Source organism: Hibiscus syriacus, unplaced genomic scaffold, assembly GCF_006381635.1.
Source record: "Hibiscus syriacus cultivar Baekdansim isolate YM2019G1 unplaced genomic scaffold, ASM638163v2 tig00112445_pilon, whole genome shotgun sequence".
NCBI lineage: Eukaryota > Viridiplantae > Streptophyta > Magnoliopsida > Malvales > Malvaceae > Hibiscus > Hibiscus syriacus.
The window spans coordinates 391-72,479 of NW_024063334.1; the positions used below are offsets into that span (position 1 = coordinate 391).

The 72,089-nt window shown below is 35.6% G+C and overlaps 2 protein-coding genes, 1 non-coding gene and 1 pseudogene across 3 annotated transcripts; 2 read left to right on the forward strand and 2 right to left on the reverse strand.

The window, feature by feature from the left end:
• The first annotated feature begins 11,748 nt into the window (after positions 1 to 11,748).
• On the forward strand, positions 11,749 to 14,940 carry LOC120179739 (probable LRR receptor-like serine/threonine-protein kinase At1g56140). Its single transcript, XM_039185259.1, has 8 exons — positions 11,749 to 11,814; positions 13,017 to 13,083; positions 13,180 to 13,338; positions 13,434 to 13,552; positions 13,635 to 13,845; positions 13,920 to 14,151; positions 14,255 to 14,405; positions 14,485 to 14,940. Exons 1-8 carry the CDS (start codon positions 11,749 to 11,751, stop codon positions 14,875 to 14,877), a joined length of 1,398 nt encoding a protein of 465 aa, XP_039041190.1. The 3' UTR covers positions 14,878 to 14,940.
• Positions 14,941 to 21,420: 6,480 nt separating this feature from the next.
• On the reverse strand, positions 21,421 to 21,502 carry TRNAS-AGA. Its single transcript has one exon. It is a non-coding gene; the product is annotated as a tRNA-Ser (tRNA).
• A 10,093-nt stretch (positions 21,503 to 31,595) lies between these two features.
• On the reverse strand, positions 31,596 to 32,615 carry LOC120179744 (probable LRR receptor-like serine/threonine-protein kinase At1g56130). The gene is made up of 6 exons (XM_039185260.1): positions 32,602 to 32,615; positions 32,407 to 32,478; positions 32,254 to 32,325; positions 32,075 to 32,140; positions 31,826 to 31,888; positions 31,596 to 31,644 (listed from the first exon to the last, which is right to left on the reverse strand). Exons 2-6 carry the CDS (start codon positions 32,433 to 32,435, stop codon positions 31,596 to 31,598), a joined length of 279 nt encoding a protein of 92 aa, XP_039041191.1. The 5' UTR covers positions 32,436 to 32,478; positions 32,602 to 32,615.
• A 21,717-nt stretch (positions 32,616 to 54,332) lies between these two features.
• On the forward strand, positions 54,333 to 63,498 carry LOC120179745 (annotated as a pseudogene).
• Positions 63,499 to 72,089: the final 8,591 nt, after the last annotated feature.

The window sequence follows — 72,089 nt, forward strand, 5'->3', positions numbered from 1 at the left end:
TAGGGCCTAATGATCTCAAAGAAAGTAATGAGGAAAATGCTTCCTGCGGAGACGCATTAGAGATCTTGAAAAAATTCTGCACAATTGTCAAGTCAGAATCACTGAGTTAGAACAACTCTTGAAGGAACAAATGAACAATGGCAAAAGTCAACTGAGTTCTATGTTGAAAGAAGTGAAGAAAGAAGTATGGTGTTCGAGGCCATGGTACAAATGAGCGAAGTTGCTAGATATGTTGGGGAACTAGCTGTTGAAGCCAAAATAATTGAGCATCACGTTGATCCAGTTTCTAAGTGCGGAAAGAAGGTGTCATGGTTAATGAAAGAAATTATAGAGCTTAATAGGAAAGCTACGCCTTATCTGTAGTTCTGAACTATTATAAAGAAACTTTTGTATGCCGATGAAAGTTGTTCTATGACAGTTAACTTTTTGGGATCAATATCTTTTTTGCATACATACATTTTGCATACATTCATCATTCATTTCATAATTTTCGCTATGAATTATTTTATTTATTAAGTTAAAATTCATTAATTAAAAGTTGAAAAAAAAAATATTAAAAGATTTTTCAATCGCAGTTACTCTGGCCAAAAGAGAAATACTACATCACTACGGTACTAGACAAGCTACTAAGAGAATTATGGAGGATAAAATACAGCGTATTGAAGAACAGCATCATAAAGAACAAGAAGAAATGAGAATGAAGTTGGAAAAAATTGAAGCCAGTATTGCAAATTCACAAGACAGTATGATGAAGAAATAGAGGATATGTTTAAAAGGCAGGCTATTATTGGAAAAATGCCTGAAAATCCTGTATCTTTTGATCAAGAATCTATGTATCCTCTAGGTTTTCCACCAGAACCAATTTATCATTCTGGTACTACACCTATACAAATCATGCTCGTACATCTGCATTACAAGAAGTCAAACCACATGAAGATCAACAAGTGGATCCTGTATCTTCAAGCAAAAATCCGCTTATATCAGATGTGAAAATAGGATCTTAATACTGATCATTTGATCCCGGATTTGAATGAGCTGAATGAGAAACAAAAAGTAAATGAAGAACTGACCAGACAGATCAAGAACTTAGAAGAACGAATGAAATCCGTGGAAATAACTGAATCATTCTATGGGTTTGATGCTAGTGAGTTGAGTTTGGTTCCAGACCTAATCCTCCCCATCAAGTTCAAAGCTCCCGAATTTGATAAATATGACGGTACTACATGCCCTTCATCCCACATTACTATGTTTTGTCAAAGAATGGCAGGATATGTGAAGGACGAGAAATTGTTAATTCACTGCTTCCAGGATAGTTTGACAGGACCGGCTTTAAAATGGTATACTCAATTGACCAAAGCCAATATTAGATCCTGGAAAGATTTGGCTAAAGCATTTTAGAGCAGTATCGCCATGTAACAGACATGGTCCCCGATAGATGGACTCTCCAAAATTTGGAGAAAAAGAATAATGAAACATTCAGACAGTATGCCCAGAGATGGCGTGACACTGCGGCCCAAGTTCAACCACCTTTGTCAGAAAAAGAGGCCACAGTAATATTTGTTCATACCTTGAAGGCTCCTTATTTAAATCATCTAATGGGGAATGCAACCAGAAATTTTGCAGATTTAGTCATTTCTGGAGAACTCATTGAAAATGTCTTGAAAAGTGGCAAGATTGAATCAAATGACGGGTCTAGTTCCAAAAGACCTACGTACCGGAAAAAGGAGAATGAAGTCAATAATGCAAATTCTTACAGCAAGGATTCATCGAAAAGTGTTACAATAACCCAGCCAAGGGTTAAGAAAGAGGAAACAAACACTAATCGAACAGAGTCCAGAGGATCTCGAAAGGAAAATGAAAGGTTGTCTTTTACACCTTTACCAGTACCGTATGCAGAGATCTATGATTCGCTGTTAAAAGCAGATGTTATACGGCCTTATCCCTTGGTTCCCATGCAACCACCATTCCCTCCTTGGTATGATACAAAGGCACACTGTGTTTACCATGAAGGAATACGGGTCATTCCATTGAAAACTGTTTAGCATTCAAAAGGGTGGTTCAAATTTGATCAACACTGGGAAGTTGGAATTCAATACATCATCTGCATCAAATCATCCATTGCCAAATCATGGAGATAAAAACGTAAATGCAATTCAGGAAGAGAACAGAAAGAAAGCAAAGACTGACATTTCTGAAATTAAATCTCCGTTTGTTTGGGTATTCCAGCAACTCTCTTCAGCCGGTATAATTCCACAACAATTCAAGCCAAAGCAGAATGAAGGCAAGAATTATTGTGAATATCATCAGGAGAAAGGGCATAAAATTCAACTATGTCCTGAGTTTAGGGATTTGGTGCAAAAATTGATGAACAACAGAGAAATAGAATTCTTTGAAGAAGAACCAAAGAAAAAAGAAGATGATGTTTGCTCATCAGAGGATTCTAAACCAAGTCAAAGAATAAATGATCCTGTGATCATTAATGTGAAATCATCTACGGCGATTCCTGCACCAATAAAGCCGAAAGTAGTTATTACCACTCCTCTACCATTTCCATACAAAGATACCCGCAGGGTACCTTGGAATTATACTACCAATGTTTCAATGGTAGGAGGACCTGTTTCTTTAGAAAAAACAGAAGAGAAAATACAAAGCCTGAGTACAACATCGACGTCTGAAGCAGTGAGCGAGGTCGGTTCTTTACAAGAAGTGGGAGATGTTACTCTCCCGAAACATCCAATGCTTCAGAACAAGTGAAAGCAAAAGGAAAAGCCATGGCAATACATCAGAAGGTATTTGAGGATGAATCCCTTCCAGCATTTAATGAGCCTGTGACAGAAAAACAAGCTCAAGAATTTTTGAAATTTTTGAAACATAGTGAGTATAGTGTGGTTGAACAACTACACAAACAACAAGCGAGAATTTCTATTCTTGATCTCTTGATGAATTCAGAAGCACATAGAAATGCTTTGATGAAAATCCTCAATCAAACATTTATCCCCGAAGATATATCCCTCAATAAACTTGACAGAATTGTGGGACATATAGCCGCTGACAATTACATAACGTTCACAGATGATGAAATACCGGAAGGCGGAATGGGGTCAGTAAAAGCTTTGAACATCACGACACATTGTCATGGTCATGTGTTGCCAGGAGTATTGATTGACAATGGATCCGCTCTCAACTTGATGCCTCTAGTTACACTTCAAAGAATGCCTCTGGATCAATCACACATGAAGAGTTATCAGAATTTGGTACGAGCATTTGATGGTACTCAAAAAGAAGTGCTTGGGAAAATGGAAATACCGTTGTTAATCGGCCCAGTCGTGTACAATATTGATTTTGTAGTGATGGACATCCACCCCACATATAATTGTCTATTAGGGAGGCCATGGATTCATTCAGCAGGAGCCGTTCCTTCTTCATTACATCAGAAATTGAAATTTGTTGTTGATGGACAACTAATATGCGTTGGTGCTGAAGAAGAAATCATTGCGTCTGTAACAAGCGATGTTCCATATATTGACACCAATGATGATGCTCTTGAATGCTCTTTTCGAGCTCTTGAATTTGTAAATGCAACCTTTATTGCAGAAGGAAGCAAAATTCCATATCCCAGATTGTCTGATTGCACCAAGATGATGGTACAACAAACTTTAGGCATCGGAGCTAAAGCTGGGAGAGGTCTAGGAAAGAATCTTCAAGGGATTTCAGTTCCTGTCAGTATAAAGATGAAGAAAGACCGTTTTGGGCTAGGGTTTAAGCCCAATCTTCAGCAAAAGAACAAAGAGATGCAAAGAAGATGTGAAGACAGAAAAGCAAAATTGAAAGGAGGAGAAATCTTTTGGAAACACATGTCTTTCCCACAGTTGAAGACCATATTCAGATCAGGGGGAACAATTAATGTAGAACAGCAGCTTGTTGAAGCCTTTAAAGAAGAAAAGTTGACGAAAGATCAAGACATAGTTGAAGAAGCTATGAATGGATTATTTATCAACATGATCATGAATGACAACAAAACTGGCAAATACTTGGATAGGATTCGACCATGTCTTCCTGGAGAAACACTCACCAATTGGACCACTGAAGATCTTCCTATAGTTTTTAATATTAATGCAGAGTAATATTCAGAACTAATCTTTATGTTTAGCTCAAAAATATGAAAAATTTTTTGTTATCTTGTAAAGGAAATTATGTTAAATATAAGGAATTTTCTTTAAAATTTTCATATGGCAATCATTCTTTACATTTTCTTACATTTTTACATTTATTTATTTCATAAATTTACTATATTCTTTCGGAAATATGTCCGACTTAAATTTGCAGGTGTCACCATGTTAATAGCATGTTTATTCCTAAATTTAATCCAGTGATAAATTTAGAGCAGCCCATATGTCTGGAAGAAATCAATGGGTGTGAGGATGAACTGGAATGTGATGTTCCTACTGAACTATTAAGATTGGTAGAAAAAGAAGACAAACAAATTCTACCCCACAAAGAAAAGGTTGAGACTGTGAATTTGGGAACAGATGAAGAAATAAAAGAGGTGAAAATTGGTACCACTCTGACAGTCCAGATAAAACAAGAATTGATAATCTCCTTCAAGAGTTCAAGATATTTTTGCCTGGTCTTATCAAGATATGCCTGGTTTAAGCACAGATATAGTGATACACAAGCTTCCAATCAATCCAGAATATAAACCGGTCCAACAAAAGCTCAGACGAATGAGGCCAGAAATGTTGTTGCAAATCAAAGAAGAAGTGATGAAACATATCAATGCAGGTTTCCTACAGGCATCTAAATACCCAGAATGGGTAGCCAACATTGTTCCCGTACCAAAGAAAAATGGGAAAGTTCGAATGTGTGTGGATTACAGAGATCTCAACAAAGCTAGTCCGAAAGATAGCTTTCCCTTACCCCACATAGATACATTGGTAGACAATACTGAAGGACATGCATGGTTTTCATTTATGGATGGATTTTCAAGATATAATCAGATAAAAATGAATCCTGAAGACATGGAAAAAACAACATTTGTAACCATGTGGGGCACATTCTGTTATAAAGTGATGCCATTTGGATTGAAAAATGCAGGGGCAACATATCAAAGAGCCATGGTAACTTTGTTTCATGACATGATGCACAAAGAGATTGAAGTATACGTAGATGACATGATTGCCAAATCCCGAACTGAAGAAGAACATATTCAAAATTTGAGGAAACTTTTCCAGAGATTGAGGAAGTATCAATTAAAGCTCAACCCCGCTAAATGCACTTTTGGGGTAACTTCTGGGAAACTTTTGGGATTTGTGGTCAGCAAAAAAGGAATCGAGATTGATCCAGATAAAGTCAAAGCAATTCAAGATCTTCCACCACCCAATACAAAAAAAGAAGTTCGAGGCTTTTTGGGAAGATTAAATTATATATCTCGGTTCATTTCTCAATTAACTAACAAATGTGATCCAGTGTTCAAATTACTTCGAAAGAATAATCCTGAAGTCTGGAATGAAAAATGTCAAGAAACTTTGGATATTATTAAGAAATATTTATCCAATGCCCCCATTTTAGTATCACCAATACCTGATAGACCATTAATTCTCTACTTGACGGTCTTCGAAAATTCGATGGGATGTGTACTAGGACAGCATGATGAATCAGGAAGGAAAGAAAAAGCTATTTATTATCTGAGCAAGAAATTTACTGATTGTGAAGTTCGATATCCACCAATACAAAAATTATGTTGTGCTTTGGTATGGACTACTCGAAGACTCAGACAATATATGTTATACCATACTACTTGGTTGATATCAAAACTTGATCCTTTGAAGTTCTTAATGGAATCACCAGCTTTGACAGGCAGAATGGCTAGATGGCAGATGTTATTATCTGAGTTTGATATTGTATATGTCAACCAAAAAGCGATAAAAGGAAGTATAATAGCTAATTTTCTGGCCAGTCGTGTATCAAATGATTATCAGCCTTTGAACTTCAATTTTCCCGATGAAGATTTGTTATGCATATCCATGAATGAAGAAGTCAGAACAAATGATGAATTTGCAACTTGGAAGCTTTATTTTGACGGAGCATCTAATGCTTTGGGACGAGGAATCGGGGCAGTGTTAATTTCTCCAGAAAATGTTTATTATCCCTTTACGAGTAGACTGGAGTTCTTTTGCACCAATAATATGGCAGAATATGAAGCTTGTGTCATGGGATTGAAAGCAGCCATAGAAAGAAAAATCAAATGTCTCAAGATATATGGAGATTCATCTTTAGTGGTGTATCAATTGCGAGGAGAATGGGAAACAAAAGATCCCAAATTGTTGGAATATCGAAATTTTACCCTCGAATTAGTAAAAGAATTTGAGAGAGTTACCTTCAATTATCTCCCTCGAGAAGAAAATCAAATGGCTGATGCTTTGGCTACATTAGCTGCTATGTTTCAGGCAACTAAGAAAGTTGATATGATGCCAATCAAAATGAAGTGTATGAAATTCCTGCACATTGTTATAGTGTGGAAGAAGAGGTAGATGGTAAACCATGGTATCATGATATCCTACAATATATCAAAAATCAAAGTTATCCACCAAATGCATCGGAAATTGATAAAAGAACTTTGAGAAGAATGGCTGCTGGATATTTTCTTGATGGAGAGATTATGTATAGAAGAAGCAATGATCAAATGCTATTGAGATGTTTAAATACCAGCGAAGCTCGAAATGTCATTGAAGAAGTACACAGTGGAATATGTGGAACACATGCAAATAGTCTTTCCATGGCCAAAAGATAATGAGATATGGATACTATTGGGCTACTATGTACACAGATTGCATTGATTATGCAAGGAAATGTCATAAATGCCAGATATATGCAGACAAGATTCATGTACCCCATCTCCTTTACATGTAATGACAGCACCCTGGCCATTTTCTATGTGGGGAGTAGATGTCATTGGAGCAATCACACCAAAAGCATCGAATGGACATTGTTTCATCCTTGTGGCAATTGATTATTTTACCAAATGGGTTGAAGCTGCTTCATATGCTAATATTAAGAGGTCCACAGTCTGTAAATTCATAAAGAAAGAGATAGTTTGCCGATATGGTCTACCAGAAAGGATCATTACAGATAATGCTCTGAACCTGAAAAACAAAATGATGACTGAACTTTGTGCACAGTTTAAGATCAAACATTCAAACTCAGTGGCGTATCGTCCAAAAATGAATGGGGCAGTTGAAGCAGCAAATAAGAACATCAAGAGAATCATTACAAAGACTACTGAAACTTACAAAGATTGGCACGAAAAGTTACCTTTTGCTCTATATGCATACCGAACTACTGTTCGAACATCTACTGGGGCAACGCCTTTTTCTTTAGTCTATGGGATGGAAGCAGTCTTACCAATTGAAGTTGAGATTCCATCGCTTCGAATATTGAGAGAAACAAAATTGGATGAATCTGAATGGATCCAAGCTAGAGTTGATCAATTGAACCTTATTGAGGAGAAAAGATTGAAAGCTATTTGCCATGGACAGATGTATCAGAAACGGATGATGAAGTCTCATGACAAAAAAGTACATCCAAGAGAATTCCAAGAGGGTGATCTAGTACTAAAAAAGATCTTGCCTATACATAAAGATTTCCGTGGGAAATGGATGCCTAATTGGGAAGGGCCATACGTTGTGAAAAAGGCCTTTTCCGGAGGAGCGTTGATCTTGGCAGAAATGGATGGAAAATTCTGAAAAATTCAATAAACTCGGATTCTGTCAAGAAATATTATGCTTGAAAAAAAAAGGGGGGTCAAGGTGAAAACTCGCAAAGAGCATCTTGTAACCTAAGGAAGGATTTGAGTTGAAAACCTGAAAAGGCGGCTCAAATGAAGTTTGATATTAGGCATCCGGCAATTGAACTCTCTTAAGATTTTGACAGTTTGGGAGAAACTTCACATCTACAATCATTTTGACAACGTTTGAGATCTTCCAGACAAAAGCTTACATCATCTCTAAATTGTGTCAACTTAATTAATTTAGAAATACTTATGCTTATAATTTGTTGAGACATTTGAATTTTTATCATTCTTATGTTTGCCATAACTTTGAATACAATTCTATTTATTTCAAGTTCAATTTATTTGAGATTCAATTTATTTTTGGAAATTCAATTTATTCTTCTATGATTTAACATAATTTTGAAATAAATTAAAGATTTCTGAATATCACTTTATGTTAATACTTTTAAATACGTGGAATACAAAGTAAGCAAATCATCACCATCTTGAACAAGGTCGAATTTGACAATTCTACTCATCAATTGCTCCAACCGATCACCATTCAGTTCTTGCACATCTGTTTTCAAAAATATACTAAGACAGTAGAAGGCAACTTTTGTAGCATTGATTTCAGCAAAAAGAAACAAGACATTGATATCACTGGGAAACATATCTCTATACAGATCCTTGTGTATGGTTTTTAAGGAAACCTAGAATCATTTCCACCTCATCAGGTTCAAGTGGAGCAACTTTATTCCTTCCAACCCATACTAGATTACATTTTCAGCACTCATCAAGAACATACTTCTGGACACTCGAAGGTGGCTCATTGTCATAAGCTTCAAGAGCCTTACAGATCTTTTCTGTCAATTTGGCACTTCCTGTACATGTTTATAAACAGTTCAACTTTGTTCTTGGATCCCAGAAAGGCCATCATTTCTTTGTCAATGGAAAAGCATCAGCACATGGAGGAAGCAGAATAAAGAGAAAATCTGTTCTTAATTGGCAGAATTATGAATATAGCCCTTTTCAGTGTAGTAGCATGGAAATGCTTCGAATCTACAAATTCTGGCTCTACCTCGAATAAGCATTGTGATATCCTAGTCCAAACATTAAATTTAGAAGATGAATTTGCCAATAGCATCTTCTGGAAGTGTTCTTTGAGTTATCTGATCTGGTTTGGTAAACCAATCATTGAATTTAGAAGATGAATTTGCCAATAGCATCTTCTGGAGGTGTTCTTTGAGTTATCTGATCTGGTTTGGTAAACCAATCATTGAATTTAGAAGATGAATTTGCCAATAGCATCTTCTGGAAGTGTTCTTTGAGTTATCTGATCTGGTTTGGTAAACCAATCATTGAATTTAGAAGATGAATTTGCCAATAGCATCTTCTGGAAGTGTTCTTTGAGTTATCTGATCTGGTTTGGTAAACCAATCATTGAATTTAGAAGATAAATTTGCCAATAGCATCTTCTGGAAGTGTTCTTTGAGTTATCTGATCTGATTCGGTAGGAACCCCAGAAACCAATCATTGGAATTAAAAGATGAACTGCATGATCGTCTTCATTAAGAAGTTTCTTTTCAAGCTTCTTTTGCTTATCCCTTTTCCAAAAATCATAGCATAAGTTTCGTCTTTGCTTGTAACTGGGATTATTACATAATGGCTTCCCATCTTTTACCGGAAGAAGTGCGTCAGCATTTTTAGTCATTTGAACAGCACATGTAAAATCTATTAATTTTGCAATTGATGAATTTGGACTACACATCTCTACATGGCTATTGAAGCTTCAGCCTTTGAGAATCTCATTTTTGTCAAGTATAACAGTTTATTCTCCTCATCAGAATCAAAATTCAAGATTTCTCAGTATTAGAAGAACTATCGATATCTGTGAAATCATCTTGAAAGGTCACTTCATAATCAGATGAGTTGTTATCAGAATCAACATGTTGCCTGAATGCAAGCTTTTCAAGAGCCTATACTATTGAGTTTTATTCTCAAGAGGTTTTGTGACATTATATCTACATTTGTCAAAGATGATAGATTCTCTGATTTGAAGAAGAAAGATCTATTGGGTTTTTACAATTGAAGAAATACTCAATTCACCAGTCTGAAATCAAATAAATTAACATTCATGCATCATATTTAGGTGTTTACAAAAATAGGTGCATTTTCATTCATTTTCATCTATGTTGAATTTTTAACAGGAATTTCAAAGACTTTAGCAAAGATTCAAATCTATCATTTGATGGATTATCTTTTCCAGAGAAGTTCATAATGAGAAGAACTCATCTGAAGAAGGAAGAAGAAGTTCATAATGAGAAGAATTTGTTCAACATTTTATTTGAATTCATCAAATTGATGGATTAGCTTTTCCAGAGAAGGTTCATAATGAGAAGAACTCATCATCTGAAGGAGGAAGAAGAAGTTCATAATGAGAAGAATTTGTTCAACCTTTTATCTGAATTCATCACTTGATGGATTATTTTTGCCAGAGAAGTTCATAATGAGAAGAACTCATCTGAAGAAGGAAGAAGAAGTTCATAATGAGAAGAATTTGTTCAACCTTTATCTGAATTCATCACTTGATGGATTATTTTTGCCAGAGAAGTTCATAATGAGAAGAACTCATCTGAAGAAGGAAGAAGAAGTTCATAATGAGAAGAATTTGTTCAACCTTTTGTCTGAATTCATCACTTGATGGATTATTTTTGCCAGAGAAGTTCATAATGAGAAGAACTCATCTGAAGAAGGAAGAAGAAGTTCATAATGAGAAGAATTTGTTCAACCTTTTGTCTGAATTCATCACTTGATGGATTATTTTTGCCAGAGAAAGTTCATAATGAGAAGAACTCATCTGAAGAAGGAAGAAGAAGTTCATAATGAGAAGAATTTGTTCAACCTTTTTGCTCAAATCTATTACTTGATGGGTTATTTTTTCAGAGAAAGTTCATAATGAGAAGAACTCATCTGAAGAAAGAAGAGAAAGTTCATAATGAGAAGAACTCATCAAAAGCTTATTCAACCTTTTGAATGACTCTATCACAGAAAAAAAGGAGGTCATCATCATCCCCAGCAGAAAGTTCATAATGAGAAGAACTCATCTGGAGAGAGAGAAGAATTTATTCAATATCTTCATTATGATCAAGTGAAGCCAAATGGATAAAAAAAATTTATTATCTTTTCATCTTTGCCCTATTCTTGTTAACACAAGAATGAGCAAAGAGGGGCAGCTGAAGATACTAATTTTTTACTCATATTATTATTATTATTATTATTATTATTATTATTATTATTATTATTATTATTATATTATTTAAAATTACAAGCCCAAATGGAAGCCCAATTACAAACTTGATGGCCCAAACCAACGAGCCCATAACAAACCCTAACAGATTAGGGTTTTCTAATTCCTCAGCCGCCATCTTCAATTCCAGCCGTTGGATCTGGTTTGATCCAACGGTCCACAGTTTGCCAGAGGAAACCCTAGGGTATCAATACCCTAGGGACACGTCCCACCGCCGCCGCTGCTGCTTCCAGAAGACTTCACCGCCACACCAACGTTCCAGCCTCCACCACGTCTACCAAAGAGTCCAGAAGGCCGGCCGTAGCCGCACACGTCTCCCCCAAACGGTGAGTCACCACTGGGAGTCCGGTGACTCACCAAAGGGCATTCTTCGGACCGGTCTGAGACGAACACCGGTGATGGCTATAAAGCCATCACCCCATCTGCAAGAAAAAAAAGACAGGGAGAGAGAAAAAGAAACAGAAAAGAAAGAAAAGAAAAAGAAAGAATGGAAACTTACTGTCATCGGAGAACCCCAACCGCCACCGGATCTCGCCAGAACCTTCGAAACGCCGAAGGTATTTTTGTAGATTCGCTCCGATTCAGAGCTTTTTAAGGGAAGAGAACACCGGGACCGTCCTTAGGACGGTCCGATCTACCCAATAGCATAAAAATAAAATTTTCCGGCCACCGAATGCGGTGGCCAGCGGTGACGGTCACGGCGGCAGACGGTGGCCGTCCGGTGACCAGCTTCCCTCCGGTGAGGGAAGCTAGAGAGAGGGGAGAGCTTTGTTCATTCTCTCTCAGATAGAGAGAGAATGAAAATTGAAAATGAAAGAGATGGCCCGAAGGGCCGGCTGTCTTGGGCATTAAATAGCCCTTCCCAAACGATGTCGTTTTGGGGAGGGCTATTCGTGTAATTAAAGAATAGTTAAATCATTTCCGCAGCCATCTAAACTTGTAAACTTTACATTTTAGTCACTAAATTGAGTTTATAATACTTTTAATTCAGATCTTTAATTTTAATTTCATTTATTTTAGTCCTTTATATTAAAATAATATATTTAGGATAAATAACAGATTTAATCCCTTAATTTTAATAAATAATATTTTAATCCCTAGTTTATTTTTTTTATTTTATTATAATATCCGAATTTTAGATAATTTTATTTCAGTCACTAAATTATTAAATAAGAAAATAGCATGTTTAATCTCTGTAATTCTGATTAATTATGAATTAGGTTTTTCAATTTTAATTTCACTATATTTTAGTCATTTATTTTAAGTTTTTTTTTTTTTGCTTTTAAATATATAGTTAGAATTGTATTTTTACTTGTTTATATATTTAAATGTTGTTATATAATAAATAAATATTTATTTTAAATAAATTATTTTAATATTTATTTTTAATATCGAAGAAAAGGACAGTCTTAATACAACTGGATGTCCTATTCTGATATTTTAAAATTAAAAATTAAACAATATTATTTAAATTAATATTTATCAATATCAAAGAAAAGAGCTGTCTTAAGGCACCTAGAAGTTCTTTTCTGATATTTTTAAATAAATAAATATTTTTTATATATAATTTTGAAATAATAAGATTATAAATTAAATATATTTTGAATTTTTAAATTTTAATAATAAGAGACAATTTATAATTAAAAAGTACCAATTTTGGGCGTTGTAGGGGTGCTAATCATTCCCTAAACGTAATCGACCACGAATCCTTTTTATTTAAAAAAAAAAGAACTAATTTTTGGTTATAAACGCAGATCAGTTCATTTTTTAATTGATGTTTTCTTAAAACTCTTTTAAAAAAATAATTTTTAGGTATTCGACCTACCTGGCCCAAAAAGCCGATGGCGACTCCCAAATTATTTTTCAAAACCATTTATTCACATCACTTTTTCAACCAAGTAAAAAAAATTCGTGCCCGGGCGAAAACCGGTTACGACAAAGGGGACTTGCTGTGCACCAGAACCAGGTTATTATGGTCCATCCATTTCGGCTATTCGTGTTACTCCAAGTAAGAGACCTTAACACTTATGAATCATTATGTAATATATGCTTCATGTGCTTATCTTCAGTTTTCTGTTTCTAATACATCTATTTTGTTTCTCAGATTTCAGACCTACTGTTAATGAGATACCATCAGGAAATCATAAAAAGAACCACACTGCATTGATTGCTGGTGTTACGGTTCCTGCTTTGGCATTGGCTTTGATACTTATTTTTGCAGTTATTTATGTGAAGAGAAACACAGATGACGACGACGAGGAAGGTAAAAACATCGGTTTTTTATCATAAAATATATCTATCATATCGTTCATATTAGAAATTACAGCCAAGTAATTATTGCCTTACTTGACTCTGCAGTGCTTCTTGGCATCAGCCCTAGACCAAACACATTTAGTTATTCCGAGTTGAAAGCCGCCACCGAAGACTTTAGTTCTTCAAAGAAGTTAGGAGAAGGGGGGTTCGGACCTGTATATAAGGTAAACAACGTCTAACATTCTCAGTATGTGTCACTTTGGTTATGACCTGTATACAATGTTACGAAATCGTGTTCCGGTTTAGGGTACACTTTCTGATGGGAAAGTAGTAGCTGTGAAACAACTTTCTCTAGCATCAACCCAGGGCAAAGAACAATTTTTTACTGAGATAGCTACCATATCAGCTGTTCAACATCGTAATCTTGTCAAACTATATGGGTGCTGCATCGGAGGAAATAGGCGACTCCTTGTTTACGAGTATCATGTGAACAAAAGCCTTGATCAGGCACTCTGGGGTATGAGAACAATATAATATGACAATTTTATGCTATTATTTGTTGGTTAATGGACAATTGTACCGCAAATGCAGGAAAAAATGCACTTCATCTCAATTGGCCGACCCGGTTCAATATCTGCTTATCGACTGCAAGAGGCCTAGCTTATCTTCATGAGGAGTCTAGGCTAAGGGTTGTTCATAGGGACGTGAAGGCAAGCAATATTTTGCTTGATGCAAAGCTCTGCCCGAAGATATCCGATTTTGGATTGGCAAAGCTATATGATGACAATGATACACACATGACAACTCGCGCCGCTGGAACGATGTAAGACCTTTCGACCATTTTGTTCATCAGTGCTGCCTAATTGCTAGAATTAGTAGTTTTATCAGTAAACATTATTAACAAATGCAATGAAATAATCTTGCAGTGGCTACCTGGCTCCAGAGTATGCAATGCGCGGGCATCTTTCAGAGAAAGTTGATGTTTTTAGCTTCGGAGTTGTTGCATTGGAGATTATGAGTGGTAGACCAAACTCAGACAAAAGATTAGAAGATGACAGAGTTTATCTTCTAGAATGGGTAATCCATAAGGACATCTTTCCCTTTTGTAGTACTGTTTGTTGGAGTACTCATCATTACTATTCTTGGATATATTTAGGTGTGGACCCTGAACGAAAATAACCAACTCTTGAGCTTGCTTGACCCGCAAGTAACAGAGTTCGATGAAAATGAAGCTCTCCGAGTGATAGGGGTAGCACTTCTATGCACTCAGGCATCACCATCAATGCGGCCACCCATGTCTCGTGTTGTTTCTATGCTTGCAGGAGATATCGAAGTGAGCACTGTTACGACGAAACCGAGTTATTTAACCGACTGGGACTATAAGGATGTAACAGGCACCTTATCTACCGTTGCATCCGATCGTAACGGCAGTGAAATCGAGAGTAAGGGCAACACTTTTTCAGGGGAAGATGATCAACCAATGCTCTATTCAGTCGTAAGTTGTAGAGGGGAGGAAGGTGAGACCGTGAGAGTGAGCTCTACAAACTAACGTTTCTGCAGAGAGTAAGTTGTCTTGTAATAAACGCCCTACGTTTAATAATCTGATTAATTCCAGTTCAGTTGAAAATTCTGTATAAAAATGTTGATTAGTATAAACAAATTATTGTGGATAATTTATAATTACTAAGACGAAAATAATATTTTTTTCTTCAAAAATTTCATATCTTTTGAAAGTTATCTTCTCGACTATCGACGTATTCACATAATTTATCATAATTAAGTTTAATGTCAAATTATTATAATCGTTCAACTTAGGCTTAGTATCTTCATTTCTCTACTTACTCGAACTTAAAGGAAATATTATCTACTAATTTTTACTTATCATGTTCCTTAAATCAGAAGAAGTGGACAATTAATAATCACTACAACTCAAATATATCATCGGTGACATTAATTCATTTGATCAAAAACAATTGATTAATTAAACTATATTAATTTTATTTATAATAAATATTTTATTTGATGAATTAACTCATTAATAATAAGTTATATCAAAAAAAGATTTTTTTTAAATGTAGTTTAAAATTTAATTATTTAAGATTGATATTAAAAAGTGAGTTTGAAAAGATAGAGAGTCAATTGTAGACATGAATACTATGACTTTTATTTACCCTTATTAGTACTATGAATTTTATTTAATTTTAAGTAATTAAAATAAATTATTAAGTAATAAATTATGTTTAAAGATGCTAGTATTAAATTATTAAAGTAAAATGTAAATACATAATTAAGTGGAGCTCAAACATTAGTAAGGGTAAAATTTGACGATCCGTTTAAAACCATCCTTTTCGTTATTTTTTTAATTTTTTATCCATTTATATTTTGATTTTGTGATTAAAATGAATAGTTTAACTAATAATACTTTAAGAAAATTACCAAAAGATACATTTTAGAAGCCTATTTAATGTGTGAAAGTGGGTCTTTTTTTCTTGTATTTTTTATTTTATTTTCCAAAGAAGAGCAGCGATATTGTCATATTTTTAAGGTATTTTCGGATGAAAGGGATGAATTTTCAAATAAATTTCGATTCGATTAACGGTCAAATAATTTCGGTTCGATTAATGTTTAAAGAAAAAAAATCGATTGATTTGGTTTGGTTAATAATTTTCAAATAAATTTCAGTTCAATTAACGGTTAAAGAAAAATAATTTATTTTATTCGGTTAATTCGGTTAATAATTTTCAAATAAATTTGTGTTTGATTAACGGTCAAATAATTTTGGTTCGATTAATGGTTAAAGAAAAAAATTCGGTTAATAATTTTCAAATAAATTTTGGTTCGATTAACGGTCAAATAATTTTGATTCGATTAATTTTAAAGAAAAAAATTCGGTTAATTTGGTTCGGTTAATAATTTTCAAATAAATTTCGGTTCGATTAACGGTCAAATAATTTTGGTTCGATTAATGTTAAAGAAAAAATTTGGTTAATTTAGTTCGATTAATATTTTTAAAATAAATTTCGGTTCGATTAACGGTTAAATAAAAAAATATTTAAACAAATAATTTGTTTAATTTTTTTATCATTAACAAACTTTTACAAGTCAAATACAAAATGATATAAGGTAAAACCATTGGGAGCTTTGACCCAACGGTTTGGGCGCTTGGTTACTCTCCCCCTTAGACACAGGTTTGAAACTCCTTGCTGCATTGTCGTGTTCTTCTATTTTCTATTTCAATTGGGTGGTGATACGTGTCATGTTCTAATTGGATAGTTAAATTTATGTAATTGAATTAAAATGGTGACTAAATTGATAGAATATGTAAATATTAAGGACCAATTATATAATTATGCCAACTTTATTAACGGACACGTCACAAAGTCTGTTAAAATTAACGGTACGGTGGTCTGATTGAATCAATTAAAAAGTTTGGTAGTCGAATTGAGACAAAAATTAATTCGGTGGTAAAATTGATTAATAATCATAGTTTGGTGGTCTCTCGTGTAGTTTATCCAAAAAATTAAAGGTTGCATTAAAAATAAATAAATATTACAATACTCAAGAAGTTACGGGTTCGAGTGGTTTAAGTGTGATTATTTTTTAGGACAAATTATGTATTTAGTATTTAAACTATTAGTTTTTATCTATTTTAGTATCTAAACTTTTAATTTTTTTAAAATTATATATAATGTTTAGTTTTCATTTTATTTTAGTACCATCCTTTAAAAATTTAACACGTTTAGTACCTAAACTATCAGTTTTCGTCCATTTTAGTTCCTAAATTTTTTAAAAAAAAATTCAAAACTTAACTTTAAATTTTTAACAAGGTGCTCAAACGAAACAAAAACTAAAGTTTTTAACGGCGGATAATAAAATGAAACAAAAACTAAACTTTAGATATAATTTTAAAAAAATTAAAAGTTCAAGTACTAATAAACTAAACTTGATAGTTTAGATACTACATGCGTAATTTATCTTAGTTTTTATTTAGAAATTCTTTTAGTAGTCTTGATTAATTATAAAGAAAAATCGAATTTTTTTAAACTTTAATAATTAATAAAGAATATTATTTTGCATGATTTGAGCATCAATGATGTTTTTAATTATACACAAACATATTTTTAGGTATCTAACGTGCTATGGTACTTTTTTTTGGATTGAAGTAGCTGGTGATTCCAGCTTATACGATGCATGTTTAATTTTGTAAGAGGGATACATATGCTAATATGCTCGTATAATTTTTTAATGTTTTTCGTTCCTTTCACTGATAGTTTAATGAATGGGGGAAATAGTGAGGGCATTGAACTCGATCTTCCAACAATGGCAAATACAAGCGGTGGATTCATGGAACATCAGTGGAGAGCCATGCAGTGGAACTGCCATCACCGAAAGCTTTTCTGTGTTCGAGGATCCTGCTAACAACCCTTCCATCAGATGTGATTGTTCTTTCAACAATCGAACCCTTTGTCACATTACTAGCTTGCATGTTTCTTGCTCTCTAAGCCATTACAGTATAACAGATTTAAAAGTGTAGACACCCACTTTTGCATGGGTTCTCATTTTATTAATTATTTATTATTATTATTATTATTTAATATATTTACATTTATTTTGCATGCCCTACCCTGAGCCCAAGTTACAAATCAAGCCCAACATACCTTGCAAAACCTAAAACTCATATTACAACCCGGTTCAGGCCCAGTGTGCAACCCAACCCAAAGAGGGATCCGACCCGGTCCAGACTCAGTTTTTGTTGCTGCCATACCCCATACTAGGGGTGTGCAAATCCGGGTACCTGATTTCCGGGTACCCGGAACTTCCGGGTCGACGATTTTTCGGCCCGTGTCCCGACCCGGATGTTACGGGTACCCGGTAATCGGGTACCCGATACCCGGTTTTTAATTTTTTATTTTCAAATTATTAATTTAAAAAAATATATACACAAATTTAAATGTTCGAAACTTCGAATTACATACTCTAATATCCGAACATAAAATTTAAAAGTTCGAAATATAAAATATAATAATCCATAATATAAATAATTCATTATATTTTATATAATTATATATAAAATATAAAAAAATAAAAACTAACCGGGTACTCGGGTAACCGGGTACCCGGAAAAACTAGATTTTGTGACCCGGGCCCGACCCGGGAAATGTCGGGCCGGGTACCCGACCTGACCGGGTAATTTTTTTTAGAGAATTACCCGATTTTTTTAGATTCGGGTCGACGGGTCGGGTCAACTGGGTCGGGTAATTTTGCACACCCCTACCCCATACCCCGCTGCTCCAACACGTCCACTAACTGCCTGCAACAGCCATCCCGTGACCATGCTGCAGTCATCCCAAGCTTACCCTGTCACCAACAACAAACCTCACCAAACATTCAAGCAGCTCCAACATATATCAATAACAATCAATCCAAAAAAAAGGGAGAAGCCGAAAAAGAAAAAAAAAGGGGCTCTGAGTTTTACTGAAAAACATTCTCGAAAAAAAGAATCAATCTTCTAGAAAATAGAACTATGAATCGAACAAAACATAGTGTAACATTTCGAAAGGAAAAGAAATAAAAAAAAGTTTAAACAAATTTCTTTTTTTTATATTTTTTTCCTATTTCGAAACAAAGAAAAAAAGGGAGAGAATGGATTCTTACCCATTCAGTCAGCGACGCTCACGGCGTATGAGGGCTCGGTTTGTGGATCGACCATTGAGAAGGAAGATAAGACAATGTAGAACGACATATCTAAAAATGGCTACGATTCAACGGCTGACGGAGACAGATCAGAGAGAGAAAGTCGAATGGTTTTGACTAGATTTGTGAACCTTGAGCCTATACTCGCGAAACCGACCCCAGATCGGAGACGGGGTGGCTGAGACGGACCTCCAGATGTAATTTGGTGGCCATCGACGGTGGTGGACGACACGACGATCGGCGACAGACGTCATGGCAGTCGACGGATGTAACCCACTGACAACCCGCCGATTTTCTAGAGAGAGCGGAGACCATCTCTCTCTAAAATCTATTTTAAGTGGAAATTTCACTTAGGTCCCCCTAAGTTTAGCTTTTTTTTGCAAAATGGTCACCCACATGGACTATTTTTGTAGTTTACATATTTTTGATGCATGTTATATATTTTTGGTTTAATTTTTGTTTGGTCCCTGTACTTTTAGGTGTGTTTTGCATTATGGTCATGTGTAGTGACTATTTAAATTATTTTTAATACTTAGGGACTGATTTAGTGATTTTCCTTTTTTTACTTCTCAACGCTAACATTTTGATTTATTTTCTTCTAGGCCCCTCTACTTTATGTCGTATTTTACATTTTAGTCCATGAATCCCTATGTTTTATTTATTTTTATTTTTTAGCACTTTAGTTTTATTACTTTCAATTTAGTCAATAATATGTTATATTTCATGTTTTACTTATTTTTGATTTTGGCACTTTGCTTTCTGTTATTTTATTTTAGTCACTGAGCTTGCTGATGGTATATTTACGTTTCTTGCCTGTAATTTTTTAATATTTATGTTTCAGTCTTATTTATTTACTCCTTCACTTGTATGGTATTTTTAATATGGATGGTTAGTTTAGAAAGTTTGCACGTTGGTCCCTTATCTATTTGCACATTGGTATTATTGCTTACACCTTATTTTTTTTTATATATCATCTTGTTTTCTAAAATATGTAAATGAAAAATTTCATTGTGAGGGAAATCTACGAATATATCTCCCAACTACAAGGAAAGGCGTCTCTCGAGGATTTTTCGCATGATTGTTTGTTTTGTATTCAATAATTTTGTTGTACGTTTATTTATTTTTATTATTTTTCACCTTTTTTCACTTTTATTTTATTTTATCTTTGCGAAAAATTGTGAAGTAACGTCTTTTGTGAGGGGAATCTACGAAAAAGTCTCCTAACTATAAAGGAAGTTTATTTTCAATGATTGTTCGTACAAAATGACGCATTTTCTCTTATAAAAATAATTATAATATTTTTTATTCTATAAAAATATTTTTTGGGCTATTTAATCTTTTTGATCCATTGCATTCCTTATTTTAAGTTGTTTTTTTAATTAACACTTATTTAAATAAATTTGAATAAATAGAAGGATCATAATTTAAATATATTTTCGAAGTTTGTAATTCCCAATATTTAAACAACATATAATCGTTTAGGTACCAAAATGTTGGTGTTGTGGAGGTGCTCACCCTTCCCCACACGTAATCAACTCTCGAACTCTTAAAAATGAATCTTTGGTAAAACACATACCATTTTTTGTCGTTTAAGGTTTCCAACCTACCTAACTTAAAGGTTGGTGGCAACTCTAAAATCAAATTGTTTTCAAAATTGAGAATATTGATTTTGGTTTCCCTCACTTGATTGGTTCCTTCATGAGTGATTTGGAGCTTGTCCCAATTCTCCTTGGCATTGGAACAAGAGGAGACTCTTCCATATTCATCTGGGCCTAATGCACAAAAGAGAATGTGCATAGCCTTAGCATTGAGTTGGAACTTCTTCTTCCTGCATTACTCTAATCATCCATCTCACCGGTTGAAAAGAAGTATTCTCTCATGATAGAGTTCCAAGCTCCTAGATAGTTGGCTTAAATGAAGAGTGTCATCCTATTCTTTTAATAGGCATTGTTTGCTCCATTGAAATAAGGTGACTTGTTGACTGGTTGAGAGTTTTCAATGTAGTAAGAGCCGAAGATCAAAGTCATTTTAGGGTTTGTAACACCCCAATTTAGGGGCTACATTTTCAATGTGAGGAACTGTATTATTAGCAACATTGTTGGAAGAAGAAACCATTGTAGTTGGTTCATTGAATGATATTGTTTTTGAAGTAGAAATTTCAACAACGTTCAATAAAAAATCATCATGATCAAGAATGGAGAAAACATAACCCAGTTTTTTTTCCTTTTTGGTGTAGCACCTGCATTAATTAACTAGAAGTTGCACGTCGGTGAAGGCCAGGGTCAGCCGCCAAAATAGAAAACACGCTTCCAAATGAGCATTTAAGGATTAATAACTAAAGAGAAATATAAGAAAACAGTTTTGGAGGAAAGCACAAGACATGAGAAAGATTCATGAACGTGGACGGCAGGATTCGAACCTGCGCGGGCAGAGCCCACATGATTTCTAGTCATGCCCGATAACCACTCCGGCACGTCCACATTACTTGATAAGTAGTGGATTAAGCTTTATCACAACTTTAAGTAAGCATAGATTAAGACTAGGTAAGCACTAGATTTTCTCATTCACTCACATTGGTATATACAAGTTAGCAGGGCCGGCTCTCGCCAGAGACAAAAGGGGCACCCGCCCAGGATCTATAATTTTAATTTATATTAATTTATTATATTTTAATAAATTAAATTAAAAATAGGGTCTATAAATGTTAATATATTATTTTCTTAATTAATGCAAGAGAGCCCATAAACTTATTTCTTATTGATTTATTGTTCTCATCATAACGTTAAAACCTATATTAATATACTAAATTAAAAGCAGGGCTCATAAATATTAATAAACTAAATTAGAAGCAGGGCTTATAAACTTATTTCTTATTGACTTATTGTTCTCATCATAACGTTAAAAACTAAATTAATCATAATTTCAATTTTGAAAACTATAGAAATAAGGGGTTCGAAGTTAGTATAGATATTGCTAAAAGTCTTGCATTAGATATGAACATAGAGCCAATTTTTCCGACTAAGCGTCGTATTTTTAGAAAAAGACAATTTGATGAGAATGACCATGATAAAGAAATGCAATCAGCAGATGAGTCTTTCAAAGTTAATTATTTTTGTTGTTGTTGATATGACGGTTGCTTCTTTGAAATATTGATTTGAGCAGTTAAAGATTTTTGAAAATTATTTTGGATTTTTAATTGATTCTTTCAAAGTCTTTCAAAGTCTTGCATTAGATATTTGGTTCTTCTCTTTACGATTGTCTGGCAGTATCCCACTAACAGTTGGTCTGAAATCTGAAGAACAAAATAGATGTATTATAAACAAAAAATAAGCACATGAAGCATATATTACATAAAGACTCGTAAGTGTTACGGTATCTGTTGGGAAATTAGACGAGTAATTTTGTAACACCCCTCCAACCCGTACCCGACCCGGATACGAGTCTGAGGTGTCACATTGACTTTTCAAATTTTGACTCGTGACAAAATTCAAAGAAAATTTAAAACTTCCATTAAAGTAAAAGCGATTTAGTTACATAGTTTGACCACAATAACCAAAATCGATCACAGCATATTTAACTCAATCAATTAGTACATGCCAACTAGATTCAAAATAACAAAAAATCACTTAACTCATCTATTTTCTGATCTGAAATCTTGTAAGGGAGATGCTGACTTGTCTTGCTCCTCACAGCTTCTATATTCACTTTCTGTAACATGCGTGTGAAACACTCACACGCTAAGCCGATGACTTAGTGAGGCATAAAGAAAACACATCTAATGGAATTCATACCCACTAATCATGCATGATCGTTTTATGCTATCAAATCATACAGCTCATTTATATATGCATCAACATATATTCATGTATATTATGTAACAAATACCATAACCCCTATCACACATATATCATATCATGCAATTCATATCACACATCATATACATATATCACCTACATTGTTCTCATATCACCAACATGTTTATCCTTACTAATTCCCTTGTCATGACTTCAATTCCGTCATATGAGCATAAACATATAATATACATTTTAACATACCACAATACATTACTAATTTCTATAGTCATATAATACATAAACACATAGCATCTCATATCACCATGACATATATGCATTTGTACCATGTCATTAGAAATACACATATCATTATATTAAATTATGTTCTCTTTTTAAAGCCCATGTACACATGTGAGAACTATAGATATGTGAGTATATAGAGGTTGTGCACTATGCTATCACCACAGCTCGTATAACTGCACCAAAGTGTCACGTAGAATTGCACCGGAGTGCCGCATAGAATTGCACCGGAGTGCCATATAATAATGTCCATAAGGACCACATATCATTCCTTAAGAATCATATACATATACTAGGGATCAAGTATGTGTCTCACAAGACTTCACACATGTTCCAAAGAATACATATATGTCCCGAAGAACCGCGTAGACCCTCGACTCTTGGCATGCCAACTATATCCCTAGCTCTCATGACACATAACATGGGCATTAATATTTGTGTTAACATACATTCACATATACACATAGTCATGTAGTCCTTTCACATAGCTCATTGTTATATAAATAACATATCCCATATACATATAAACACATGGTTCACTTACGCGTAGAACATTTTCATATAATCACATAGTCATATAATATTTCATATAACATATATTTTCTCTTTCATATATCTCATATCATGTATCATATCTTGTAATCATATAATCATGTTACTTATAATCACATAACTTCTACTCATAGGGTTCAACATCATTAAACTTAGTTCACTTTTTCATATTATCATACATTTATATATTCTTATATGTCCTATCAATAACCTATAAACTTACTCATATTCTCATATATCCTATTTTAATATAATTTGTATAGTAATACTCTATAATTGTATCATATAATGATTTTACCCAAGTACTCCTTTATAAAGTTTATCTTACAGGTTCAATTAGTCTCATTCTATCTTATAAATAATTTCCACTTATTTTATATCATTTTCCCTTTCCACTCACATAAACCATCTATTTATTTAGTTCAATTTCTCATGACTTCCACAATACTCTTTAATAAAACTTTGTAGCTCTTCACTTTAATACATAAACCATAGTTTCCTTTAATTTATCAATCTTCCCTATATAACTTATGTATCCTTATTTATGTTTATGCCCTCGAATTTATACTATCCTCGTAGAGTCTCCTAACATTTCTCGTATAATCACTTATACCATATTATATGACTTATACTTGATTATCTTATTCTCTCATGTTCATTTCATTTCTTATGACTCTATCATATAACTTATTCCATGTTTTTCCATTATTACATAATAAAGTTTTACATAAATCATATAACATATACAAAGCATATCATTATTTTTAGTCATGCATACATACAATCAATGTAATACATATAATCACATATAATTATAACCAACACATAATCATGTCCATGACTTCATGCATATTACTCTAGGAAATAGACTCATCGCAAGTCTTATTTCCCTTAAACACTACATGTCACTAGTATGCACTCACCTTGGCCTCACTAATCAATTCAAATCTCTTATCATTCCCTTGATCGATCTTACTTGCCAAATGTTCCGGAATTGCTTTACGCTCAGAATCTACATAAATGTACATTTAAGGCAATCATTAAATACCTACACCTTGTAATTTGATACTAGCAACTTAAACGAACTTATTAAACCAATATTCACATTTTTCCTTTAGGGGGAATCGATTCCCTCCTGTGGGGGAATCGGTTCCCCTATGAGATTCTGGAATTTCTGGTTCACTTGAGGGGTATCGATTCCCCATTGAATGGGTACCGATTCCCCTTGAATGGGTATCGATTCCCCTTGAATGGGTACCGATTCCCCTTGCCCAGAAATCATATTTTCAGCACGAAATTTACTTCATTTCATCTTAAACACTTCATATTTCAACCTCTTCTATATACTAAACTCAAACACACATACTTAAGCCCATTTGTACTCATTTAATCCATCTAAATTCTCAAAATCCTCTCCTCTTAATGAAATTCAAGAATTATACTCAAATTTCAACATGTTCTAAATTCCTTTCTATCACTCCAAATCTCTTAATTCAACTATTGACAAGTCAGATTCAACTTAAAATTCAACTTATCAACTTTATTTCAAGATTTCATTCAAAAACTCAAAATCTTTAATCTCTCCTATATCTTTCATCTTGTTGTTTTAGAACCAATTAAGCTTTCCTTAAGCTTAATTACCATCCAATGATTAAAACCCAACCTTTAATTGAACAAATAATCAACTAATGAAGAAACTTACCTTTGCCCTTGAGCTCTTACGGGAGGAGAAAAAAGAAAGGAAGAAGAGATGAAATGTTTTCATCTTCCACGTTTTAATCTCCTATTAAAGGGGATAAAAATATCTTTTATTGTCAAATGACCATTTTGCCCTTTACTACTTTGGATAATTACTAAAAACTTCCAGGGATTATCTCCACACAAATCATTGAACTTTTCAACTTTTCCACTTTAATCACCAAATTCTAAAATTTTACAATTTAGTCACTAACCCATAATTTTGGATGTTACAAATTTCCTTATAACCAGATTAGTGAGAATGCGAAATAAAAGCGAAATAATAATACCCGAAATTGATAACAGAATTCGACCAATTATGCCTACGTCTCCAGACTGCTGCAGATCTTTTACTAAAGGGAGAAAATTTACAGGTTTTATAAAACACTAACAACTCACAAGAAAACTCTCTAAACTCTTTATTATTGGGAGAAATAAATGATTTTGGGATTATTTTGAAGCTAAATGAGCTAGGGTATTTATAGTTGAAGCTTAAGGACTAATCTTATAAATAATCTAAAGTACATGGACTAAATTTGGTAATTTTTCCTTACCAAAATTTCAACAAAATATGCTCTTTTTGACTTCACCATTCGATGTCCCTTTTTTGACCCATTCGGTGCATTAATGCACCGAATAGCTTGACTTTCAACAATTTCCCACTTGAATATTGATTTTAATCTGTCTTCACACCTCGATCAATGCAGCAACATTTCTGGTCTTGTTACTTTAGCATGCCAAATGAAGCTGAACACAACTTTAGTTTGTCCGTAGTCATTGTCTTTGTTAACATGTCTGCCGTATTTTGAGCTCCACTAATCTTTTTAAGTTTCAAAATCCCATCTTCTAGAAGAGACCGAATAAAATGATATCGCAGTTATATGTGCTTCATCCTGGAATTAAAAGATGGATTCTTGGCTAGATGGATAACACTTTGATTGTCGCAATACAAGACATTGTTTTCTTGTTTCTTGCCTAACTCTTCCAAGAAACTTTAGAGCCAAACCATCTCCTTACTGACTTCCGTAACAGCGATATATTCTGCTTCAGTTGTGGAGAGAGTAACTATCTTCTGTAGTTAAGAAACCCAACTCACTGTAATACCTCCTAGAGTATAGACATACCCTGTAGTGCTTCTTATAATGTCAACATTTCCGGCTAAGTCAGTATCTACATAGCCTATCAGTATTGTATCTTCACCTTTGAAATAAAGTGCTTTGTTTGTGGTATCCCGCAGATATCTGAGGATCCATTTGAATGCTTCCCAGTGTACATTGCCCAGATTATTCATATAACTGCTAACAGCTCCCACTGCTTGAGCAATATCTGGTATAGTGCAAACCATGGCATACATCAGACTTCCAATTGTTGAGGCATACGACACATTTACCATGTGTGCATGTTCTTCTTCTATCTTTGGTGACTGTTCTTTGGATAGTTTAAAATGAACACCTAAAGGTGTACTTACTGGTTTAGCATCTTGTATGTTGAACCTGGAGAGTACTTTGTTGATGTACTCAGCCTGTGATAACATCAAAGTCCTCGACTTTGTGTCTCTCTTAATCCTCATCCCAAGAATATGCTTTGCAGCGCCCATATCATTCATTGCAAACTGCTTCGACAATTTTGGCTTCAAGTTTATAATTTCTTGCATGTATGAGCCTGCAACGAGCATTTCATCAACGTACAACAATAAAATAATGAAGTTGTTGTCGAACTTGTTGATGTAGCAACAATGATCTGCTTAGCATCTGGTAAAACCACTGCTACCTATGAAGCTATCAAACTTCTTGTACCACTGTCTAGGAGCTTGTTTTAAACCATACAAGCTCTTCTTCAACCTACATACCAGGTTTTTCTTGTCCGCCTCTATGAAGCCTCCTGGCTGCCTCATATAGATTTCTTCCTCCAAATCACCATGAAGGAAAGTTGTCTTTACATCTAACAACTCAAGATGTACAGTCTCTGCAACTACAATTTTCAACACCAGTATGATTATAAACAGTTTCACGATTGAAGAGAAAATTTCATTATAGTCAATACCTTCTTTTTGCTGAAAACCTTTGACAACCAATATTGTTTTATAGCGTTTGCTCCTATCGTGCTATTTTTTTATCCTGTAAACCCACTTGTTATGGAGTACTTTCTTGTCTGGTTGTAATTCAGCTAATCCCACGTCTGATTTGACATAAGTGAGTCCATCTGATCTTTCAATGGAAGACTCCTACTTGACTGAATCATTCACCTGTATTGCTTCATCATAGCACTCTGGTTCACCATTGTCAGTCAGCAACAAGTAGTGTAAATAAGGTGAATAACGTTGGGTTGGTTTAGGAATTTTGGAGGAGCGTCTCAGTTCTGGTGTGCCTAGTTCTTTTTGAACTGCTTCAGGACTGATCTGAACATCATTTCCAGAAATCTCCTCAAACTCAGCAAATTTCTTTGTTTCTATGGTTGACATGTATTTGTACATCATATTCTAATTGAAAATTACATCTCTGCTTCTGATGATCTTTCAATTTTCATAGTCCCAAAAATGGTAACCAAACTCATCACCATCATAACCAACAAGGACACATTTGTTGGACTTAGCGTCAAGTTTACTTCTTTATGCAGAATTTATGTGTACATAAGAAATACAACCAAACACTCTTAAGTGTGAAAGGTTTATTTCTTTTCTGCTCCAAACTTCCTCTGGTATTCCATCATCCAAGGGAACTAAGGGTTCACGATTGATCAAGTAAGTTGCAGCGTTAATAGCTTCAGCCCATAGCAATTTGTTCATTCAGAGTTATGTTCATGCGCTCTGCTACGCCATTCTGCTGCGGTGTCATTGGAATTGTTGTCTCCATCTTCATCTAATTATTTACGCAAAATTCTTTGAATCTACTATTTTTATATTCTTCTCCATTATCAGACCTCAACTGCTTGACTTTCAAACCAATCTCATTTTCCACCATGGCCTTCAATTTTCTGAAGGTATCAAATACTTCTGATTTCTTCATCATAAAATAAACCCACACCTTCCTTGTAGAATCATCGATGAAGGTGACATAATATAGTGAGCCTGTAAGAGATAGAACTAGAGATGGTCCCCATATATCAGTATGAACCAACTCTAACTTTTCAGTCTTGGGTGTCTTGTCAATCTTTGCAAAATTGACTTTGTTTTATTTGCCAAAGATGCAATCCTCACATAGTCCAACATTTATTCTTTTAGATCCGGCAACTTCCTTTTTGACAAAAGTGTATTCATCCCTTTCTCACTCATATGGTCAAGCCTTTGGTGCCATAGGTTTAATTTTCCATCAACATCTTCTACTGCAATGATATTCTCCAAATTTGAGGTTACATAGAGAGTATCAGTCTTCTTACCATGAGCAATGATGAGTGCTCCTTTGGTAATCTTCCATTCACAACTTGAAAATGTTGTACAATATCATTCTCCATCAAGCTGTCCTATAGAAATCAAATTTCTTTTGAGGCCAGGAATATGTCTCACTCCTTTCAGCTTCCAGGTGGTCTGGTTTGGCAACTTTAATCGGATTTCTCTTTTTCCAACGATCTTTAAGGTTTTATCATCAGCTAGATGAACCTTCCCAAATCACCACTGACATAGTTTTCCATGATTTCTTGGCATGGGGTAGCGTGGAAAGATGCCCCTAAATCCAAGATCCATGATTCAATCGGACTGTTGACGCTTAGAATCATGACATCACCTTTTTTTCTCTGTCATATTGCATATTCTTGTGTGTCGGTATCTTTCTTCAGTGCTCAACAATCTTTTTTAAAGTGACCCTTCTTGCCGTAATTATAATAGTTAAAATCTTTTTTCCCGTTCTAGATTTCGATCTGCCATGATTTAGATTTCTTTTTGGTGTTCTCCCTCTAGACTCTGTGTGCAAGGCTGAGGAGCTTGATGCTTCACTCGATTCTCTCTGTCAAACTCAATACCAAATCCCGAATATCGTCGAATTTCAATTTATTGTTTCCCGATGAGCTGCTAACTGTTGTAACTGTAGCATTCCAACTGTATGGTAAAGATGATAAGAGAATTAAAGCTCGAACTTCATCATCGAATTAAATTTCTACGAAACTCAATTGGATTGTGATTGTGTTGAGTTCATTTATGTGTTGAGCCACTGATGCCCATTCCGCCATCTGCAAATTGAATAATCGCCTCATCAAGTGAACATTGTTTGAGGCCGATGACTTCTCATACATACTAGAGAGAGTCGTCATAATACTCGCCGTGGTCTTTTTCTTTGCTATGTTGAAAGCAACATTGTAGGATAATGTCAGTCGGATAACTCCGAGGGCTTGTCTGTCGAGAAGAACTCAGTCTTCATCTTTCATGCCCTATGGTTGCTTTCCTAAGAGAGATTGATATAGCTTTTTCTGGTACAAAAAATCTTCAGTCTGCATCTTCTAAAAGCCAAAGTCCGCACCATCGAACTTCTCAATTTTCACCTTCATTTTTTGTCTGCAACCATCGCTCCCACTCGAATCTGGCTTCTTTTGGATCGTTTCTAACAATTTCTGCGAACCACCGTATATTAGAACACCTCCATCGATAAACTCGTATCACCGACCAAATTTTAATATTCACATGAATAGTAGCATTGCAGAAAAACTGACAAAATTCACCACCAAAAGCTCTTGATACCAATTGTTAGGAAATTAGACAAGTAATTTCCCTATAACCAGATTAGTGAGAATACGAAATAAAAGTAAAATAATAATACCCGAAATTGATAACGAAGTTCGGCCAATTATGCCTACGTCTCTAGACTGTTGCAGATCTTTTACTAAAGGGAAAAAATTTATAGGTATTTACAAAACACTCACAAGAAAACTCTCTAAACTCTTTAGTATTGGGAGAAATAAATGATTTTGGGATGATTTTGAAGCTAAATGGGTTAGGGTATTTGTTGTTGAAGCTAAATGGGTTAGGGTATTTATTGTTGAAGCTTAAGGACTAATCTTATAAATACCCTAAAGTACATTAACTAAATTTGGCAATTTTCCCTTACCACAATTTCAACAAAATCTGCTCCTTTTGACTTCACCATTCGGTGCCCCTTTTTTGATCCATTCGGTGCATCAATGCACCGAATAGCTTGACTTTCAACAACACTAATAGCTGAAATGGATGGACAATAATAACCTTGTTCTGGTGTACAACAAGTCCCCTTAGCAGCCCAAAAAGGTGAATTTCAATATGGTTCCCCGTTACATTAGCTGTGAAATTCCTAGTTATTGCTCTCTCAACACCACCTGTCTCTTTCGATATATCAAAATCCCTTAATTATCAGATTCCCTGATAAAATGTTGATGAGATACTAGAGCGATAAGATTTCTAAATGTAGAATTTAGTGAACACAATTATCATCATAGAAAGAAACATCACAAATAGAGGGAATACATTTTACAATATACAACTTAGAATGGCATGAATTTTTGCTTCAAACGAAACATTACTGAATATAAACATCAAAAACACGCCTTACTAGACTCTTCCAAGACTGTAAGCTTCTGTATTTGAAACTTGCTTTGGCAAAGAACAAGGTTACATTATAGACCCCATTCTCGAGGCTTAGACCATAGTATCTGAGTGATCCAGGGGATAGCCTTGAACTCTGATACAGCTCCGGAGTGTCGGTACCTCTCACTTGCGATGAGGCATTCTGCATATATTCTTGATTTTGTCTATCTGAAAACAAACCTACATTGCCAACTGACCACTTCTGTGTACTGGTTAACATAAATTTTGCTGTGTTGAGAGTGTCATCATCAGCCTCGAATGATATCCCATCAGATGTCATCTGTGGTCCGCCACATTTGATTGAGAAGTTTGCATCTTCCAATGCCAACATTAAAATGTGTTAGCTAAGTATTAAGCACTAGTCAAGATTAAATATTATAATTAAGACCTCAACAAAGATAATGGCTCAAAATTTTGAACTAGTACATCGTGGAGGATTTCTATTGCATGGGAAGTTTCTTTGAAGGCATTCTAATCCTGGAAATATCCTGAGGAATTTCAAAACACTCCTGGCATAGAAACTGAAAGAATTCATTGCATAGAAGAGATAATAGCAAGCACTTGTCTTTATAGAGGTATAACTTATAAGAATTCTTTAAAGAAAGTTTAGGGGAAGGGAAAGTCAGGTGTTGAAGGAACAGTAACTCACCTTATATTTGAGCTACTAGGTGTGAAGTTGTTAGCTACAAAGTTCCTACATGAATTCCATGAAACTAGCTCTTATTGGTATTTATTTGCAATTGATTACATTTTACAATGTGATATGAACAATAAGAAAGTATGCTCAATTTAAGCCCCAAAAATGGCATAAGCTTCAAAACAGTGTTTGAATTAGAAAGAAAATATAAGGAAGTAGCCTGGTCTAAAATACATACAGTTTTAAGCATGAGTTTACCCAAGAAGGCAAGTTTCCTGATAGTAAATTGTATGATAAATCTCTGCATAAAAAAGTATATCAGACAGCAAGTATATGCATACCATAATCAGAAGGATTTAACTGTTTTTCTATTTGATGGTTCACTGAATGGAGATACCGACTATGATTAATATCAGATGTTGGACATTTGAAAGTAACATTACATGAAATAAGTTACTGTTACTGTTACTGTGGTAGAATAACTTACATGGTCTGAAGAGTTTCACTCTTTTGGCTGAGAATAGAACCTGATAGACTATTATTTCCAAGAAACCTGGCCATTTCAGTAGCATGAATGAAGGGAATAATGTCAAGCGAAAACCATAAGGCTGGACCCTGAGATTTTCAAATATTAAAGGCGATGGTTTTCATTTTTCTGTTGCTTACAAGTCTCTGAGAGAATTCATAGTGAACAAAGCCCTTGGAATTTGGCCTGTTAAGTTGTTGAAACTCAAATCCCTGGAACCGTAAGAAATTAGAAACATGAAGTAAAGTGAATATCATAAATTACTCAAGCGATTAACTTTTAATAAAACTTGCAGCTTTTGTAAAGATTGTAATTCTGCCATATAAGATGGCAAAATGCCAGTGAGCAACACATTTTTTAGAACCCTATAGGATTATTTTTAAAAAAAAAGGAAAAATAAGTATGTTAATCAGATAAATTCAAATAGAGTATACTTCACTTACAAGAAACCATATGAATTTAAGAAGTAAAGAATATTCTTCACTTACAAGTCAGTCAAGTTCTTCAGATTTCTTAGGAACTCAAGAGAAGAACTCCCAATTTATATGCCTCCAATTCGCCTACATGTTATATGAGCATAAAAAACAAGTGCTTGTTATATACACATAAATTCATGAAAACATACATATATCATGCATGAATATGCAGACAAAGCAGAAAGTCCAATGGTGGAGGAGAGTATACCATCAAGAAAGCAAGATATATCTACATACAGAGAACTCAAGGAGGTTAAATTCACAAAATTGGATGGTATTGAACCTTCAAAAGAGTAACCTTCTAATCTCCTGTACAAACATTTGGCTGACTAATCAAATTGATGAAAAATCTTGGCAAAGCTATCCATCCTTTTTTATGCCTGAATCAGAGAGAACTTATATGAAGATTATAATCAAGATGTTTTGATGAATTACAACGATGTAAGCTTTGTCCAGTTATTGCCAACAAAGTCTGGTATTTTGCCTGTGAATGCATTGTCAGATGCCCACCTGAAATTCAACAAAGCTTGCAGTTATTAATAAAATTTGTAGGACCAGGAGAGAGACAATAAGAATAAAGAATGATTTTTCTTATATAATTCGTAGTATTTTAAGGTTAGATAATGTTGAAGGAATCTCACCACCCAATCTACAACTGTTAATGTATCTGTCAAATTCATAAACCTATCTCAGTTATAATTTCATAATGTAACCTTTAAAGACAACCATGTACGTCCCTTACAAAGATTTAAAGAAATAACTTACAATTGCTCAAGGTTGGCTGAATTACAAAGTTCTGGAGGCAATGTTCCATAAAAATCATTATTATCAAAAGACCTGCATGACATTGGTCCACATATAATAATTTCGAGAGAAAAACTTAAAAAGAAAAAAATCTTCATAAATTATATCGTTAATTTCTATTGAGAGAATAACTGATGTTATCTAGTTTTGATTCAAATGGTATTAAAGCAACAACACTATAGCAGAATATGTACTAAAGTAACTAAAACTTCATGCTTATTAAGGGGTAGAAATATCGTAAGATATTATCAACAAATTTATCCTTTCACATAGGCATTAGGTAGAATTTAAGAGTAATTGTTTGCTTAAAAACAAAACTATTTTATCATATGACAAAAATGATGTGCATGGCAGAAATCGAACCCGCATGGACAAGCCCAAACTATTTGTAGTAATGCCCGATAACCATTCCGTCAAGTCCACTATGTTGTTACTATAATTTTCATTTTTGGTATATTATCAAATTTAATCAAGAACCGTTTACACATTGTTTAAAGCAATGTTATTAAAACCGGACCGGACCGGCCGGTTCGACCGGTTGAACCGTGAACCGGTGGGCTGTCCGGTCCAGTTAACTCCCAAAACCGGATGAGCACAGAATCGGTAAAGAACTGGAAGAACCGGCTGAAAACCGGTAAAACCGAGGTGAATCGGCTAAAAACCAGCAAAACCGGTTTGAACCGCCAGTTCACTTTTTTTCTTTAAAAAAAAATAAACCAAACGACGTCGTTTGTTCAACGAACCGAGTCAAATTCGAGTATTGCTGAGCTCGACTCGAACTCGAAAACTTTAAAAGTAAGCTCAACTCAACTCAAAAACTCACGAGCTAAAAATTATAAAGTTCAACTCGAACTCGAAATATAATACTAAAACTTGAAATCGAAAATGCTCGAACGCAAAAAAAATTTAGAAGTTCGATTGAAGCCTAAAATTTGAGCTCAATTGAAGCGAAAGAATAGTTCGCTTTGTGCTCACCAAAAAACTCTATGATTTTAAATGTCAAATTACCTCTACTATTTATAGAAGTAAGTTGGGATGCTCTTCTATGTTTCTTAGCTATGTGGGATTGTTTTGTTCTCATATTTTTACTCTTTAAACTTTTGAAATGCTCTTCTATGTTTCTTAGCCATGTGGGATTTTTTTTAAAACAATTAAACCAAATTACATCATTTGTTATAATTTTTTAAGCCCCAATTTTATTTTTTTATTATAGTTATATAATTATATTTATTATTTAATATGTTTTACCTTAAATATTATGTTGTAGTTGATTTGAATCATTTTGTTTCACTTGATTTTATGGTTTTTAATTTATATATGTTATGACTTGTGATATTTTTATACCTTTTAATATATATATGTTATGACTTGTGATATTTTTATACCTTTTAATATTGTAAACTTAAAAAGAGTGTTACATATATATTAATATTGCTTTGAATATTATGTAAAATTTAAAAAAAATATTTTATATAAAATCCGGTTCAACCGCGGTTGAACCCGGTTGAACCAGTGAACCAGTACCTTCACCGGTTCAATGTCCGGTCCAGTTTTAAAAACATTGATTTAAAGTTAACGTAATTCTTGAAAAATAACTTGTCAATATTTTTGCACAAAAATCAAACAAGAAACAAAATTTAGGATTTTACCATGCACACAAATCGTACCACAAGTCTAGTTCTATAATTCTATCTCCCCAAAATAATCTCTCTCTTGTTCTTATTTCTTGGTTTGCTCATGTTTTCATTTTAGTGAGGTTTATCAATCTGAATGAGAAACTGCTCGATGAAACTCCTAAATGAGTAGCTATGCATTGTGTGTTAGACTAGTCTATTGTTTGTGGTTAGACTGTTGAGTCATTGATACGATAATTTTCTTCAAATTGGATTTGATCTCGTCGATTGCACGTGTTTGATTTCAGTTTCTGGTAAGGCATCTAGATTTACTCCACATTACTTTATGATTTTTAAGTTTATTAAATTGTGGTATAGTTTCTGATACGGTGATTCTCTTCAAACTGTTCGATTGCATGTTGCTATCTTCGATTGTCTTTATTTTTCTGTTAAATTCTGTCGTTCAGCGATGCCCGACCATTGTGCCGGAGTATAAACAATTTTCATCAATCTTAAATTTTAGGTTTTCTTTTAATTAGATCCTTAATTCGATTAACTAGGATAAATATTGTAGCTTTAATTTTAGAGTTAGTTTGTTTAGGTCTGTAAAATTTCATAAATTAATTCATGACTCAGACAAATTCTTAATTTTAAATTTAATTATGTTTAGTCCCTTAATTAGTTCTGATATTTATCTTATATAACATGAATGAGTAGCTTTCAGTTTGACAGTCTATCTATTTGTACCATCTCTATCATCAGTCTTCCTTTAGACACTAGAGAGAGCTAATGAAATTATTGAAAGTGTGCTCGAGTTTTATATTTTTCGAGATGGATCATGAGGGCCAAAAGCTTGTATGAGTTGCATCTTTTTCAACTATGAAAGATGCACTCGATGCATAGAATCACCTTCAGGTATTAAGAATTTATAAGTTTATAACCTATCACCACTAGTTTTAATAAATTTTGGAAAAAATAAGTTCTTCTGACGCTTCGCTCCCCACTGGAGCAAAGTGGTGTGTTTTTGTTGATAATCTGAGTAGAAGAATGTCGAGGACTGCCTTATGGGAGCGGTTTAAACACTATGGAAAGATTAATAAAGTGTTTATTCATGTTATTAATATAAGGCCAAAGTACATAGATGTGTTGGGAATCATGGTCTTTCCCGCTTTATGAAGTTAAGATAGACACTTAGAGATTACGGATAGAAAGAGAGCACAAGAGTATAATTCTCCAATTTGGAGATTATTTCACTATACAAAATAATAGTAGGATTACAAGAATGTGTTCACAAAATTTTACTCACACTTGGTGGCTCACTCAAGCTTGAGGATAAAGACTTCCCAAGCTATCTCTATTATATCTCAACAAGGCTCTCTAACTCTCTTAGTATTTTTGGATTTCTTGGATGGTTAGAAATGAAGTCTCTCACCCCTATTTATACTACTCCACCTCCACAATGAACAGTGGAGATTACTTACATCCAAGGGTAAAGATTAATTATCTATAATGCTCCGCACACTCTGAGAATCTCTAGACTCTTCAACTCGCTTTCATATTCTTCCATACTCTTCCATAAGATTCCACACATCTCTAGAATATTCTAGAGGATTCCACACTCTTCCACAAGCTTATAGAGAGTTAAACACTTCTCTAAAGTTCTTCGAAATGTTCTAGAAAAGTATACACTTCTTCAGAAAGCTCTAAATTTTTTTAAAACCTCTCCAATTAAGGAGGGATCCAACAATATGCGACGTTCGCTTTTGTCCATTTTGAAACCAAGATAGATAATCTCAAGGCCATTGAGAAACTCAATAACACTATGATTGATGGGAAAAGGATAACTGTTGTGGTGGTGAAGTATCAGAAAAGAGATGAGCAAAAGAAAAAGAGGGGGAGGAGTTCAGGAGTCGTTAGGGAAATAGAGAAAATGACATATTTTAACAAGTTTTGTGATGATAGATCTTATAAAGAGTCATTGATGGGAATTAAGAATGATCAAACGGGTGATGGAAGAAGAAAGAATAATAGTGATAGGGAGGTAAAGAGTCCTCTGAATATGTTCATACCGATGAAAGAAATGGAGTAGATTAAGTTGTCATATACAATTATTCTTAAATCCACTGTTGAATTGGAGTTTATTCAAAATGTATTACAGAGTGATGACTTCAAGGTAAAAGTGGCATCTTGGGGCTATGCAAAGAAGATTACATTGTCACCTTTTCATCTAAGGAGGAGAAGAAGAAAGCGATAGAGAACAGAGCGAATGATTTAGAATTCTGGTTTGAAAAGTTGGTCTCTGTGTACCAAGAGGGATTAATATCTATGGCTTTTTGCTCAGTCACATTAATAGATGTGCATATGAATTGCTGGTGTGGAGACTTCTTTTTGAAACTGACGTTGAGATGGGGATCATTGGTAAAGATACAATATGAGACTCTCCTAAAAGTCAAATTCTGTTTAGCAAAGTTAGTGTTAAGGAAGGCGAGTCTGTTTGATATTCCTGAATACATTATAATAAAAAAGAATAGAAGGTCGTATAAAATCATGATTAAGGTCGATTTGATGGAGGATAACTTCACAGATGTTCTTTGGAATAAATCAGAAGTAGATTCATTATAGGGACGGAAAAATGATTCGTCGGGGAGCTTTTCGAATGATTAACAAAATCTGTAAGAATGTGTGTTTCAGGATAACAGAGAAGACCATCAGTCAGACCAGATCTTGCATGGAAGGGTAGAAGCATGGCTGCAGGAGAGTCAGAATGGCAGTCTTCTTGGAAATAAAGAGGTTTTTAATACTCCAGTTGTTTTGGGTTAGGATACATTAATGATTGTCTCAGGTAATGAACCTAATGGCATGTTAGACCCGTTGAATATAAGGAGAGTGGACGAAGTCAACGTGGAATGTCAAGAAGGTTTAAATAATAGTTCTTGTGGAATGTAATTAGAAAATGGGTCGAGAAGGTTGAACTATAGCCTTGTAACTTTTGAAAACTCCTTAATTGGGTATTATGAGAGACCTAATCTAAGGGATAGGAACCCAATTGAATGGAGAGATGATCTTAAGCGATAAAGGGAGAATTTTGAGAGAGGGAATATCATTAAATAGATCTAAATCTAAGTATCTATCTCTAGGTCAAAAGAGATCGTTAAATTGTCAAGTAGGAGGCATGCTTCGGTGGGAAGAGAATATAGAAGATTCTTCAATATGGTTTACAGTATAACAAGAAATGGGAATTTCTCGCCCCTCTGTATCTTCGAAAAGGTTAGTTGACGTGGAAGAGGTAGAAACTACGTGCAAAATCAGTAATATGATGGGCATAACCTTTTGGGATAAGAAGAAAGTATTTGTAGATAAAGTGGCCAAGTTGAACAAGGAGAGGACTAAGAGGAATGTGAGTTAATCTCTCGCTTCACTTGATGGTAAATTTGTTTTCATCTAATTTTGGAGATGTCAATAATTTCAGGAAATGAAAGGGGGTTGGGTACAAAGGAGAAGGGTGGAGCAGTGAGGAGGTTGATTATGGAGAATAAGTTGTCTTTTGTGTTCATCCAGGAATAAAAAATGGAGTTAGTAAGTCTTATGTTATTGAAAAAGATAGGGGAAATATTTATGAGGAGTTGTTGTGTGGCATTCGATTGGAACAACGGGGGTATGGTAAGTTTGTGGGATGAGAATGTTTTTGTTCTAAAGAAACAAAAAAGTCACATAAGGTTTATTACAATTTGAGTAGATTTTAAGGAATCTGGTGTACAATGTTGTTTTATAAATGTTTATGGGCCATCTGTAGACTCGAAAAAAAGAAGATTTTTTCATGGAACTGATGTCTTTCATTGGTCAGTTGGATTTTCTTTCTGTATAAAGGGTGATTTAAATGTTTATCTGAATCGAGAGGAGAAAATTGGTGTGTCACAGAATTTGCATTCGATGAAGGTGTTTAACGACTTTGTGATGCATGTGAATCATATTGATTTACCTTTGTCGGGTGAGCATTTTACGTGGAGTAATAATCGAAAAGCATCAACGAAAATCAGATTTGACCGATTTATGCTAGATTGATGATTTGTATATGTTTTTCCAAAATTATTGCAACATCTACTATCGAAATTATTGTCTGATCATAATGTTATTATGCTTGAAAATAGGGGACACAATTGGGGTCCAGAGCCATTTGGATTTTTAAACTATTTGTTAGAAGAAATGGCTTTTAATAATGATAGAAATGGAGATAGAGAAGACACAAAAGGGGAGGAGAAGAATTGTTACGAGTACTCTAAAAAATCTAAACAAGTCAATAAAGGGGTGGTCAAATAATAATTATTTAAAACTGTCGGGTTTGATTTTGGATTTGGAAAAGAAGATTCATGAGATGAAGGTGTCATTACAACAAGGGTATTTGGAATTTTCAAGGGAAGAACTGGCGAAAGCAAGAAGGGAGTTGTACAAAAAGGATGAGAAAATTTGGTTTCAAAAATCTCGAGTTAAGTGGATTAAAGAGGGCGATAGAAACTAGAGATTTTCTATCAAAGTGCATCGAATAGGGGTAGAATTAACATAATTAAGTATCTAAGAATAGAAGATATGTTTGTTTCGGATCCGAAACAGATAAAGAACATTGTCCGGGATTTTTTCAAAGCTTCCTATAATCAGAAAAACACCCTAGATGTGGTTTCTATGGATCTAAATTTTGCTAGGCTATCAGAATAACAGAGTTCACTCATTGAGAGCATATTCTCAGAGGTGGAGATATAAGAGGCTATTACTTCGACGGATAGTAATAAAACGTCGAATCTTAATGATTTAAGTATAGACTTCTTCAAGAAATTTTGATACAAATTAAAGCCCGAGATAATGAGATTCTTCAATGACTTTTATATGCAGAAGGATTGGGAGAATGAAACAAATCATTCCTTCATTGTGCTTATTCTTAAGAAGTATAGCCGATAATGCTTTGATGATTATAGGCCAATCAGCCTTATAGGTTCTCTTTATAAAATTTAATCAAAGGTTCTCGATAGGAGATTGAGATGGTGTATTGATGATTTAATAGGGTCATCACAATTCATTTTCATATCGAGAATGCAAATTATGGATTGTTCTTTCCTTGCAAATGAATGTATAGATCACTAAAGGAAAAAAGGCTTAAAGGGGTAGCTTTTAAGGTGGATTTTAGGAGGGCGTATGACTCTTTCGATTGGGGGATTCTGTTGAAAATTATGGAGAAGATGGGATTTAGAACGAGTTGGCGTTCCTGGATATTCAAGTGCATTTCGTCGGCCTCCATTTCTATTTTAGTCAACAAATCTCCGACAGAGGAGTTTAGGATTGCTAGAGGGCTTCAACAAGGGTGTTCTTTGTCACCTTTGTTATTTAATCTGGTCGGGCAATTATTAAACTTGATGTTGTCCAAGGCGGTAAATTTGGGGTTTTTCTATGGGTTTAACATCGGAATGGCAGGGAATTCTTTTATGCTATCACATCTACAGTTCACGAATGATTTGTGAATTTTCTGCAATTCTTCTATAGGTCAGTTGAAGAATGTTAATATAGTTCTTTGTATTTTTGAGTTAATGTCGGGTCTGCAGTTGAATTGAAGAATAGCAGAATTGTTGGAATTAATATAGAAGAAATAACTATTAAGGAACGGACGGACGAACTTGGATGTTCTATGGGGGAATTTTTGATCTAGTACCTTGAACTTCCCCTTGGTGCGAAAAAGAACTCAGATGCGCTTTGGGAGCCGGTTGTCCAAAGATTCTACAAAACATTAGCCGGGTCAAAAGTGGCATCGCTGTCTCTAGCTGGGATAGTGGTTTTAGTCAAATTAGTGCTAAGTTCTTTGCCCATATATTTCCTGTCCATTTTCAGAATACCAACCCATGTTTTAAAGAAGCTAAATTCTATTATGGCCAAGTTTTTGCAGGGAGGTTTAGAAGATAAGAACAAGATCCATTGGGTTAATTTGTCAATTGTGTATCTTAGATTTAAATCTTATGAATTGAGCACTCTTTGGAAAATGGTCTTGGAAATTTCTGAGAGAAATAGACACTTGGTGGAAAAGATTGGTGTGCAACAAGTATATTGTAGATCTGAGAGCTATTCGGATTGAATTTACATAACCTAATAGGGAATCCTAGATTTGGAAAGGAATACTGAATAATTGTGAGAATGAGGATGAGTTTGGGTAATGTTTTCAAAGTCATTTAAAATTTTAGGTTGGAAATGGTGAATCTTTAAGGTTCTGACTTGATAACTGGCTGGATTGTTACCCTCTTAAGGTGCAATTCTCGAGAATGTTTGTTTTATGAGTCAATAAGGAGGGAAAGATTGTTGAGTTTAGATGTCAGAATCAATAGGGTTGGTGTTGGAACATTCCTTTGAGAATGAACCTTGCTGATTGGGAGGTGGAGCAATGGGTAAACCTAAATTCTTTACTTCAGAATCTTCCTTGTGGTGAGGAAAGTAATGATGGATGCATATGGTCGGGGAATGGGAAGGGCGTTTATTTAGTAAAGTCTTGTGTGAGTTTAATGTATGAACGATAACCTATAAATTCTGTTTGGAAGAAGCAAGTTTGGATCAGGGTGGAACCCCCGAGAGTGGAAACTTTTGTATAACAAGTAATTCATTAGAAGTTGGTTGTTAAGGTGGAGCTTGCTAAATGAGGTATGGAAGGCTTAAAATATGTTTTGTGCCCTCTTTTTCAGCTCGAACCCGAAATTGTTTTGTATCTTATAGTATCATGTAAGTTTGTTTGTGATATTTGGTGTTCTTTTTTGTATTATTGGAAAATTACAGCGGTGTTTCCTTGTAATCCTACTGATCTAGTAGTGGCTTGGATGGAGTTAGTTTGTTATTCTCACATTTGGACGTTAATACCAAGCGTGATTATGTGGTCGGTGTGGAAGTGCAAGAATGAAATAGTCTTCAAGAAGGGTTATTTTGGTTCAGTTCAACTGTTATTCCTCATTAGATTTAGATTGGTTTCATGGTTTGTTACAAAATTTCCTAGTTCTAATATGTAGTTTGATGGCATAATGTGTGACCCATCTTTGGCAAATATTCATTGGAAAGCCAAGAAAGTGATATTCAATTCACCTGCTTGGTTCCCTCCTCCTTCAGGTTTTTTGAAGATTAATGTTGATGGAGCAGTGGAAAAGGAGTGGCTTAGAGGTGGTATTGGTGGTCTTATTCATGATTCAAATGGTAAGTTGTTGGGTTTTTTCTTACAAAAAGTGGAGCCTAGCCCTCCTAGTTTGACTAAATTATTTGCAGTTAAAACATGATTAAGTTTTTTTCTTTGAGAATAAGTAGGTATCTAAAAGAAGATTGATTTTGGAATTGGATTGTTTGAAGGACTTGGAGTGGATCAAAAATCCTGGTTCTTGCCAGCTTTGTTTGAGTCATTGGTCAAGGAAATTTGTGCAGTGGCAGTGAATAAAAATGTAATTGTAAGGCATATTCAGAGATGTTGTAATTGGAAGGCTGACAAGCTTGCAAAGTCGGGAATTGGGTAATTGTTTGTAGGTCAGCCTATTATTTTGTTGTGTATAGAATATCTGAGTTGTTTTGTAATGTGGGGCAATTTGTGCAGTGGCGGTGAATAAAAATGTATTGTAAGGCCTATTCAGAGATGTTGCAATTGGAAGGCTGACGAGCTTGCAAAGTAGAGAATTCGGTAATTGTTTGTAGACTTTTTTATTGTGTATAGGATATATGAGTTGTTTTGTAAGGTGAGACAAGTCTTGCTAAGTTAGGTATATGGTTTTTGATAAGATGTAAGCAGATTGCTTGTCATTTTTTTAGGTAATTTGGTTGTGTATGGATGTAATAAACTTTTTATGTACTTGATATTTGATTAATAAACTTTTGAGGTACTATTTTCCTCCTTCCAATGTCCGCTAAACTATCTTCGTAGTTTGATGGATATGAATGGGGTTTTTAACGAGGCTTCCCATTTTTTTCAAAAAAAATGTTATTCTTTTCAAATAATTAATTTCATTTTATTCTAGTGGGTATTAGGATATGGATTTCGATCATGGTTCAGATGTTAAATTATATACAGTGATGGGTAGATGTAATCCATTTGTTGATAGAGGTGAGTCATTACATTTATTTATATAGTTTCTTTATCTTAACTTAAACATTTACATCCATAGCTAAACATTATTATTTTTGGCTTGCAACAACTACACGTGTAAGCAGAGAAAAAATGACTTTCATTCGCAATGGAGAGGTATGTACAACCTTCTCTTTAACATTTTAATTTTCATTTGGTTCTTAAAAATGTATACATTAAGTTAAACATTCGCAAAACTTTTTTTTAGGGAAATCGTGTTTTCTTTTTTGAAAAAAAATCCACACAAGGGAGGTGTATATGTCAAGGGAGACCAATATTTGGAATCTCATTTTCTTGTGTATGAAACTAAAGACAAAGGTTATATGATGTTCAATTCTTTGATTACCCAGAAGAATGAAGACATTCTAGGATGTCACAGTCACCCAATTCATCACCAAAACAAGTGGCTAGTGGTTGTAGAAAACTTTGATCCTGTGTGGTCATACTTTCACCGAAAGAGTGAATGTTGGAAGCCTACTCTTATTAGGAATCTCCCGTTGGTTGCAAAGAGAGATGAATGATTCAATTTTATAAAGAACAATTTTGAAGTTATATTTCGTTCTACGGCCAAGATCGGGTGTACGTTTATGAACAAAATTGGTTACCCAAATATTTACACAAACCCCCCGAAAAAGTGCTTGTGGATATCCAAGGGTGAACAAGTAAAAGTTTTACCTAACTTAGACGAGAGAATAAAGTAAAACAACATTGATGAGTTGAGAAGCATTATGATAAGCATCATTTGCTTACCGTTTGGTGCAACAGATTATGATACAACTTCTAGAGATTACAAATTACCTTCTGAAGTTGAATCATTCCTTCGCTTTCTTAGAAGTGAGAACTTGTAAGTTAGTTAACTTTTACAACCTATATATATATATACACGCACACATATTTTAATTTGATTTGTTTATTATTTAAACGGGCATACGTGGGCTCTAAGTTTCTTCTTGGTGCACACCCGTTTGTATGGAGAATATTTGATAAGTCGAGATTCATAATTAATTTGGATGAATTAATGAAAAGGAACAAAATTAATCCTGTGATGTTCAAGTCTCATGTGGCTCTTAATCAATTCCATTCATTGCTTAATTGGCAATATATAAAAGCTGGTGATCCGTGACTTGATCCGATATATCTTTATAATAAAAACCCACTGGGCCAAGTTAATACTACACCAGGTGATATTGTAAGCTATTGTTCTAATGTATATCTACATTCGAACGAAAAATTACCAGATAACCAGATGATAAGTTTTAGATGTTATATTATATTATATTATTTTCTGTTATTTAATTCTGATTAAATAATTTATTTCACATGGTCGTAATATGATTGATATTGAGACGAAGCTGACCATTGTTTTTCCAGATCTATATATGAGATTGTTCGAAGCTCTTTTGATTTATGCTCAATACATGTAAGAAATATTATATTATATATATAATCACAAATTTAATGTTATAAATGATTATTTTTATTTTAATGTTTTGAAACATCCATAAAAATATTTTTTCGAAGACCTATTAACCGGTGATCTGATATGAAAGCTGAAGCAGTGTTTCTTGTTGGTTGCTGCAACTTATAAGTTTAAGACAACCTCCAAAATCACCAAGCTTCAGCTCTTCCTGTTAGAGCATAGGTTGATGAAGTCTGTTTGACATCAGTTTGTTCTTTTGTTAAGTTTGTTAAATGTTTGTATATAGGCTTGCTTTATATCAGTTCAGTAAAACAATGGTACTAATTAATACAATCAATGTTTGAAGATCAACTTTTTTACTTATCGAAAATTCATTTAAAATTTTCAGTTTTATTATATTAGATTTGATTTATAGTTAAATGTTTGGAGACAATACCAAGGTATATGAAGTTCTTCGAGGAAAATGTAGAATATATTCCTTTACTTTTGCCTGCCTTTCTTGATGAAAGAGGCATACACCATCCAAACATCTATGTGAGTCGCAGGGCCATTTATCTGTTCATGAGGGTTGTTAAATTGCTGAAATCGAAGCTTGTGCCTTTCATAGAGACAATTTTGCAGGTATAGTTACTTTCCAAACATGTTTTTGAATGTTTATTGCTTCATCATTATGAAAACTACATACTGGAATCTTTTATTAATAGACAGAGCCTGCAAGATATAGTTGCTCGATTTACAAGTATGAGTTTTGCGTCTAAGGAACCTAGAGGATCTGAAGATGGTGCTCATATTTTTGAGGTATTTATCTCATTCTTATGTTTCTATCAGCACCTGTCTTCCCTGTTTTTGCGTGTGTACTCTTGTACCTCTACACATTATGTTCCCATGGATAGACATTGTTATCCTTCTAGTGTTATCAAGTGACGACTTTTTTGCTGTCTTTTTTTAGCCTCGATATGTTTTCACAGGCAATTGGCCTATTGATTGGAATGGAAGATGTTCGGCTGGAAAAGCAATCTGATTATCTCTCTTCGTTGCTCACTCCTCTTTGTCAACAGGTTTTGATCTGCACTGTGAAATCTGTCTTTAACACAGTTTCTCATGTGGTCAGCAAGCTAGCCGATTGTTGTTGATGTACATTTTCTGGCTGCATTTTACTCATATGGTTTATGTCGCAGGTTGAGGCAACAATAATGAATTCGAAAGTGTTGAACGTAGAAGAATCTACTATACTAATTGCTAATATCCGTCAAATAATTGTTGCAATTAATGCTCTAAGCAAGGTTACCCATCTATCTTTTGACCTCCCAATATGATTCTTGATAAAGCGGTTGTCCTTAAATATGTATGCCTTTCATATCTTCTGTTGCACATTGTTTACTACCACAGTACCACCCTGAGATCTTTGAATGTGCTACTCGAATACAACAACATGTCCCGAGCCCAATCCAATTCCCAATTCGCCTTTCCCAATTCATCAACATTAAACAAACCATCTTATCCCAGTAGGTAAAAACCCTAAAACAAAATCTGTAAAGAGACGAGGAGGGGAATTATGAGGCGTGCAAATAATCAATCGTGCCGTCCAGAGAAGAGGGATTTTGGAGATCATCAGAGGTATGAGGGAAATATTTACAGGGTCGAGTGGCACACTCTGAATCTGCAGAGTGGAGAAATCAGTGAGACTCTGAGTACAATGCCGCTCGAGGCTCGTCTTTATGGGACCGCCGTTGCTTGTGGCAACCGAGTTTACGTCCTTGGGGGACTCTGCCTTGGGGATCCCTTTTGTCCCGATAAAAAAATTGGCCATGCCCACGACCATAACTCTGTTTTCTACTTTGATTGTGGGAGCCTTGATCGTAAATGGAAGCAAGCTCCTCCTATGTTGGCCACGCGCTTTTCACCCGCGGCTGTTGCTACACCACGAAAGATTTACGTCTTCGGGTCAACTCCTGAAAAAGCAGGTCCTCTCGCCGAGGTTTTCAATGTAGAACTAAATCGTTGGGATAAATTGCCGGACCCCCTCGTTGCTTCTGATTTGTGTTTTCAATCTGCATCTAGAGTTGTTCTCTTTCAGTCTTCCCGATCTCAAATTCTGGTGTACTTCGGTTCCGATTATTCTCTTCAGGCCTTCAACCTTATCTCTGAATCATGGGAATGCCTCGATCCATCGTTGCGCCACTGGTCTGATGTATCGGTAATCGTGGGTGACGTTATCTATTCTCTCTATGAGCCACCAGACTGCGAATTGTTTACTGAGTTTAGAAAATATTTCGGGGCCTATCACTTTGTCCATAAGAAATGGTTGGACGTCAAGTGGTTATGTAAGTCTCCAGTACCTGCTCCAACCATTAGCTGTGGAATTAAGCTGTTTCATTTGGGCAAGGGCCTAATGTGTTTTGCTTGGTACTCGTCTAACTTTCTTCAATACATATAATTCTGTGTGCGCTTTGATTCTGGGAAGATTTATGCAACTGTAGAGAAGAATGAAGTGACTGAAGGTATCATCAATGTTCCGTTTAAAAGCTTCAATTCTGAGAAGATTAATGCAACTGTAGAGACGAAGGAAGACTCTGAATGTATCACCGACATTCCGTTTGAAAGCTTCAATTCTTATTTTATGTTGGTGTAAATGAAGGTTAGTTTCTCCTTCACTTTCTTGTTGATTTTATGAAGAGCATTTATGTATTTGCTATCCATACATTTATGCATGGACAATGTTGTATGGTGTTGTCATGGTTTGCGTCTGGGCTTTGTGCCTTAGCACCAAACAGTGTAGGAGCATTAGATATTTTCTGGATAGCCTACCACCATTTGCTTAACTACATAGGCGAGTGCTTTTTTTCTCCTTAGGCAATGTAGGGGTTGAAGAGTGCCTTATGCTCAGTGTTCAAACCAAATAGTGTACTGCAGAGATACGGCATTAGTCAACTTACTTTTGAGCCTGATAAACCGCTTGGAGTGGTATGTGGAAGGATTATATACATGTGCCATGATCTTGATACACTCTTGTGTGTCTGAATTGTACCCACGTCTGTATTTTCTCGTTATACTCTTGTTTCTTTTATCTTGTCCCTGCTTGCTTGGCTTAATACATACCCCTCCTCTCTTGTTGAAAGTTTGAACATACCATAAGAATGAAAATGTTATGCTTCATTTATGGCAAAGAGCATGCGTCTTCATGTAATCTTGTTAATGGTTTATTACATTTGAAGATGTGTTGCAGACTGCAGATGTATATCTGATAACAGAAACATTATAGATTAGGGGGATTTTTTTTCAGATGTATTTGTTTCCTTTCGATTGCAGGAGAAGGCCTTTCTGGAATGGTAATGGAAGCTAATAGTATGTTATTATTTATTATTAATTGCTAACTCTATTGATTTTCGAACATCGTGTTGGATCGCACCACTTCGATCAAGCAATACTATTCAACCCTATTCTACAATAGAGTGTTCTTGAAAATATTTGAATAAAATATTTAAAAATATTAACATCAAGTACAAGAGATGTAAAATATCGACAATCGGGTATTTTAAAAAATAAAATAAATAAATAAGATCAAACAAAAAAAATAAAATTAGTAATATATATAAATATACATTGGTCAAGTAATATTAAGTAATATATACACACATATATGAACAATTAACTATAAAAATATTAACATTTTCATGTACAACCTTGGCACAGGAATAAAACTATAAACCGAATCTAATATAATAAAACTGAAAATTTAAATGAATTTTCGATAAGTAAAAAAGTTGGTATTCAAACATTGATTGCATTCATTAGTATTGTTGTTTTACTGAACTGATATAAAGCAAGCCTATATACAAACATTTAACAAACTTAACAAAAGATTAAACTGCTGTCAAACAGACTTCATCAACCTATGCTCTAACAGGAAGAGTTGAAGCTTGATCATTTTTGAGCTTGTCCTGAACTTATAAGTTGCAACAGCCAACAAGAAACACTGCTTCAACTTTTATATCAGATCACCGATTAATAAGTCTTCGAAAAAATATATTATTAGGGTTGTTTCAAAACATTAAAATAAAAATAATCATTTATAACATTAAATTTGTGATTATATATATAATATAATATTCCTTACCTGGATTGAGCATACATCAAAAGAGCTTGGAACAATCCCATATATAGATTTGGAAAAACAGTGGTCAGCTTCGTCTCAATATCAATCCTATTACGACCATGTGAAATAAATTATTTAATCAGAATTAACTAACAGAAAATAATATAATATAATATAATATAACAGCTAAATCTTACAAGCTGGTTAGCTGGTAATTTTGTAGTTCGAATGCCGATATACATTAGAACAAAAACTTACAATATTACCTGATGTAGTATTAACTAGGTGTCGAGAATATCTAAATTAAATATTAGATAAGATCAGTTTTAATTAGATAGAATCAGTTTTTATTCTATTAGTTATTAGATAAGATCATTTTTAATTAGATAGAATCAGTTTTTTATTCTATTAGTTATTAGATAGGATCATTTTTAATTAGATAGAATCATTTTTATTCTGTTGCTAATTTTATGCATCTTTTTATGTAAAGTTGTTACATTGTAAACTCTATTTAAGTCAGCCATATTCAGCAGAAATAAACACGATTTATTCGGAACAAGTTTTTTCCGTCTTTATGGTGTCAGAGCCAAAATGGCCAAACCCTACGATGATACCTCTGGTATCAACTCTATGAGTTCTACTCGCTCACCTTCAATCACCCTAAACACTGAATCCTTCCAAAACATATCCATCACTTCTCACAAGTTGAATGAAAATAATTTCTTACAGTGGTCACAATCTGTGAAACTGTTTATTCGTAGCCGTGGAAAATTCTGCTATCTCTCAAGTACCACTACGAAACCTGCCGAAGAAGATGAAGAATCTGAAAGATGGGAGGCAGAAAACTCGATGATTATGTCTTGGCTCATAAATTCCATGGATCTGAGTGTAGGGAGAACTTATCTCTTCCTACCTACTGCTCATGACATTTGGAATGCTGTGAACGAGACCTATTCTGATCTCGGGAACGCAGGACAATGGTTTGAACTAAAAACTCGGTTATGGAGGCTAAAACAAGGAGAAAAAACTGTCACTCAATACTACACTGAACTCAAGACCTTGTGGCAAGAAGTTGACATGTTCAGCGACTACGAATGGAGTTGTGCTAAGGACAGGGCTCTATTCCAGAAGATGGTGGAAAAAGAACGCGTCTTCAAATTCCTTGTCGGCCTTAACAAGGAATTGGATGAAGTCAGAGGGCGCATTCTTGGTCGTGAACCACTACCAAGCACAAGAGAAGTCTTCTCCGAAGTCAGACGAGAGGAGAGCCGGCGGACAGTCATGCTTGGAGACCACTCACCAAATCCCACCGAGTCTTCTGCCTTGTTCTCGGGTCAGCCACCACGTCGCAACGATCGTCGGAACGACAGAGATCGACCAATCTGTGAGCACTGCAACAAGTCGGGACACACTAAAGCCAAGTGTTGGAAGCTACACGGGAAGCCAGCCGAGAATTTTTCAGCCAATCGAAATTCTCGTAATGCAAAGGGATTCCACGCCTCATCTGAAGATGCTTCTGAAGAGCCGAAACCTGCCTCAGAACTGTCTGCCTTCAGCAAAGAACAACTAGAGCAATTGTATCAACTAATGAGTTCTCATTCCATATCCAACACTCCTAACCCATCATCTTATATTGCCTCTTCATCATTAGCTCAGAAAGGTACATATCCTACAGCTTTCATAGCCGGTTCTAAATCAAACCCTTGGATCATAGATTCAGGGGCAACATATCACATGACCGGTAATTCCTCCATATTCTCATCTTATTTTCCTTTATCTGGTAATCTGAAGGTAAAAATTGCTGATGGCTCCCTAACCTCTATAGATGGAAAAGGCTCTATCATTATTTCTCTATCTCTCACATTACTAAATGTCCTACATGTCCCAAAGCTCTCTTGCAATCTCATCTCTGTTAATCGTATTATTCATGATTGCAAATGCATTGCTACAATAACATTTGCTGGATTTGAATTTCAGGACCCTTGTTCGGGGAAGATGATTGGCAATGCTAAGGAGGTTGATGGACTCTATCACTTGGTCACGGACAATCCTTCAGATAAACAAGTTCAGAAACCGAGATGCTTTACTACCTTGTCTTGTGAGAATGAAATAATGTTGTGGCATTATAGGTTAGGCCATCCTAGTTTTAATTACTTGAAATATTTGTTTCCAAATCTTTTCAAAAAAAGGACGGTTTTTCTTTTCAGTGTGAAGCTTGTGAATTGGCAAAACATCATAGATCTGTTTATCCATCTTTAAAGTATATGCCATCAAAACCTTTTTCTCTTGTGCATAGTGATATTTGGGGCCCTTCACGAGTAAAAACAGCCTCATGATCTAGATGGTTCATCATATTCATTGATGATCACACTAGAGTCACGTGGATTTATTTACTAAAAGAAAAATCCGAGGCAGCAAGTGTTTTCAAAAATTTTCACTCACTGATCAATACTCAGTTTCAAGCAAATATTCAAGTTCTTAGAACCGATAATGGTCGAGAATATTTTAATGCAATCTTAGGTGATTTTTTGAAACAAAAAGGAATTATTCATCACAGTTCTTGCGTTGATACTCCCCAACAAAATGGAGTTGCTGAAAGAAAAAATAGGCATTTATTAGAGGTGACTAGGGCTTTACTGTTTGCTATGAATGTTTCTAATCGATTTTGGAATGAAGCACTCTTAACAGCGTCTTATTTGATAAATCGAATGCCTACAAGAGTTCTTAATTATATTACTCCTTTGCAAGCTCTAAAGAATATGTTTCCTGAAAATAGATATTTCATTGATTTAACACCTAAAATTTTTGGTTGCATTGCTTTTGTTCATATACACGGCCAAAATAGAGGAAAACTCGATCCCCGAGCACATAAATGCATATTTCTAGGTTTTTCACCAACACAAAAAGGGTATAAATGCTTTGATCCTAAATCTGGGAAGTATTATGTGAGTATGGATGTCACGTTTTTTGAAAAACAACCTTTTTTTGACAAAAACTCTCTTCCGGGGGAGAATGACTCTGAAATGAGTTTTTGGGAACAAACATCCTTGCCAAAATCGGTTGTAAATAGCTCAGTGGAACCAATTCATATTTCCGTAACTAATCCTAGGATTTCACAACCTATAAATTCACAACCTCGTGAGACTCAGGTAGAAACCAACTTGGAACCACCTATTGAACTTCGTGTTTATTCTAGACGGATGACTCGACCAAGTAATGTTCCACCGGCCCCCAAGGTATGCCAACCATCGGACTCGACTATGGTCCAAGGTACGACTTCTCTTTCTCCTATTTCTTCTCCAAATTTAGAGCCTTCTACAGAATTCTTTGAACCCATAGCCTTGCGCAAAGGTGTTAGATCATGTACCACAAAACATCCAATATCCAATTTCTTATCTTATAATAAACTCTCTCCAGATTTCAAAGTTTTTTCCACCAGGATTATGGATGATGCACTACCTAAGTCGATGCATGAAGCTCTAGAAGTTCCGAGATGGAGAGAGGCAGTTTTTGAGGAGTTAAAGGCCCTGAAGAAGAATGACACGTGGGATCTAAATCCTTTACCCGAGGGGAAACGATCTGTAGGCAGCAAGTGGGTGTTCACCATCAAATACCATGCAGATGGCTCGGTCGAGAGATACAAGGCAAGACTCGTAGCACTAGGCTTCACTCAGACATACGGCCTTGACTACGAGGAGACCTTCGCACCTGTGGCCAAACTAAACACCGTACGTGTCCTACTCTCACTAGCCGCCAATCTGGATTGGACTCTCAGACAATTTGATGTGAAGAATGCGTTCCTAAACGGTGAGCTAGAGGAAGAGGTGTTTATGGAAATTCCTCCAGGCTTTGATGAATTGAAGAAGGATGGCAGGGTCTGCAAGCTAAAGAAATCCATTTATGGATTGAAACAATCTCCGAGAGCCTGGTTCGAGAGATTCACGAGAGCTGTGAAACAACATGGTTACACTCAGGCCCAGTCTGATCATACTATGTTCTACAAACACAATAATGGTAAAATTGCTATTTTAATTGTGTATGTAGATGACATTGTTATGACAGGAGATGACACAGTAGAGTTAGAGTCGTTGAAGAACTTCTTATCCAACCAGTTTGAAGTCAAGGATCTAGGACAACTCAAATATTTCCTTGGAATTGAGGTGGCTAGATCCTCAAAAGGTATAATTATCTCGCAAAGGAAATATGTCCTCGATATCTTGAAAGAGACCGGATTACTCGGATGTAAACCAGTGGCGACTCCTATTGATCCGAATCAAAAACTCGAAAAAGAAGATGGTGCTGAGCCTGTGGACAAGAATCGTTATCAGAAGCTGGTGGGGAAACTGATTTATTTGGCTCATACGAGACCAGATATTGCATTTGCTGTGAGCTTGGTTAGTCAGTTTATGCATTGTCCCTCAGAAAAACACTCCAAGGCTGTTTACCGGATTCTTCATTACTTGAAAGGGAGTCCTGGTAAAGGAATCATGTTTTCGAAGAATGGAAGTCGAAGAGTGGAGATCTTCACTGATGCTGATTGGGGCGGAAGTTCTACAGACAGAAGATCTACTACCGATTATTGCTCCTTTGTCTGGGGCAACTTAGTTACTTGGAGGAGCAAGAAGCAACCAGTTGTCTCTAGAAGCAGTGCGGAGGCCGAGTTCAGAGCCATGGCGCAAGGAGTATGTGAGTTGTTATGGCTTAGGAGGATCTTGGAGGAGCTGAAAGTTGAAGGAGATAAACCGATGAAGTTGTATTGCGACAACAAATCGGCAATCAGCATTGCTCAGAATCCTGTACAGCATGACAGGACCAAACATGTCGAAATAGATCGACATTTCATCAAGGAGAGGCTGGAAAATGGCAATATCTGCATACCGTTTATTCCATCATCAGAGCAGCTCGCCGATGTTCTCACCAAGGGACTGTTTACTACGATGTTCGAAGGATTTCTGTCCAAGCTGGGAATGATAGATATCTATTCTCCAGCTTGAGGGGGGGTGTCGAGAATATCTAAATTAAATATTAGATAAGATCAGTTTTAATTAGATAGAATCAGTTTTTATTCTATTAGTTATTAGATAGGATCATTTTTAATTAGATAGAATCAGTTTTTTATTCTATTAGTTATTAGATAGGATCATTTTTAATTAGATAGAATCATTTTTATTCTGTTGCTAATTTTATGCATCTTTTTATGTAAAGTTGTTACATTGTAAACTCTATTTAAGTCAGCCATATTCAGTAGAAATAAACACGATTTATTCGGAACAAGTTTTTTCCGTCTTTACTAGGCCTAGTGGGATTTTATTATAAAGATATATCGGATCAAGCCACGGATCGCCAGCTATTAGATATTGCCAATTAAGCAATGAATGGAATTAATTAAGAGCCACACTAGACTTGAACATCATAGGATTAATTGGCAATATATAATAGTTGGCGATCTGTGGCTTGATCTGATATATCTTTATAATAAAAACCCACTGGGCCGAGTTAACACTACACCGGGTGATATTGTAAGCTTTTGTTCTAATGTATATCGGCATTCGAACGAAAAATTACCAGCTAATCAGCTAGTAAGTTTTAGTTGTTATATTATGTTATTTAATTCTGATTAAATAATTTATTTTACAGGGTCGTAATAGGATTGAGACGAAGCTGACCACTGTTTTCCCCCATCTATATATGGGATTGTTCGAAGCTCTTTTGATGTATGCTCAATCCAGGTAAGACATATTATATTATATATATAATTACAAATTTAATATTATAAATGATTATTTTTATTTTAATGCTTTGAAACAGCCCTAATAAGGTGTTTTTCGAAGACTTATTAACCGGTGATCTGATATGAAAGTTGAAGCAGTGTTTCTTGTTGGCTGTTGCAACTTATAAGTTCAGGACAAGCTCAAAAATCATCAAGCTTCAGCTCTTCCTGTTAAAGCATAGGTTGATGAAGTCTGTTTGACAGCAGTTTGCTCTTTTTTTAAGTTTGTTAAATGTTTGTATATAGGCTTGCTTTATATCAGTTCAGTAAAACAACAGTACTAATGAATGCAATCAATGTTTGAAGACCAACTTTTTTATTTATCGAAAATTCATTTAAAATTTTCAGTTTTATTAAATTAGATTCAGTTTATAGTTAAATGTTTGGAGACAATACCAAGGTATATGAAGTTCATCGAGGAGAATGTACAATATATTCCTTTACTTTTGCCTGCCTTTCTTGATGAAAGAGGTATACACCATCCAAACATCTATGTGAGTTGCAGGGCCATTTATCTGTTCATGAGGGTTGTTAAATTGCTGAAATCGAAGCTTGTGCCTTTCATAGAGACAATTTTGCAGGTATAGTTACTTTCCAAACATGTTTTTGAATGTTTATTGCTTCATCATTATGGAAACTACATAATGGAATCTTTTATTAATGGATAGAGCCTGCAAGATATAGTTGCGCGATTTACAAGTATGAGTTTTGCGTCTAAGGAACCTAGAGGATCTGAAGATGGTGCTCATATTTTTGAGGTATTTATCTCATTCTTATGTTTCTATCAGCACCTGCCTTTCCTGTTTTTGTGTGTGTACTCTTGTACCTCTACACATTATGTTCCCATGGATAGACATTGTTATCCTTCTGGTGTTATCAAGTGATGACTTTTTTGCTGTCTTTTTTTAGCCTCGATATGTTTTCACAGGCAATTGGCCTATTGATTGGAATGGAAGATGTTTGGCTGGAAAAGCAATCTGATTATCTCTCTTCTTTGCTCACTCCTCTTTGTCAACAGGTTTTGATCTGTACTGTGAAATCTGTCTTTAACATAGTTTCTCATGTGGTCTGCAAGCTAGCCGATTGTTGTTTTTGTACATTTTCTGGCTGCATTTTACACATATGGTTTATGTCGCAGGTTGAGGCAACAATAATGAATTCGAAGGTGTTGAACGTAGAAGAATCTACTATACGAATTGCTAATATCCATCAAATAATTGTTGCAATTAATGCTCTAAGCAAGGTTACCCATCTATCTTTTGACCTCCCAATATGATTCTTGATAAAGCGATTGTCCTTAAATATGTATGCCTTTCATATCTTCTGTTGCACATTGTTTACTACCACAGTGCCACCCTGAGATCTTTGAATGTGCTACTTGAGTACAAGTTTCTCTTAAAATTGTTGGGTTTCATTTTATAACAATAAATTATGATACAACCATTTGCTTTAGCATATAGCTCATTATCGTGTAATTTAGGGTCACTCTTGTTCGGAAAACTATGATGGTCTCTGGGATTTTGTTTCTCAAGTCACCTTTTTCCTTGTCTACATAGAAACAGTCTTGTTATTACTGTCCCATCTTTACCGTTAACTTCAGCTTTGCTCATGAGCTCATTCTCATAATTTTATTCGTCATCCAGGGTTTCAGTGAGCGGCTTGTAACTTCTAGTCGCCCTGCAATTGGTCACATGTTTAAGCAGGTTAGTTTCAAAGATAGATGATTTTACTTGTACTTTAACTGCACCTCTTTCTACAGTCAAAGGTTTAGAAATTTATATATATTGTAGCTCCCTACAGTAGTTCTTAAGCGATCTTTTGTTGCTTGTATGCCTTAGATTACTAATTTAGATGTTCTGGAATGAAATAGTGCCATTGTTTTTTTTTATCAAAATTTTTCTATTCCAGACACTGGATGTTGTTCTCCAAATTCTTGTTGTATATCCAAAGGTAGAGCCTTTGCGGACTAAGGTAATAGCTGAATGCTGAATGTTGAATTAACTTGGTTTTGTTCGGTCTAAAATATAATCTAAAGCTAATCTCTTTGATGTTTAGGTTGTATTGTTCATACACCGTATGGTGGACACCTTAGGAGCATCTGTGTTTCCTTATCTTCCAAAGGCATTGGAGCAATTACTTGCAGAAAGTAAGGTAAAGAACAGATAAAGTTTAAACACCCTTGAAAAGATCACTTAGAGATAGCTTCCATCGTGATGATAACTGAAAAGATTGTTCTTTGGAACTAAGCTTGGAATATTTCAGTTGCAATTTTTTTTTATTTGTTTCTGGATTATGTCCTTTTGATAGGGAAGCGGTGGCGGATTGATGAACGTTGCTCTTGTTGAAGAATCAAACCTAGAAAGCTCTAGACTCGATGAAGAACAAAGGTGATGATATGGGAAGGTGGCGACAGTCGCTAGGATTGTTTAGGGTTTCTTTTATGTGCTGGAATCAAGACAACACGATTAGAATAAAATAAACAAAAGATAAATAAATGAAAGATGAAATAAGATAATAAAGAAATCAAAAGATCTCCCTTATGAAGGTGAACGGTAAAGATGATTGATAGTGCGGATGGATTTGTGGAAAAATAGATGGATAAGTGTCCAATCGAGTCATCCTAGTCGCAATGAAAAGGCAAACACTATAAATGGCTCTAACCAACCCTCCTAGTCGCGATGAAAAGGCAAATTGGAGTGTGAAGATTAATCTCCCTCACAAGAACTTGAAAGAACTCCAGGAGAAGAAGCTTCGAAGGCACAAGGCAATCAACACTTGCAAAAACAAACTCTCGTTGTATTATTGATCAAAGAAATCTTATTTACAAAGTAGAATGAAGCCTTATTTATATAGGGGCTGAGTTCTAAAGGTCCTAAATAACTAATGAATAAAATAATAATAAACTAAACATGTCTTAACTCTAATTCCTAATAAAATAATAATAACTAAAGATAATATTTTAACCCAATCTTAATTCCTAATAAAATAATAAATCTAATCCTAAAAGATAATGCATCATTATATATTAAGTTATATTACAAATAATCAATAAAAATATTGAAAATTCGTAATATTTACAAAATCCCGTATTAATCCCGTATAGGATTTTCTGCATGCACCGTCTTCAGTAAAATGGCCATATCTTGAGTTCCCGATATCTGATTGATACGATTCAAGAATCGTTGGAAAGATAAGAGACAGACGGTTGTATCTCTAGAAGATATGTTGACCAAATAAGATCAGGATCCCATTCAAAAAGTCGTCTCAAGTCTGCTACTGTTCTGATCTTCTTTTCCAAAGCTTGGACGAGTGGATCATTTGGAAGAGTTATTACTTTTTCCTTTGATGTGAGCCTTGTGATGCATGTATCATCCTCCCTTTCTTCAAAAAGATTCGACCTCGAATCTGAAACATTAAAGGGAGCAAAATTAGAATAGTTTAATAATTCATTCACATTATGCTTATCGAATAGATATGCTTTGAATCTTTGAGACTTTGTTCTTCTAATAGGTTCGAGTAGAAACATTAGTCCAAAGAAGCATGTATTATGGACTCTGGTGCATGTATCATTCCCCCACTCCTCAAAAGGATTCGTCCTCGAATCTGAAAATCCAAAAGAAAGAGATTTAGATGTGTTGAAAGAAAAACTTGTGAAACATTTACCAAGATCAATGTGATGTGTCTTTATGCGTTTTAGTCGAGGTTTCTTCTTTGTAGGAACTGATTTCTTGTAGTCTTGAAATCCTCTTTTCCATACAAGTCTTGCAATATGATGTTTTGGTTGAAATTCAACATGGCGCCGGCCACTGTTGGCTTTCTGTATGATTATTTCAGATAATTTCTCCATGGTTTTATTCGTGTGTGGTGAGAATGAGTGTTTAAAAACCATGTCAACTGGTTTGTTAAAGTAATCCCTTAAGTCTTCTAAGTGTGGTTCATGAATTAATGATTCCCAAGAGGATATTTGTGGACTGTAGAACCTGTTTAGTTGGCAAGGAAACTCATATACAAGATAAAGCTCATTAAAAGCACTTTTAAAAGTATGGGTAGAAATATCAGAAATATCCGAGTTATCGTGATATACATCTTTGATATGTTCAATTCTCGGAATAGTAATATGAGTTTGATAGGTAAGAGTATACCTTCGTGGTAGTGTATCGTCTACTGTGTTTTGCTTACCTCGGTATGTTACGCACTTAAAGGAGTTGTGTTTAGTATGGATGACAACTTCACGAGCCTTACCTTGTAAGAAGGAGAAGAAGTACGTTACAATGTCATTAAAATGAGTAATAAAATACTTACCTTTGGACTCTCGTAAATCGTGACTCTTCATTAATAAGACATAGTGATTAGGGCTTTCAGTTGGTAACCCGTCAGGAGGGTCACCTAGCACTATTCGACAACTCTTGGCGATGGAAGATGGTGTGGGCCAGTCTCGTGTTGCTTTTACTTTCTCATCATTTACATGGATTCTCTGTGCATGAACTATAAAGCATGTGGAGTTGTTCAAGTCATGTTTCGTCATTAAGATGGCGTCACGACTAAGGCTTTCCCTGGATGTAGCCTTTTTGTAACAAATCTAGCTCTTTGGTTTCTTCGAGATTGTATGTTTGACAAGGTATGATGCAACCTTGAATTAGATTGGTTTGGTGTTGTTTTCCTCTTTTCGGTGGTAATTCGTTAGGTGGATCACCTAACACTTCTCGAAAAATCCTGTAACAAAGATGAAAACACACTAGGCAAATCCTTGTTAATGTTAGAAATCGAAACAATTGATTCCCTAAAGTGAACAAGGATGGAAGGTTGTTTGTAAAGAAGATTCTCTCTCAATTCTTTTGTGCTCACACATAGATTTTGAGTCACTCTTTTCTTCTCACAATTAGGTTCACTCACCTCCCATGGGTCATTATTCTTTTGGTTTTTGAAACTAGTGACCTCTTTTTCTTTTGTCTCTTTCTCAGCTTTTTCTTTTTTTACTTTCTTTACCTCCTCACAAATTATCATTTTGATCTTTAGGGGTTGGAAGTGTGTCATTCTTTGCTGGTCGTTCTTTCTCCTTGTCAGGTTTGTCATCTCTTGGCTTTTTCAGAGAATATGGAGTAGAAGATGAGGAAGGATTTGAAGGATTACCTTGGTAAGAGGATGAAATACCTTGGTAATATTCTCTGAATCGGAATCTCCTTTGTATTTGTGTTTCGATTGTCATTGCTTTCTTTAGTGTATCTTTGAGGTTTTCGTACTCATGGAGATCAAGAAGATCAGTGATGTTTGAGTTTAAGTCGCCGACGAATCTTGACACGGTTACATCTTTTTTTCCCGGTTATGTTAGCCCTATTGAGTAAGGACTGCATCTCCTTGTAGTAGTCTTCAACTGAACTTCTACCTTGTCGAAGTTGGTGTAGTCGTAGTTTAACTTCTCGTGTATAATGTGTCGGTAGGAATCGCTTCCTCATGGTTTGTTTGAGGTCGGTCCAAGAAGTGATTGTTGGAATTTGGAAGTTCTGGATCTTTTTCCTTGTTTGCATCCACCAAGTTCGAGCATATCCTTCGAATTGCATGGTGATGAGGTGAACTTGTTTAGCTTAGGGGCAATCATGGTATGCGAACATGAGATCAACTTTTCCTTCCCAATCGATGTACCTGTCTGGATCGTTGTCTCCTTTGAAAGACGGGATCGTGAACTTTGGTTTTGCAAAGAGTTCGGGTGTTTGTAAACGTGGTTGTTCTCGCCTGGGTACCAAAAGTTCAGCATTGTTTGGTCTTGGATTTTGGTTTGGTAGATCCAGTTGTGGTTCTTTTCGTTTTCTCACGATTTCATCAAATCTTTCAACTTGAGTCGTGAGTCGGGAAAGTATGGCTAAGATAGCCGTAAGTGTCTTGTTGTTATTGTCGCCCATCCTGAAATCATAACACTCAAAAGAAAATTTTAAAGTAAAATAAAAATAAAAGAAAGAAAATTCAACAAAGCAAGAAACCTCACAAGTCACTCCAAAAAAAGTAACACAACGAGAGGCAAGTAAGCCGATCTTGTACTCTTTAAAACTCACTTTACCAAGTAGTCTTCTACAGTTCGTATCGGAGTTTGATTACTAGCAAAGGCGATAAGAAAAACCTAAAAGTTCTAAGAGGCCAAACAAGGGTTAGACTCCAAGAGAACGAGAATGCAAAGAAGGAAGAAGTATGCAAACTCTTTAGTCCTACTAACACAATGAAGATAATGTGTTAGATAATGCAAAAGAACAATAACAAGGAAAAACAAAAGAACCTAAAGTACTAAGAGTCAAAGAAAAAAAAGAACCAACCCAAAAACCTGGAAAACGCTGGATCAATTTGAGCAACGTTTTTGAGGGGGTTACCGGTGTTAAAAAATTCTGGAAAAATTCTTGAATGTCTTTTGATGTGTCAAGAAACCACCTGTGAAATTTCATAACCAAATACCTTCAGTAGTATCCAGTAGACTCTGTTGAACGGTGAGTCCTCAAACAATATGTTTTTCTTTGATCGCTTTGTTCGAAGGTGTTGTTGATCTCCAAAAATTCTGATTTTTTGTTTGAATGATCTTCAATATATGAATTTTCAATCTGGAAATTTTCACCACGAAATTCCTCCTGTAAAATTTTCAAGAAATTCGACAAGATTCTAAACCGAATCTGCCGATGAAACTTGAATGATGTATTTGAAGGTTCCAATGAACTCCGATTGGGGTGAAATTTGGACTGGGGATTAATCTTAGAATGAATATGATATATGGATAAAATCAGCCCTAAATACCTTCGTTTGCAATTTTTTGAAATTTTGGCTTTTTTTTGTTTTTTTTGCCTTTTTTTGTTTTTTTTGTTTTTTTGAAAAAAAAAATAACAAACTAACAAGAAGGATTTAAATATAAATTAAAATTAAATAAAAAGAACCTGAAACGCTGAATCTTTTGTGAACTAGCTCCGTTGGGGTACCTTGACGGTTTTGTGTGCAAGAACAAGCAAGATTGCTTGTTTCTTTCCAAGAATCGGCCCAACTCTGATACCAATTGATAGGGAAGCGGTGGTGGATTGATGAACGTTGCTCTTGTTGAATAATCAAACCCTAGAAAGCTCTAGACTCGATGAAGAACAAAGGTGATGATATGGGAAGGTGGCGGCAGTCGCTAGGATTGTTTAGGGTTTCTTTTATGTGCTGGAATCAAGACAACACGATTAGAATAAAATAAACAAAAGATAAATAAATGAAAGATGAAATAAGATAATAAAGAAATCAAAAGATCTCCCTTATGAAGGTGAACGGTAAAGACGATTGATGGTGCGGATGGATTTGTGGAAAAATAGATTGATAAGTGTCCTATCGAGCCCTCCTAGTCGCAATGAAAAGGCAAACACGATAAATGGCTCTAACCAACCCTCCTAGTCGCGATGAAAAGGCAAATTGGAGTGTGAAGATTAATCTCCCTCACAAGAACTTGAAAGAACTCCAGGAGAAGAAGCTTCGAAAGCACAAGGCAATCAACACTTGCAAAAACAAACTCTCGTTGTATTATTGATCAAAGAAATTTTATTTACAAAGTAGAATGAAGCCTCCTTTATATAGGGGCTGAGTTCTAAAGGTCCTAAATAACTAATGAATAAAATAATAATAAACTAAACAAGTCTTAACTTTAATTCCTAATAAAATAATAATAACTAAAGATAATATTTTAACCCAACCTTAATTCCTAATAAAATAATAAATCTAATCCTAAAAGATAATGCATCATCATATATTAAGTTATATTACAAATAATCAATAAAAATATTGAAAATTCGAAATATTTACAAAATCCCGTATTAATCCCGTATAGGATTTTCTGCATGCACCGTCTTCAGTAAAATGGCCATATCTTGAGTTCCCGATATCGGATTGATACGATTCAAGAACCGTTGGAAAGATAAGAGATAGACGGTTGTATCTCCAGAAGATATGTTGACCAAATAAGATCAGGATCCTATTCAAAAAGTCGTCTCAAGTCTACTACTGTTCTGATCTTCTTTTCCAAAGCTTGAACGAGTGGATCATTTGGAAGAGTTATTACTTCTTCCTTTGATGTGAGCCTTGTGATGCATATATCACCTTTCGCAGCCAAAAGAAATGGTTGGTTTCCTCTTAGTGCTCAATCAACTTATGTGCAAATTCAGCACCTTGGTCCACGACATATTGGAAGAAGTATTTCCTACTATTGCTGGTCGGGTATTTAGTGTCATCCAAAGGATTGCCAATTCTTCAGGACCTGAAACCAATACAGAGGTAGATATCTATTTGTAGTACGCATTTCTTTTCATGATAATTGCTGGCCGAAATGTTGGTTTTGCAGAACTTAGTTATTTTGCTCTTATGCAATTAGATTTTTAACTTCCAGTTCAACTGTGAAACACTGCAACAGCATTTCTGTGTTGGTTGAACCATTTTTTTCCTAGGAAATTCGGGAACTGTAAGAAGTTCAAAAGACATTATATACTTCTCTACACGTGATAGCCACGCATGATCTCTCTTCCGTTTTCCTTTGCCCCTGAAGCAGGGACTACTTGAATTCAATTATGCAGTTGCTATTGCATACATCTTGCCACCATAAGGATATAACTACAAGGTATGAGTTAATAGCTTCGTTTTTTTATTCATTATTGAAACTTTTGGACATTCTGAAGTTCTACTGTAATCAGGAATTAGATCTAACTTTTTGTTATTGCGTGGGTTTTTCTGGTGAAGAAAAGGTTTTCCCCCCTTCTAAATGTCATACGTACCTTTGTTGCGTGGGTTTCATGGAACTCATGGCTCTAACCGATTAAATATTTTCTAGGTATCTGGTTTCAAAAGTTTTATCATAGATACCTTTGCCACAAACTGTTGTTTGTACAGTGTGCTTGACAAATCCTTAAGAGTTTGGTGACGCGAATACTGTAAGGAAAATGTATTTTTACTGATTTGTTTTAAATGTGATTTGCATTAGTTGGAGCTATGCATGATATCGTGTTCACAGACGTACAGAAATAACCTTTGTTAAATTTAGTTTGTGTTTGTTTTAGTTGTTTTGATAGGCATTATACTGTTGATAATGCTTAAACCGGAAGAAAACAAAATGTAGTTCTGTGTTATTGCAAATTTTGTAAATGAGTAATTCGGAAATGATTATAGTATGATAGGTTAACATGGTTTGAGGGAGTCTTATGCTGGTTCGTTACACCTTTGCACCGACATGTTCTTCTCAGATAGTTTGGTGAATGGATGATTTGAAACTGCAAAAACTGCATTAGAGTTTTGTCACAGATACCTTTGCCACAAACTGTTTCCTTTGTTTTCCACTTGCTTTTTCTGGATGAGTTGTTCCTTTAGTTTCACTATCGTTTCAAGCCTGAATCCAGTCGGAGTGATACTTATTGTCATAAGAAACAACCTTCCCATCAATGAATGGTTCTCCTGCAGAAAAAGAAAATATGAAAATTTCATTATAATCTGTTAGAAAAATCATCCACTTGTACAAATGGTTACATCATTGCTCTACACTCGATCGTTATAAACGCAGGAGGATTACATGCATGCGTGTGATATTAATACGGAGGGAAGGAATAAGTGCAGGCATATTAGAAAACTCAAACTAATCGGTTACAAAACCATCCAACTTTTGAAAGGAATAGCTGCAACAGCTTAATCTATCAAGGTTCAGAAGTGCGAAAGTTTCATTTAGGCCATGATTTCCACCCAAAAGAACTGATAAAGGATTAGTAGCTTCGTTTTGATATATAACTACATAACATAAGCATATCATCAATTGACAATCTAACTGTGAAAGGAACACTTAAGTAACTACATAATATAAGCATATCATCAATTGACAATCTAACTGTGAAAGTAACACTTAAGTGCAGATGAACTACCACGCCTAGATGTCTCAAGTATTCCGCTTACTTCTTTAATAGCAACACAAACACCAACAAGTTCTAATGATATGAACAACAGAATCGAGAACTTCGATTAAAATTGGAAGAAAATTTAATACTGCAATAATAAAAAAGTTCTACCTCGAATTTAATTCGATAAATTCAAACAACCATTTGGTTGCACACACTCACAGTTTATAAGTAACTTCAAGCACCCAATTATTACATAAAGAAACTTTACAAGAATTCTTAAGATCTATTTAACGAAAGCTTGAACCCAGATAATTGTCGGTAATCTTCACCATCAACATGGATCCTTGTCTCAACTGGAAGGACCTGAGGCCAAAATAAAAATGTATGAGAATTCAAATAAAATTTTTATAAAAGGATATAATTGAAGTAAAAGCTATAGAAATCAAATATTGGAGCTTGTATATTATTTTCCCTTTCTCTTTTCCTATAAAATATCATCATTTTGATTCATAATAATAATAATAACACAAACAAACATATCCAGCAGCAGACCATATCGAGAGACAGCTGATGAGCCCCTAAAATCAATAGAGTTAGCTATTAATAATAAATAATAACATACTATTAGCTTCCATTACCATTCCAGAAAGGCCTTCTCCTGCAATCGAAAGGAAACAAATACATCTGAAAAAACAATCCCCCTAATCTATTATGTTTCTGTTTTCAGATATACATCTGCAGTCTGCAACAGATCTTCAAATTAATAAACCATTAACAAGATTACATGAACACACATGCTCGTTGCCAGAATGAAGCATAACATTTTCATTCTTGTGGTATGTTCAAACTTTCAACAAGAGAGGAGGGGTATGTATTAAGCCAAGCAAGCAGGGAAAAGTTAAAAGAAACAAGAGTATAACGAGAAAATACAGACGTGGTTATAATTCAGACACACGAGAGTGTAGCAAGATCATGGCACATGTATATAATCCTTCCTCATACTACTCCAAGAGGTTTATCAGGCTCAAAAGTAAGTTGACTAATGCCGTATCTCTGCAGTGCACTATTTGGTTCGAACACTGAGCATAAGGCACTCTTCAACCCCTACATTGCCTAAGGAGCAAAAAAGCACTCGCCTATGCAGTTAAGCAAATGTTGGTAGGCTATCCAGAAAATATCTAAAGCTCCTACACTGTTTGGTGCTAAGGCACAATGCCCAGACGCAAACCATGACAACAACATATAACATTGTCCATGCAGAAATGTACGGATGGCAAATACATAAATGCCCTTCATAAAATCAACAAGAAAGTGAAGGAGAAACTAACCTTCATTTACACCAACATAAAATCAGAATTGAAGCATTCAAACGGAATGTCGATGATACATTCAGAGTCTTCATTCTCTTCATCCGTCCCTACAGTTGCATTAATCTTCCCAGAATTGAAGCTTTTAAACGGAACATTGATGATACCGTCAGTCACTTCATTTTTCTCATCCTTCTCATTCTTCTCTACACTTGCATAAATCTTCCCAGAATCAAAGCGCACACAGAATTTTTTGTAGTGAAGGAAGTTAGACGAGTACCAAGCAATACACATCAGACCCTTTCCCAAATGAAACAGCTTAATTCCAATGCTACTGGTTGGAGCAGGCACTGGAGACTTACATAGCCACTTGACGTCCAACCATTTCTTATGGACCAAGTGATAGGCCCCGAAATATTTTCTAAAATCAATAAACCATTCAGAGTATGGTGGGTCATAGAGAGAATAGATAACGTCACCCACGACTACCGATACATCAGACCAGTGGCGCAACGATGGATCGAGGCATTCCCATGATTCAGAGATAAGGTTGAAGGCCTGTAGAGAATAATCGGAACCGAAGTACACCACAATTCGAGATCGGGAAGACTGAAAGAGAACAACTCTAGATGCAGATTGAAAACACAAATCAGAAGCAACGAGGGGGTCCGGCAATTTATCCCAACGATTTAGTTCTACATTGAAAACCTCGGCGAGAGGACCTGCTTTTTCAGGAGTTGACCCGAAGACATAAATCTTTCGTGGTGTAGCAACAGCCGCGGGTGAAAAGCGCGGGGCCAACATAGGAGGAGCTTGCTTCCATTTACCATCAAGGCTCTCACAATCAAAGTAGAAAACAGAGTTATGGTGGTGGGCATGGCCAAATTTTTTATCGGGACAACAGGGATCCCCAAGGCAGAATCCCCCAAGGACGTAAACTCGGTTGCCACAAGCAACGGCGGTCCCATAAAAACGAGCCTCGAGCGGCATTGTACTCAGAGTCTCACTGATTTCTCCACTCTGCTGTTTCAGTGTGTGCCACTCGACCCTGTAAATATTTCCCTCATACCTCTGATGATCTCCAAAATCCCTCGTCTCTGGACGGCAAACCGAATGATGTATCCAAGCGCGGAAAGGCAAGGCCTCCAGCACTCCATCCCGCCCTTTAACGCCAAGGTGATTCCACGATTGATTATTTGCATGCCTCATAATTCCCCTCCTCGTCTCTACATATTTTGTTTTAACGAGGTTTGGTTCACGAAATGTAAGATTATAATGGGAATAACATTATTAGAATATAATATTACTATAAGAATATTGTATTATCTTTTTTGATTTGATTAACATATTACAGTGTTTGATTGGAGGAATATAAGATAATTTAGGATTATATTTTATCGAATTATCCTTGATATGTTTTTTAAAGTTAAACTTTAATATTAATTTATAAATATTTAAATAAAAATTTATAAAAATATTTTAATTGTTATAGTTTCTAACTTTTGAGGAGAAATTATATTTAATATATAATTAATATAAGGGTAAACTACTCCAATGGTCACTAATATTTAGGTAAATTTTCGTTTTCACTACTGATGTTTCAAAAGTTACAAATCGATCACTAACGTTATCGTTTATTATAAATTGGTCACTTGCCGTTAACAGGTGTGACGGAAAACACATGTGGTCTATTAACTGCTGGATGGTATAAATACACAAATAGTCCATGTTATTTATATATTCTTTCAATTTGATCCTAGGTTTAATAAATTAAAATATATTTATTTTTAATTCTTATAAATAATGATATATTTAAAAAAAGGAAATCAAAATTTTAAAATTAGTTATAAAAACAAAAAGTTAACGCTTTTTTTAATGTTATGGTAAACTAATAAAAAGAAAAAAATTAATTTTTTTAATAAAATTAACATTTTTCCCCAAACTTTTTTTTTATTTTTTTAAATAAATACTAATATTAAAATCTTGTTTGTGAAGAAATTTTTTTCACTCGGTGCATTCATTTTTTTAATTAATTTTATTAAATTTTTTATTTTCTGAACAATCTTATAATTTAATTTGTCATTAAATCTTTTAAATTAAATTTTATCACAACATAACTTTTTTGTCCATTCCAATCGAAGCGTCGATTTTTAAATTAAGTCAGCAAAGAGTTCAAGGCCCAACTGATGCGAACTTTGCTTCAAGTCGAAGCGTCGGTTCTAAAAGTTCTAGTGGAAGCGGTATCGAGTTTCTGCAATTTTTATACTATTACGATGATACTACTATTTAACGTTTACATTAATTATAGTAACATGTGAACATCAATGACTTCTCCCTGGCAGATTCGAATTGTTGTTGTTGCGGAGTTTATTAAGCAGAATTCTTGGCCGGAACTTGTTCCTGAGCTGCGATCCGCTATTCAAAGCAGTAATGTGTCACGTCCTTATAACTTCGACGCCTCGAAATGTGCGACTTTAGTCGCCTTCTTAGTGATTGTGGCTAAGTAAGCCTGAAAATATCCCAAGCAATGATGCTTAGGATCTCGACGGAAGCTAGACAAGAGAACTATCACAAAAAGGAAGATAAGAAAGCTTTAAGAGAAGAATGCTCTTATGATTTCTCAAAGTGAATGAGTGAGTACAAATTAGGAGGAGAGGCCTCTATTTATAGCTAAAGATCCCCTCAATGAACGGCTAAGATCTAATTACATCGATGGTCTAGATTGAATCCTACCTACCAAAAACAAGTGGGCATTATCTATACAAAATTAAATGCCACCAAAGTCTTTGTGGCTTCTAGAAGGTCCAAACCCCCCATTTGGGCTACTTCTCATGGGCTAACCTCTGTGGTGGGCTTTGGTCTGTGACATTCTCCCCCACTGGTTCCGGTGACCCCCTCATCACTCGTTTGGCATGATATTGGTCTATTCTGTTCTTGAATTTCCAAAGTCCCTCGTCACGTTCCCAACTCCCTTCGTACTCGGGTTGTCCCTTCTACAGGACAAAGTACTCATGCCTCGGGCGGTGTCCTGGCCGTCGAATAACTCTCTCTGCTTGTATGTCCTGGATCTCCTTGTCATATGAGACGGCTACTCCGACTGGCGCTCGGTGAGACTTGCCTCGATCCGGATCCTCTGTATCCTTATGGTACGGCTTGAGTAGGCTAACATGGATAACGGGATACGCTCGGATGGTTGGAGGTAACTTCAATTTGTAGGCTATGGTGCCTACCCGCTTCACGACTCGGAATGGACCCTCGTATCTTCGCACAAGACCCTTGTGCACATCCGCATGGCACAAAACATTGGCCAACTTTGCAAGGACAAGGTCGCCAACTTCAAAGTTCACGTCCCTTCATTTTCGGTCAGCCCACTTCTTGGTCTGCTTACCCGCCTTGTGCAAACAAGCTCGGGCTAAGTCGTGTTGCTCGTGCCAATCCTTGGCAACGTTGTGTGCTGATGGATTGGGCCCTTCATACTTGGTAACAACCTTGTTAGGTGTCAATGGTTGTTGCCTGGTCACGATCTCAAACAGACTTCGGTTAGTCGTCTCGCTCCGTTGTAAGTTGTAGGAAAATTGGGCCACATCCAACAGCTTTGGCCAGTCTCGTTGGTTGGCACTCACATAGTGCCTCAGATAGATCTCTAATAGAGCATTCACTTGCTTAGTTTTCCCATCGGTTTGTGGATGAACTGCGGTGGAAAAGTTCAAGCTCGATCTCATCAGTTTGAACAACTCCGTCCAGAACCTCCCTGTGAAACATGTGTCCCGTTCGCTAATGATGGTTTTCAGTATTCCCACATGCTTGAGGAAAAATCGAGTCGCCTCTATGGCATGACATACCTTGGATGCTGGTATGAACGTCGTATACTTCAAAAACCTGTCAACCACAACCATTATACTTGAAAGTCTATCAGTTTTGGGCAAACCAATGATAAAATCCATGGAAATACTCTCTCATGGGCGTTCAGGAATGGGCAAAGGTTATAGCAGTCCCGCCGGTTTCTTTTCCTCGATTTTATCTTGCTGACACACAAGACAAGTCTTCACGTAGGCCTGCACATCTTCAGCTATGTGCGGCCAATAGTATTGCTCCGATAGTAATGCCAAAGTCCGATCAACTCCCGGATGTCCCGCCCACATGGAATCATGGCATTCCTTCATGAGCTCCTTGCATAACTTCCCATATCGAGGTACAAAGAGACGATTTCCTCGATAATATAGTAGCTCCCCCTCGAGCCAAAGCTCTCTGGTTCGCCCCTCCTTAGCTCCCTCCATAATTTGCTTGGCCGCAGGATCATGGGGCAGCCCTTCTTTGATCCTTTCGAGCAAGGTGCCTTCCACAGTCTCAATGGCGTACCTCTGACTTAAGCCATCTACAATACAGTTCATCTTCCCTGGCTTGTACTCCATGAAAAAGTCGAACTCGGCAAGAAACTCTTGCCAATGAGCATGTTTGGGAGAAAGCTTCTTTTGGGTGAGGAAGTAACTGTTAGCAACATTGTCTGTGAACACCACGAACTTGAACCCAAGAAAGTAATGTCGCCATGTGCGCAAGCAGTGTACAACTGCTATCATCTCCTTCTCATAAACCGAGTACCTTCTCTCGATCTCATTGAGCTTCCGACTCTCGTATGCAACCAGATGTCCCTCTTGCATGAGGACTCCACCAATGGCAACATCGGACGCATCAGTGAAAACTACAAAAGGCTTGGTGTAGTCTAGCAATACCAACACGAGCTCATTCACCATGGCCTCCTTGAGCTTTTCAAAAGCGTCCTGGTATTTCGTGCTCCATTCTCACGCCTTGTCCTTTTTGAGTAGCTCGGTCAGAGGCGTGGCAATCTTGGAATAGCCCTTCACGAACCGTCGGTAGTAGTTGGCTAATCCTAAGAATGCTCGCAATTCAGTTACCTTGGTGGGTGGCTTCCACTCATCTATCGCCCCGATCTTGTCTTTATCCATTTGGAGCTTGCCTCCTCCAACAATATGGCCTAGGAACGGCACTTCCTTCTGCGCAAACGAGCATTTTTCCTCCTTGAAATAAAGCTCATTCTCTCGTAAGACTTGGAACACCCTTCTCAAGTGTTCAACGTGTTCTTCCAAGGTCTTACTATACACAACGATGTCATCAAGGTAAACTACAACAAAACAATCAAGAAAGTGTTGTAGTATCTTGTTCATTAGCGTGCAAAAGGTTACAGGGGCATTGGTGAGACCGAAGGGCATCACAAGGAACTCATATGAACTGTAGCGTGTCATGCAAGTAGTCTTCAGTTCATCGCCTTCCGCTATCCGAACTTGGTAGTATCCGAACCGTAAATCTAATTTGGTGAACCACCTTGCACCACTAAGTTAATCGAATAATTCGATAATCAATGGGATCGGGTACTTGTTCTTCACGGTGAGCTTATTCAAAGCACGATAGTCGATGCACATTCTAAGGGAGCCATCATGCTTCTTCTGGAATAGCACCGGTGCACCAAAGGGTGCCTTTGACGATCGGATGTATCCAGCATCTAGGAGCTCTTTCAATTATCTGCGAAGCTCCTTTAACTCTGGTAGGGCCATTCGATATGGTTCTTTAGCGAGTGGCTCCACATTTGACACAAGCTTGATCTTGTGGTACACCTCTCTCTTCGGTGGAAAATGCTTCGGCAGCTCAGTTGGCATCACATCCCTAAACTCTGCCAATACTTATCCCACTTTACTTGAGACTTCCTCAGCCATTGTGGGTTCAGTTCCCACCAATAAATCCATAAAAGTGGGTTCCTCCTTATGCAACCCCTTTGAGAATTAGATTGTGGACAATATCTTAGCATCGATTCCAGATTCTCGACTTACCGGAACAATGCATTGGTGCTTAGGATCACAAATTACTAAGCAATCAGCAAATGGTAAGTGGAACGCATTAATCCGATCGAGAAAACTAATCTCAATAACAAAATCAAAGTCATCGAGTGGGATTACCTTTATGGACTTTTCCCGATCCATCCTCCAAGACTGGTTTGGATTCCTTTTGCTTCCCCAATAATCGGAACCTCTTTGGTGTTGATGGTTTTAATAAACCCACTTGTCTTCTCTGTACGAAGACCAAGTTTCTGAGCAACTTGTTCGGACAAGAACAACTCTGAGGCACATGTGTCCACCAGTGCGCTCATCTTTTGGCTTACGACGGTGATGTCTACGTACATCAGTCCCTTCTTCTTGCTTCCCTTTTTGACCTCCATGATGCTAAGGATGAACCCAAACTTGAGAGTCTCACTCTCTACCCTATCATTCTCCTTGATGGCAGTAACTTTCACAAGTTGACGACAATCTAGTTTCATGTGATTTCCTCCACAAGTAAAGCACGCTAATTTCCCCTTCTTCTCCCAATGATTGAAGAGCTTTCTGGGTCGATCATTCGGCTTCCCATGATTTCCCATTGGCTTGTGAAAACTTTCTTTGTCATTCTCTCCCCCACTGTTACCTTTGGGTTTCGATCTGGATTAGAG

Excerpts from the sequence above, each read along its gene's own strand:
- LOC120179739 (XM_039185259.1), top strand. The coding sequence starts at position 11,749 with ATGCGGTGGCCAGCGGTGACGGTCACGGCGGCAGACGGTGGCCGTCCG. Across the intron at positions 11,815-13,016 it reads CGGTGACCAGCTTCCCTCCG|GGGACTTGCTGTGCACCAGA; the intron begins GTGAGGGAAGCT and ends GTTACGACAAAG. Across the intron at positions 13,846-13,919 it reads CCTTGATCAGGCACTCTGGG|GAAAAAATGCACTTCATCTC; the intron begins GTATGAGAACAA and ends CCGCAAATGCAG.
- LOC120179744 (XM_039185260.1), bottom strand. The coding sequence starts at position 32,435 with ATGGCAGAATTACAATCTTTACAAAAGCT. Across the intron at positions 32,326-32,406 it reads TTACAATCTTTACAAAAGCT|GGATTTGAGTTTCAACAACT; the intron begins GCAAGTTTTATT and ends TTACGGTTCCAG. Across the intron at positions 31,889-32,074 it reads AGTGAAACTCTTCAGACCAT|AGATTTATCATACAATTTAC; the intron begins GTAAGTTATTCT and ends TTTTTTATGCAG.